At 30.8% G+C, this 72,089-nt stretch overlaps 6 protein-coding genes, 1 long non-coding RNA gene and 1 other non-coding gene across 8 annotated transcripts; 6 read left to right on the top strand and 2 right to left on the bottom strand.

The window, feature by feature from the left end:
• The first annotated feature begins 3,698 nt into the window (after positions 1 to 3,698).
• LOC108324855 (beta-conglycinin beta subunit 1) lies at positions 3,699 to 5,768 on the top strand. The gene is made up of 6 exons (XM_017557783.2): positions 3,699 to 4,085; positions 4,168 to 4,343; positions 4,423 to 4,503; positions 4,604 to 4,903; positions 5,028 to 5,301; positions 5,415 to 5,768. The coding sequence occupies exons 1-6, from the start codon at positions 3,743 to 3,745 to the stop codon at positions 5,609 to 5,611; spliced, it is 1,371 nt and encodes a 456-aa protein (XP_017413272.1). The 5' UTR covers positions 3,699 to 3,742; the 3' UTR covers positions 5,612 to 5,768.
• Positions 5,769 to 10,289: 4,521 nt separating this feature from the next.
• Positions 10,290 to 12,409, top strand: LOC108324764 (beta-conglycinin beta subunit 1). Its single transcript, XM_052874350.1, has 6 exons — positions 10,290 to 10,714; positions 10,803 to 10,978; positions 11,059 to 11,139; positions 11,240 to 11,539; positions 11,671 to 11,953; positions 12,071 to 12,409. The coding sequence occupies exons 1-6, from the start codon at positions 10,372 to 10,374 to the stop codon at positions 12,271 to 12,273; spliced, it is 1,386 nt and encodes a 461-aa protein (XP_052730310.1). The 5' UTR covers positions 10,290 to 10,371; the 3' UTR covers positions 12,274 to 12,409.
• Positions 12,410 to 15,797: 3,388 nt separating this feature from the next.
• On the top strand, positions 15,798 to 16,966 carry LOC128195769 (beta-conglycinin alpha subunit 2-like). Its single transcript, XM_052874349.1, has one exon. It carries the CDS (start codon positions 15,926 to 15,928, stop codon positions 16,565 to 16,567), a length of 642 nt encoding a protein of 213 aa, XP_052730309.1. The 5' UTR covers positions 15,798 to 15,925; the 3' UTR covers positions 16,568 to 16,966.
• Positions 16,967 to 21,656: 4,690 nt separating this feature from the next.
• Positions 21,657 to 23,072, top strand: LOC128193363 (beta-conglycinin beta subunit 1-like). The gene is made up of 5 exons (XM_052874110.1): positions 21,657 to 21,701; positions 21,939 to 22,019; positions 22,120 to 22,419; positions 22,547 to 22,823; positions 22,936 to 23,072. The coding sequence occupies exons 1-5, from the start codon at positions 21,657 to 21,659 to the stop codon at positions 23,070 to 23,072; spliced, it is 840 nt and encodes a 279-aa protein (XP_052730070.1).
• A 6,105-nt stretch (positions 23,073 to 29,177) lies between these two features.
• LOC108324857 (beta-conglycinin beta subunit 1) lies at positions 29,178 to 31,787 on the top strand. The gene is made up of 6 exons (XM_017557786.2): positions 29,178 to 30,141; positions 30,224 to 30,399; positions 30,489 to 30,569; positions 30,671 to 30,958; positions 31,057 to 31,321; positions 31,480 to 31,787. Exons 1-6 carry the CDS (start codon positions 29,373 to 29,375, stop codon positions 31,662 to 31,664), a joined length of 1,764 nt encoding a protein of 587 aa, XP_017413275.2. The 5' UTR covers positions 29,178 to 29,372; the 3' UTR covers positions 31,665 to 31,787.
• An 11,129-nt stretch (positions 31,788 to 42,916) lies between these two features.
• On the bottom strand, positions 42,917 to 43,823 carry LOC128195768 (uncharacterized). The gene is made up of 3 exons (XR_008247614.1): positions 43,600 to 43,823; positions 43,262 to 43,375; positions 42,917 to 43,124 (listed from the first exon to the last, which is right to left on the bottom strand). It is a non-coding gene; the product is annotated as an uncharacterized LOC128195768 (long non-coding RNA).
• Positions 43,824 to 45,120: 1,297 nt separating this feature from the next.
• On the top strand, positions 45,121 to 45,193 carry TRNAF-GAA (transfer RNA phenylalanine (anticodon GAA)). Its single transcript has one exon. It is a non-coding gene; the product is annotated as a tRNA-Phe (tRNA).
• Positions 45,194 to 56,899: 11,706 nt separating this feature from the next.
• On the bottom strand, positions 56,900 to 58,674 carry LOC108325728 (non-specific lipid transfer protein GPI-anchored 20). The gene is made up of 4 exons (XM_017558823.2): positions 58,329 to 58,674; positions 57,654 to 57,680; positions 57,467 to 57,541; positions 56,900 to 57,378 (listed from the first exon to the last, which is right to left on the bottom strand). The coding sequence occupies exons 1-4, from the start codon at positions 58,666 to 58,668 to the stop codon at positions 57,152 to 57,154; spliced, it is 669 nt and encodes a 222-aa protein (XP_017414312.1). The 5' UTR covers positions 58,669 to 58,674; the 3' UTR covers positions 56,900 to 57,151.
• Positions 58,675 to 72,089: the final 13,415 nt, after the last annotated feature.

Here is a 72,089-nt window from a genome sequence, read left to right as displayed (position 1 = left end):
CAGTTTTATTTCAGAACCTCATTTTGAAACCTTGACAATGTATTATTTCTCTCTTACAATAAAAAGCTTGAAAACTTCTTTAGTTTGTCAAAGATTTTTTTCTCGGCAGTACTCTTCATAAAAATGTTATGCAATTTTAGCTTTTGCTTTTGACAGTAAAGATTTGAACATTCGACAATGAGATCAGAATTTTGTTAGTTATGTGAACACTCATGCTGTACTTTTGTTAACTATATATGCACTCCAGATACGTTTTGTTTTTTGTGGGAAGGTTGGACCTTGGTTATTTTTTGTTTCATCAGAATATATTGACTTCGTATTGTTAATGAGTAGATAATTTCTTACTTTGTAGGGTATTAATTAGGGATCATTTACAAATATATTCATCTTTAACCTGGTATCTAGGGTTAAGAATTGCTCTTGATGTTGCAAAGTGAATTTGGGATGTTAACTAATTACTGTTTTATATTTTAGGTATTTGAAAAAGGAAGCATATCAAATGATGGAAAAAATGAAGAAGTACCAAATGACGAAGAGAATGAAAAAGTATCAAATGATGAAGACAATTGAAGAAGTACAAAACTATAATTATTATTCATAACATGTTAATTTTAATTTTTAAGAAACATTAATTGTATTTCTAATGTTTACAATTTATATAATAATATTTTGGTTTATATTTAATGTTTAGATTTAATTTTGGTTTCATATTATTTAATTTTGGTTTATTAATGATAATCAAGTCATTTGAATAATAATAAAAAAATTAAATTATTACATTTCCGGCGGTTTTGGAAAACCCTCAAAAATATCGGCGGTTTTCATAAACCCTCACAAATTACCGGCGGTTTTGCTTAACCCCGGTTATTTCCGGCGGTTTTAGTAAAACCCCCACTACTACCGGCGGTTTTTCAAAACCCCCGCTAATTGCGGCGGTTTTTCAAAAAACCGCCGGTAATTACTTAGCGACGCAGATTTTCCCAACGGTTTTCCTAACCGCGGGTAACATATTTTCCGGGGGTTAAAACCGCCGGAAACGGAAAAAATAACCCCCGGTAAAAATCTAATTCTTTGTAGTGTACATATGTTTTGTTAATTTTTGTTTAGATACAAAATAAGGAATATATACAATTTATTAAAAGGTAATGTTTATTTAAAATAATAATATAAAAACTTTAAAATAAAGTATAAAACAAAGTTTACAGTTATCTTACCTTAGTTGAAAAAAATACATTGATTAATTAAATTATACATCAAAACATAATTAAATTATCTTAATTTAACTTTTATTTTAATTATATTAATTTATACTTTTTATTTTAATGTTAAAATAAAAATAACTAAGGATCATATTTAAAAACATTAAAAATGTTAAATATTTAAAAATATTAATTTTTATACTGAATCAATATTTTTTAGCCAGAATTTATTTATTTTAAGTTGAGTTAAATTAGTTGAGAATGAAATGTACATATCTCCAAAAAAACGACATTAGATTGATTTGCGTGAACATGAATTTAAATAAATAAAAAATAAATATTTAAAAATAAATAAAAAAATAAGTATTTAAAAGTGAGATAAGATTAATACTACACGTAACTAGGTTGAGTTTTTCATAGAGTTATTCATCTAACTTACAGTTTTAGAACAAAATGAAAGTAGAAGTGATAGGAACTCACTAAACATAGTTCAGTTTTTAGTTAACTGCACTAGAAATATAATAAGTTCAGTTTTTCTAAATTGAACTAGACAATAGTATAATTAGTTTTTAGTTAAAATAGATTAGTTTTTTTTAGTATAAAATAGTACAGTTAACTATAGTTTAGTATAGTTAAGTTATTTTTACCCAGCCCTAGGTACTCTACCCTTCCATTTTATGTTTCATCCTTTGCCCCCTCCCTTTTTGTGTCTTACACCTTTCATATATGATATGAGTCAAAAAGAGAACATTCTATAAATGACTCACTGAGTCAAAACATAGGCTGGTTGAGCGAAATTTGCAAGCAATGTCATCATACTTTCTGTTAATAGTATTGATAAGCAAGGATTAGCTCTTATTTTGCAAGATGATGCTCTCTAGTCCAAGTCTTGACTGAGTAAGAAATATATTAATTAAATATTAAATGAATTTTGACTACGACAGAAACTATTTCTGATCGTGTTGGTTAGACTAACTTTACTTTAATTAAAATGTTAGATGTATCAATAAAATATATAGTTAATCTCTCTTTTCCTATAATTATAAAAGTTAAAGAAAAACTATAAAAATCATTTTAGAATGTTTAAAAAAACTAAAATAAGTGAATATTATGTTAAGCATAAAGAATATTTATCAGGTTAATTACTAAACTATTTATATTATTTTTGTTTTAAGTCTATAACATTTTTAATTTATAAGGTTATTTGCACAATTTACATATGAACATTTTTTGGGTTTGTAGTTTCGTAACTCTTTTTTTTTATAACCATTTGGATTTATTCTATTGTTAATTAAAATTTTAATTTAATATTTATGAATTATATATTTTTTTAATATGTAATATTGAAAAAAAATGTAACCTTGTAACATTTAATATTGAACAATATGATAGGTTTTTAATAATGAATTATTTAATTAATATCTGAAGTATTAAAAATATGAATACGAACATCAGTATATCCATTATCTAATCTCATTCGTATTAAATAAATAAAATTTTACTTTAAAAGTAGGTACGAGATAATCAAACCGTCGTCCTCTCACCCTATTTTCATCAATTTGGGGTTTTTAGTGAAACTATGTAATTTAGTAAAGTCTTTATCTTTTATATCAGAAGATCCAATTGACTCAAAATATTGAAACTTTACAAAAAATCGAAGGTTATTTTTTATATAATTCAAACAATTGATGGATTTAAATATATTGTTTTCAAAATAAACTAGGCCTCGTCCTGAACAGCCCTAGTTATTGACGTTCTGTGAGGATTTACGGTAAACATCCATGACTTGATATATTTTTTAAAATATAAAATAATTTGAAATGAATTCATAAGAAAGTAACAATATTATTATTTTATTAAATGAATAAAAGTACATACAGATTGAAGGCTGTAAGTGAAACATTTTTCATTGCGTCTTATTATTTAGTTTAAACATAATATAGACCGTACTGAACAATTACTTATTTTTCTTGGCAGCCATAATTATCATTTTAGTGATTTTTATTTTTCTTGGTGCTTTGTTTTGATAAAATGTAAGTCCATAATTACAATTACTGTGCAGTCTCATAGGACTCTGAAGTCTCTTGGATCATGCATCGATGCTAGGGCAAGAAAAAGACAAAGAACACAGAAAAAAGGACAACAGACAGAAAAAACGAATCACGCTACCTCACTCAACTTATTCGATGGCAGATTACGATCGCCGCGTCCATGTATGTCAAAATGCCATGCACAGCAACACGTGCTCAACATGCACTTCAAGTCGATCACCATTTTAACCCACACACCAACACATAGCTTGGTTCTGCCTCCACAGCCAATGCACAAAATCCATCTTCATCATCACATCACAAACCACCTCTATCTCTTCCGCCACCTCACTTACTTTCAATTCAACACACGTCAATCTGCATGCAATCCCGAGGCCAAATGTCTATACGTGTTATCAAGAGCCCTCTCTCTTGCATAACTCACTATAAATACCCATAATCGCTCCGTGTTTTCCTCATCCATCACCCCATATTCACTAATACTACTACACTATGATGAGAGCAAGGGTTCCACTGCTGCTGTTGCTGGGAATTCTTTTCCTGGCATCACTTTCTGTCTCCTTCGGCATCGTACACCGGGAGCACCATGAGAGCCGAGAAGAAGTGTCGGTTTCAAGTGGAAAAAATAACCCTTTCTACTTCAACTCTGACAGGTGGTTCCGCACTCTATACAGAAACGAATGGGGTCACATTCGGGTCCTCCAGAGGTTCGACCAACGCTCCAAACAAATGCAGAATCTTGAAAACTACCGTGTTGTAGAGTTCCAGTCCAAACCCAACACCCTCCTTCTTCCTCACCACGCTGATGCCGATTTCCTCCTAGTTGTCCTTAGTGGTAAGTAATCAACTAATCGCTACTGACTCAATATCGTCACTTGCTTCTCCTGCACGAATGATGACAATCAATTTGTTTACAGGGAAAGCGGTACTCACCTTGGTGAACCCTGACGGCAGAGACTCCAACATTCTTGAGCAAGGCCATGCTCAGAAAATCCCTGCAGGAACCACTTTCTTTTTGGTTAACCCTGACGACAACGAGAATCTCAGAATAATCAAACTCGCCGTACCCGTTAACAACCCTCACAGATTTCAAGTACTGCCTTCTGAACTAATTTTTGTTATTCTAACTTGCATTTTTTCTCCACGTGTGATGATAAATGTTTGGCCAGTAGGACTTTTTCCTATCTAGCACAGAAGCCCAACAATCCTACCTGCAAGGATTCAGCAAGAATATTCTAGAGGCCTCCTTCGATGTAAGCAACCACATATTTGCGCTGCCATTTAGCTACTAGTTTGTCTAAATTTCACATTTTTTTAATGATATCATTATCTATATTTGCATGATTTTTATAGAGCGACATCAAGGAGATAAACAGGGTTCTCTTTGGAGAGGAGGGACAACAGCAGCAAGGCCAGGAGAGTCAGCAAGAGGGAGTGATTGTGGAACTTAAAAGGGAACAGATTCGGGAACTAATCAGACATGCTAAATCTAATTCAAAGAAAGCCCTTTCCTCCCAAAATGAACCATTCAACCTGAGAAACCAAAAACCCGTCTATTCGAACAGATTTGGAAGGTTGCATGAGATCACCCCCGAGAAAAACCCCCAGCTTCGGGACTTGGATGTGTTCCTTAGTTCTGTGGATATCAAAGAGGTAAATACGAAGAAAAACCGTATAACCAAACTCTCGAGTTCTATATATATTATATGTTTAGTCAGAAAACATTACTGTCGGAACTATATAATTATATAGATAATTTTTTTGTTAACAAATTTAGGGAGGTCTTCTTATGCCAAACTACAATTCAAAGGCCATAGTAATACTAGTTGTTAATGAAGGAGAAGCAAATATTGAACTTGTTGGCCTAAAAGAACAGCAACAGCAGCAGCAAGAGGAAAATTGGGAAGTGCATAGGTACAGTGCTGAGTTGTCCGAAGACGATGTATTTGTGATCCCAGCAGCTTATCCAGTCGCCATCAACGCTACCTCCAATATGAATTTCCTTGCTTTCGGTATCAATGCTGAGAACAACCAGAGGAACTTCCTTGCAGGTATATATATTAAATATCTCCTTGAATTTGAACATACCGCTCTTGTTTGTTTTATTCCTTATTTGGAACTTGTTTTATTTACAATTGGTAAACTCGTGATTGAAAATTTGAAGGTGAGAAAGACAATGTGATTAGTGAGATACCTACAGAGGTGTTAGATCTTGCTTTCCCTGCGCCTGGTGAGAAGGTTGTGAAGCTGATAAATAAGCAGAGCTTATCCTACTTTGTGGATGCTCAGCCTCAACAAAAGGAGGAGCGGAGTAAGGGAAGAAAGGGTCCATTGTCTTCCATTTTGGACACTCTCTACTGAAAAAGTATCAAGTAACTAACCTGTAATGCAGTCATGGTGAGTGCGGAATTAACGTATCGCGCCATCTAAAAATAATTAGAGCTCCATGTAGCTTTTTCCACTACGAATAATGAATAAATCAAGCACATATATAATGCTTGTGTTTTGTGATTTTCAACTATCTGTCTTCTTCTTAGCCAATTGGTTGGCATGTACCTCTCTTTTACTTTATTTTATCAGAACTTTTGATCTATACCACCCTTAAAACATACTAAAAAAAATCAAGTCTCACATTCAACAAGCTTACAAATAATAACATGAGATTGAAACTGAAAATAATTAATCATAGTATTGACTAAGTTAAATATTATTTTATAAATTAAAAAATATTAATATATCAAATAATTTGTATTATTAATTTAAAATGGTGGTTTTCTGTCTTTAAAATTAACTATCAAATTTTTAATTACTTGTTATTATTAAATTTTAAATTAATTTCTAAATATAAATAATTTTTAATTTATGAACTAATATCTAATTTATTTAAGTATAATGAATACTTAATTTTTTCTAAATTAATTATTATTTGATAATTTTTTTAATTTTATGAATAATAGAAGCGTCTATCCACATCGCAATAGAAGCAACCATCCAATTAGGTTACCCAACTAACTAATATGCTAAAGTAAAATTTTGTGAATTGTAACAAGTGTATTAAATAAACAAGTTTAATTACATATATTATGGTTTACCATAATATAGCTGACTTTTTCTTTCAAGTCTTCGAAGACATGAAAAAAAGAATATTAAATAAAAATAACTAGAAACTCTTATCGAGACAGATTAGCTTTACAAACTCGTAATCATATCCTATAGAGATGGAAGAGGTAAGATGGAATTTGTTTTCTTTTTTCATAGACGTTGACTTTGAAGGATTTACTGTTTATGAATATAGGGATGGAAGAGGAAGGATGGAATTTGTTTTGTTTTTTTTAATTTCTTTTACAAACTTTTGTAGAAACATTTTTGTTTTTTTTGGAAGTTTTGCTATTATATATATATATATATATATATAAATTTTTATTATAGAGAAAAAGTAATAATTTTATATTTTAATTTATTAAATTATTTATCTTTTCATCATAATAAGTTAAATCATTTATAAATTTCATTCTTAACTTCATTTACTTTTATTTTTAAATTCTTTAAATCTAGAAAAAAACAACACAAAATTTATTTTCAAATCCACACAAATCTATTTACTTAATTTAAATTCATCCTCGTAAAGAAAATCAACTAAGACTATATTCTCATAATGTTGATTTTTACATTGGTGTGGTTAGTCAACTCTTTCTAGTTCTTACTTTATTTTATTCTCAAATTTATCTTATTTTTATATTTTATATATTATAATTGTTTTAGGCTTATTTTACCTTTAATATCTCTTTTAATATATAAAATAAATAGATAAGGTGATGAAAACAAGTTGGATTTTAAGAAAGTGTTATTTGACAACAAAAAGATTAAAATTTAAAGCAAATACTTACGCTGGATATCACCAAAATCAAACTCAATGCTACAAACATAGATAACAAAGTGTTGTAAGGGAATTTCACACTGAACAGTGCCCATGTGGTGGCCGAAGCGACATTCACAGATACTACTGTTTCACGTTTTAACTGGTGTCGAGTGGTTGTACTGTTGAATTGTCAAGATAGAGTATTTATTCATATTTTTTACGAGGATTTCACTCCTTCTCTTCCTTCCAAAATTTCACTAATTTCTCTTCGCCCTTGGATCTTCGATTTTCATCTATGGTATTATGTCGCTTTAAAGTTTGATCGATGGACAAAATCTATGAATTGGATGTATTGATGCAAAAGAGGAAGTGAAACAACGGCTTAGAACCTTAGGAAAGAGCGTGAATTTCTGTTTGATTTTCAATTTCTTCCTTATATTTTTAATTTGTAATTTTAGGTTCTTCGTCATGAGCTAAACTTATAGTTGAGATTAAATGTAGTAAACTAATTTTTTTGTGTGTATTTTGCAATGTTAAAACATATGTTTTTTTATTTTAATGTTAGTATTTTATTTCTATTATTAATATTTGTTGTGGTTTGATCTCATGACTTGATTGTTGGTTCTTGAAGTGTTGAAAAATGTCTTTAAACTTAGAATTAAAGTTGAATACCTAATGGAGATTCTATCTAGTGATAGAACATGATTCATTAGTAATGTTAAAATTTTTGAACTTAATGTATGGTTACTTGTTGATTATTCAAGGAATTAGAACTTGATGAATTATCATAAACCTAAAATCATTAAGAATAAGATCTGAGTAATTTTGTGGATTGATTTTGATTTGAAATTGAAATTGAGATATTTATGAATGCATAAAAAGGAAGTGAATAATCTAATCTTAAAAATTATAAATACTCTAGGTTAAATTTTTTATTGAACATCAACTATTTAATAAAAATACAAAAAAATATCTCACAAAAATTCCTTACTAAGAGAATGATTTTTATCACTCCCTATGAATGTTGCATTTGTCATTTTCCACTGACACATTCATATATATATATATATGGTTCAAAATATATTGCTATTATCAAACTCAAAACAGTTAAATAAATAGGAAATCCGAGATATTTAATATTAACACTTCTAAATCAAGAAAATATGATATTTATGATAATAGAAACAAAATCTCAATTATAATAAAAGGAATTCGATTATTATATATGTTAATATTTTGTTAATTATATCTTGTCTTGAGCCTATATTATTTTTTGTCGTACTAATAAACCCACAAAAGTCTATAAATATCCTCCATAATAAAGAATAAACTAACTAAATACCCCTTCTATAATACTCAAAAATATCTTTTATTAAGTTGAACGTAAAAAATCTTTACAAATAAACTTTCTCTTTTATGGACGAAGTTTAGTAAATAAACTGTAGAACTCATTTGATACAGTTTCCTTTAAATATTAGAAATTAAGAAGGTACGAAAATATTATATATTAAGGAAATTTAATCAGAAGAAGTAGTTAGATTGAATAGTTTGCCTAAGTTCTAAATTTTAATTTAATCACCATACTTTTACAAACAATTTTTTTTATTGAGATAAAGTTAAAAGTTATAATTATTGATAAAGCATTTAAATATCAAATGATAATAAACCTATATATACCTATATATATTGAAGGAAAGTTGGATTCAATCAATTCAAGTTCAGATACAATCTTCTTCTGTATGTTGTAAGAATATTATTTAAATAACATAGCTTATCAGAAATGGTTAATCAATATCTCTTACAAAAATGATTTATTACCAAATTTGATAAATTGATACTTTTGTAGGCAGGAAAATGATCAATATTTTATTTTTAGAAGACGTCATTAATTAATCATTTTATATAAATTTAAATAAAAATGGGTCTTCCGGTTCGACTCGGGTTGGCTACTTAGTGAACCAATCCAACCTGATTCATTTATTAGTGTGTCGAAAAAATTTGATTTTGACCTGGCTCACCACGGGTTGATAGGTTAAATAGATTGAGTCAGTAGCTCACTTAATTATAATTTTTTTTTAAAATACATTTTTTTTATAATTTAAATTTAAATAAATTTTACTTTAAAACAATGTTAAACTCCAAAGATAATTCAAAATAATACTAAAAAATAATATGTAATCCAAAAACAAACTCAAAAAATAAATAAATAAATTTATAATATTAATAATTTTTGTACCTAAACCCTAAACCCTAAATCCTAAACTTAAACAATAATTAATAATTAAATTAAACTAAATGTGTTGGTGAGTTATATTTTAAATGAGTCAAGTTAAAAAATTAGCCAAAATATCATTTTCTTCAAACCTGGCCAGTAGGTTGGATTAACCGGGAGTTCTATGAGCACTAATTTCCATACACTAAAAGAAAAAAATATTACTGTATCAAATATAAACAATTATTAATATGCATTCAATAAAATAATTAATTAATAATTATAATGTTTATATACGTGAAATTTTAGATTAATACTGTCTAGCTTTTAATAATTAACAACTTCCACTTATGCTTTTAATTTGGAAAGATATAAAGACAAATGATAATTATTTTTTAACAGCGAACAATCATTGTGCTTAGCTTGTCCTCGCGTTCGTCGATGTATATATGAATGATGTTCACGGCATGAGTTACGAGCCACGTAACACAATCCAGTAAATTCATCCATGGTTGCATGCCAAGAAAAAATCCAAAGAAATGAGATTGATGAAAAAAAAAGAAAAAAGAAACACAGTATCCTTTCAAAATAGAGACAAATGCAACCGCACCCCGGTTCAATCACACCCTTGCTGGCTGATCAAGATGCGTCATCCATGTATATATGACAAAATGCCATGCACACCGACACGTACTCAACATGCACTTCAAGCCTCTCACCTTCTTGACTCAAACACCTAATACAGTTATTGTTTCTTAGTCCGCACAAGCCAATACTACTGAGCCTACCTCTATCATTACCACAACCACATGTATACGTATTCATTCTCTTCCGCCACCTCAATTTTTCACTTCAACACATGTCAATCTCTGCATGTATGCGTGTCATCCCATGGCCAAATCTCCATGCATGTTCCAAGGACCTTCTCTCTTACATAATACCTATAAATACCCCTAACATCCCTCACTTCATTCACCACCCATCAAGAGTACTACTACAATATTCCATCGAGTACTCTACTCTAATACCCCAACCCAACTCATATTCAATATGATGAGAGCAAGGGTTCCACTGCTGCTGTTGCTGGGAATTCTTTTCCTGGCATCACTTTCTGTTTCCTTCGGCATCGTACACCGGGAGCACCATGAGAGCCGAGAAGAAGTGTCGGTTTTAAGTGGAAAAAATAACCCTTTCTACTTCAACTCTGACAGGTGGTTCCGCACTCTATACAGAAACGAACTTGGTCGCATTCGGGTCCTCCAGAGGTTCGACCAACGCTCCAAACAAATGCAGAATCTTGAAAACTACCGTGTTGTAGAGTTCAAGTCCAAACCCAACACCCTCCTTCTTCCTCACCATGCTGATGCCGATTTCCTCCTAGTTGTCCTTAATGGTAAGTAATCAACTAATCGCTACTGACTTAACATCATCACACTTTCCTTCTCCTGCACCAGTGATGCTAATCAATTTGTTAATTACAGGGACAGCCGTACTCACCTTGGTAAACCCTGACGGCAGAGACTCCTACATTCTTGAGCAAGGCCATGCCCAGAAAATCCCTGCGGGAACCATTTTCTTTTTGGTTAACCCTGACGACAACGAGAATCTCAGAATAATCAAACTCGCCGTACCCGTTAACAACCCTCACAGATTTCAAGTACTGCCTTCTGACTAATTTTTTTTATTCTAACTTGCATTTTTTTTCTCCACATGTGATGATAAATGTTTGGCCTGTAGGACTTTTTCCTATCTAGCACAGAAGCCCAACAATCCTACCTGCAAGGATTCAGCAAGAATATTCTAGAGGCCTCCTTCGATGTAAGCAACCACATATTTGCGCTGCCATTTAGCTACTAGTTGGTCTAAATTTCACATTTTTTTAATGATATCATTATCTATATTTGCATGATTTTTATAGAGCGACATCAAGGAGATAAACAGGGTTCTCTTTGGAGAGGAGGGACAACAGCAGCAAGGCGAGGAGAGTCAGCAAGAGGGAGTGTTTGTGGAACTTAAAAGGGAACAGATTCAGGAACTGACCAAACATGCCAAATCTAGTTCAAAGAAATCTCTTTCCTCCGAAGATGAACCATTCAACCTGAGAAACCAAAAACCCATCTACTCCAACAAATTTGGAAAGTTGTACGAGATCACACCGGAGAAAAACCCGCAACTTAAGGACTTGGACGTGTTCCTCAGTTCTGTAGATATGAAAGAGGTAATAAATACAAGGAAAAACCGTGTGGACAATCTCAGCAATTGAATTCTATTATTCACTATAACGTCATAATTATAAGATCTTAGTACTGAGATCATAATTAAATAATGGTTGTTTTTGAAAAACTTCAGGGAAGCCTTCTTCTGCCACACTACAATTCTAAGGCCATGGTGATACTGGTGATCAATGAGGGAAAAGCAAACATTGAACTGGTTGGTCTAAGAGAACAAGAACAGCAGCAGCAAGAGCAGCAAGAGGAAATGTTGGAAGTGCAGAGGTACAGAGCTAAGGTGTCAAAACACGATGTATTTGTAATCCCAGCAGCTTATCCAGTTGCCATCAACGCAACCTCCAATCTAAATTTCTTTGCTTTCGGTATCAATGCTGAGAACAACCAGAGGAACTTCCTTGCAGGTATATATATTAAATATCTTCTTGAATTTGAACATACCGCTCTTGTTTGTTTTAAATCCTTATTTGGAACTTGTTTTATTTACAATTGATTGGTAACTCGTGATTGAAAATTTGAAGGTGAGAAAGACAATGTGATTAGTGAGATACCTACAGAGGTGTTGGATCTTGCTTTCCCTGCGCCTGGTGAGAAGGTTGAGAAGTTGATAGAAAAGCAGACTGGGTCCCACTTTGTTGATGCACAGCCTGAGGAACAGCAAAGGGAGGAGGATCGCAAGGGAAAAAAGGGTCCATTATCTTCAATTTTGGACACTCTGTACTGAATAAGTTTCTAGTAATATAGCAGTGAGAGAGCTCATAGTGAGTGTGGAATTAACGTGTCGGATCATCTAACAAATAAGTAGAGCTCCACATGGCTTTTCCTACTATGAATAATGAATAAACTGAGCCTTTATATTATGCTTGTGTTTTAAGTCCTTCGACTCTCTGCTCTGTCCTCGCTAATTTGTTATGGTTGTCATGTACCAAAATACTTACGTAATTTGCTTTAAAGTGAAATATCTGAGTTATATACGACTCGTTTATTAAATAAGAAAAGGCTTTAATGCCAGATATATCTTATATTATAAAAAAAAAAAATCGGTTACAAAGAGCTAAGAGAGGTTCACAAAAGAAAAAAGGAAAACGAAGAAGGACGGAAACGCGAGGTTCCCATGGTATCGGCTTGTAGCCTCTGTAACGAGGTGGTTGGAGAGAGTCACCTTGGTCTTCAGTTGTATAGCCAACCAGTGTTATTAAAGTGTTAATAGAAGCTTATATGAGGTTGAAATCACTGCTTGAACATCAATAAAATTTGTTAACTAGAAATTCTGCTTCTGCTGAGCTACAACATCTTACTCATCTTACTTCTTTGAACACTTAGAAAAGACACTTGAACCTGTACTAAAACCGTACCACATTTATTTTTCATATCTTCCAAGCTACCTTCCCAATTACTATTAGACTTACTTGCAATTCTTGTCTCCATAACTGAAAATACACTTGATGTATCTTACAACTGTCTTTGTAGCTTACTCGAAATAAGATTTTAGACCTTGACTCCGTATGGATACTACGCTTGATTTATCCTATAAATTTCTTTGTTGCTTTCAAGTAAAGTTTACTCAGATAGTGCATGAATCCTAACAACAACTTACTGGAAATAATATTTCACATCTTATAGATGTGAGATACTACATTAGACACTTAATCAAGTTTCTAAAATCAACTTCGTCAACTTTACTTGCAACACTCAGGTGAACTTCTCCTTATTCATAGGAGTTCATTGTTTTACTCATCAAAGTTAATTTTTTTCAAGAATATCTTTCTTTGACAAAGAAAGTCTTCTTCTTTTGAGTGATATCCGTCTCCAAGAAATAAGTCATAAGATCGAGATCAATTATCTCAAATACATTTCATTTCTTGCTTAAAATCTTCAAGTAAAATTACGTCGTTTTTCTGTAATCAAATGAGTAAGATATCAGCACCAGCATATACTTAACATAAATCTTAACTTCAGATAGCCTCTTTTGAAAACCAAAATGCAGCTGATGATAATTTATTTTGTTATACCACACTCTTAGAACTTGCTTTAAGCCATGCAAAACTTCTTTTTTCTAACAAGTAGACTGTCTTCTTGTTGCTCAACATAATTTCCTCTTGCAGAAAAAAGGCATACAATAATGTACAATTTTTGTCAGAAAAAAAAAAGTAATATATTGAGTAGTAATTTTTTTCTATTATTATTAAAGAATTATTGTTTACCTCAACTATACAACATAAATAGATATTACAGCTTCATGACCCATTTTATTGCATCGGAAAAGATGATCCATTTGATAAGGTTGATAACTTTTCTCTTCAACACTGTCTTTCTTTTGATTGTTTGATATATTATTGTTGCCTTGTTTGACTCGTTGTCTGACTCTTCTTCAACAGTCTTGTTTCTTGGAATCGATATTTTAACAATTTTTTTAATAATTTTTTAACCGTGGATTGTGTTGATTATTTTATTGGTTCATATATTTAAAACGAACTAATCATAAACTACCACATAAATTGTTGTTAAAAAGTTGTTAAAAAAAATTGTTAAAAGAACATTTTCCTGTCTAGTAGGAAATATACGGATCAATAAAACAGTGACACGACACCTAGTCTATTGTCAAAAAGTTGTTAGAAATAGTTGTTAACATATATGATGATGCTAGCTAGAGGTGCACCTTTGACAACACAATTTTCTATCATCAACTTTCGTTTCATACAATTTATTTTTTCAACAATTCCATAAGCAAAGTCGTTTCCTAACTTTATCTTGTTAACTATATTAAACAATTTATTTAAGTATGTCTCAAACCTTTTCATTCTTTGAAAACTTAAATTTCTTCATTTTATTAACACATACATGTTTTATATTCTTCTACTTTAATTTTTTTATCAACAATAAAATATATTAATTATAAAGTACTTTGAAAATGTTTCAATCTTTTTACACATGTAGACACAAAGAAAAAAAAATAGAAGCACAAAACAAAAATACACAGCCTTTATATTATAAAGAGAACCAGGTAATCCAGACATAAGACATACATCCAAAACTAAAACAAAAAAATTGAACATAATTTCTTCAAACACTTCATGTTTTTAAGATAAGACTTTTGTTTAAAGTGTTATCTAATGTTGCATATATAAAGTTTCGTTAGTAGATATGATAGCTAGACCACGTAATTTTTAAATTATGTGGGATTTTTATGGCGCCATCAATATCTTTGAAGATGTCACCAAATATTTCAAACTATTGTAAGAAGAATAGTTACTGCAACGTAAAAAAAAGTCTGAACTATACAAATAGTTATAAGAAAAATGTTTTTTTAACAACTTATTTTTACCAACATTTTAACAATATAATTGGTCTATTTCAAATATTTTTTTTAAAAATAAATTTAAAAGAACCAATAAAATAATTACACAGTTGCAAAATGTTATTATAAAAAATTCTCAATATATAAGAGTCCCAGTGATTAATACATACATAAATTTTTTCAATGTGCCTGTAAGTACACCTTAAAGAATTTAAAACAAATAAAACATTTAATATATCAAATGGTAATAACTATGTGTTGTTTAAGTAATTAAAAAAAATCATCTTAGTAATACTTTTAATATTTTTAATATTCAAGAGTAAATTAAAAAATATTTTTTATAATAATTTATGTAGATACTTTGTATTATTTATTATATTATTTTCTATATTTATTATTTTTCATTTTTTAATATGGAGTGTATGTTAAGACATATGTCGAGACATAGTTATTTTTCAATTACAGTGTCTTACACATATGTACGTAGTTATTATGTGTTCCCATTCCATGTGAGTTTTGAAAGGCACTCTTTGAAATATACTAAGTTTGATGACAGTAATATGTTCTCATCACTTGTGTACAGCGTATATCTCCTCCATTGTTACCTTCATTTCCTTTTCTTTATCCACCAGCTGTTCAAGGTCTCCGAATCTATATACATCCAAAAGGACTGCACCCAAATGCCATGCACAACAACACGTAGCTGTTCACCATCCCCTTTCAAATGACTCATCATCTCAGATTACGAATCCACTCATATACCTTTTTTTTTAATATTTAAATGTGAGTAAATCATCCTCAGTAACCAATAAACTTCTCTTACGATAACAGTGATTTCTATCAATGTTTATAAGTTCAAGCCAACGCGAACAAAACCCAAAACCTGTATTTTCTTCTGCCAGCTCAACTTTGCTCAATTGGACACACGTCAACATGCAACCGATCCTATGGCAAAATGTGTACCCAAGCTATTTAAGAAAGTCTTCTATTGTATAACTAATACCCGTAACATAACTCCGTGTTCTCATCAATGAAAGCGAGTGCAACAATTTGAGCGGTTGCTACATATACTAATGCGATGAGATCACAGTTTCCTTTGTTCCTGGTGCTGGGAATAGTTTTCCTAGCATCAGTTTCTGTCTCATTAACGGAGAAGCCGAGTCGGAGCAAATGTGTGCAGACATGCGAGAGCGAGAAAGATGCGTCCAGGGTCCAAAAATGTCAGCTTCGTTGCAAGCACGTTTCTGAGCGTGGGAAAAAAGAAAACGAAGAAGAAAGAGTGATTCCTGAGCCCCACCCATCACACGAGGAGAGGGGGCCTCGAGAGAGAGGACACCAAGAGGGTGAGAAGAAGGAAGAGGAGAAAGAAGAGCGTGAACAACCGCGTCCATTTCCAACTCCACACTCAAGAGCGCATGAGCGTGAAGAAGAACAATGGAAAGGACGGCAACGTCGTGAAGATCCCGAAGAGAGGGAGAGGGTGAGGCAGAGGGAGAAAGAGGAAGAAATGAGAGAGAGGGAGAGAAATACCGGGAGCACCATGAGAGCCGAGAAGAATTGGTTTCAAGTGGAAAAAATAACCCTTTCTACTTCAACTCTGACAGGTGGTTTCGCACTCTATACAGAAACGAATGGGGTCACATTCGGGTCCTCCAGAGGTTCGACCAACGCTCCAAACAAATTCAGAATCTTGAAAACTACCGTGTTGTACAGTTTGTAAAATAAACTTAGTGGACAACCAACCACCCTAGGTCTTCCACTCTGACCATTATCTCCATTCTGCACCATCCATTTTGCTCCATTAAGTTGCCCACCATACCACTCAAATTTGGATTTTAGTGTCCACCATTTTCAGCTACTCCACTACGTTTTGGATTGTTTTGTCTATGCTCTTCTATAAATAGAAGCACCGTGTGTGTGTAAAATATCAAGAAAGTGAAAGAAAAATAAATAGTGCTTGTGTAGTGTGCCGTGAAGGAAGAGAGAAATATAGTGGTGTATGTAAGCTTTTAGAGTGTTGTGAGAAAGAAAGAGTGAAGTATTCTGTGTGAGCTTGTATTTCAAAGTTTCTTAATAAAGAGATAATTTTCTTAGATACCAACAAATTGGTATCAGAGCTTTCACAGTCTGAGTGTTCGAGTTAAAAAAAGAGAGTGAGAAATGACAAACTTTGCAAACAGTATGTCTCTACCCCAATTGTCAAAGAAAGTTAATTATGACAATTGGAGTGTGCAAATGAGAGCTCTTTTGGGATCCCAAGACATATGGGATGTAGTGGAGAGTGGGTACGAAGAACCCACAGATGACGAAGCACAGACGGTTGCCCAACTTGCAGCGTTGAAGAAAACGCGTGTGAAGGATAAATCAGCTCTATACATATTGTACCGAGCTGTGGATGAATCTGGCTTTGAGAAGATAGTAAATGCTAAATCTTCAAAAGAAGCATGGCAGATTTTGGAGAAAGTATATAAAGGTGACAACCGAGTTAAGCAAGTCAGGCTTCAAACACTCAGAGGCGAGTTTGAAAGTTTGAGAATGGAGGAAAAAGAAAGAGTAACCGAGTATATATCTCGGGTGGAAGCAGTGGCAAATCAAATCTGTAAAAATGGAGAGGAATTGCCAGCCAGCAGGGTGGTAGAGAAAATTTTGAGATCACTAACAGATGATTTCGAAAGCATAGTTTGTGCTATTGAGGAATCGAAGGACCTCTCAACACTCTCAGTTGAAGAGCTTACTAGGTCACTTGAGGCCCATGAACAAAGGAGAAGAAAAATGAAAGAACCTCTTGACCAAGCACTACAAGTGCAACTTGACTTAAGAGGAACTCGGAACACTCAGAGCCAAGATCCTAGAGGAAGAGGAAGAGGTGGCCGAGGACGCGGTACATGTGGCAGAGGTGGACGTGGCAGAGGTGAATTTGAAGCCGACACAAACCAGACCAGACAACAGAATTGGCGTGGTCGTGGTCAAGGAAGAGGTCGAGGAGGTCGATCTAAGTCAGGAATTGAATGTTTCAGGTGTGGCAAAATTGGCCACTATGCAAACGAGTGCAGATCAGGGAATTGCTATAATTGTGGGAAGCCAAGCCACATAGAAAAATATTGTCAGGCTGAAAAGAAAAAGGAAACAAATTTTCTTACTGAGGAAACCAATGAAGAAATTGGGATCTTATTGATGTCAAAAGATCCAGAAGCTGAGCTTGTGCCAAACTGTTCAAACAATTCTGTTTGGTACTTAGACACAGGGGCAAGTAACCACATGTGCGGAGATCAGAGTTTGTTCAACGAACTCATCAAAGTTGAAATCGGACATGTCTCATTTGGAGATGATTCCAAGGTGGCTGTAAAAGGGCGTGGAACAATCCGACACATACAGAAGGATGGACGGATTGGAGAAATAAGGGATGTCTACTATGTTCCCGAGTTGAAAAGTAATATTTTAAGCATGGGTCAAATGATGGAAAAAGGCAACTCAGTTCTAATAAAAGATCGAGTACTATATTTGAAAGATAAAAGCGGTCGTCTGATTGCACGAGTAGAAATGAAGAAAAACCGGATGTATAAGTTGGAGCTGAATATTCTGAAAAACAAGTGTCTGAAGCTTGATGTGAAGGACGAAGCTATGGTATGGCATTTCCGGTTTGGCCACTTGAACTTTGGAGGTCTGACTGAACTATTAGAGAAGCAATTAGTACGCGGACTACCTGATGTAGAATTTGAAAAGAAGTTTTGTGAAGAGTGTGTACTCGGAAAACATCCGAGGACTAAGTTTCCGAAGTCAACTGAGTTCAAGGCAGAAGAACAACTCGGTCTGATACACACTGACCTGTGTGGACCAATCTCTCCTTATTCATTCAGTGGTAAGAAATACTTTATTTCGTTCATAGATGATTTCTCTCGGAAGACTTGGGTATATTTCTTAAAAGAGAAATCAGAAGCTTTTGATGCATTTAAGAAGTTCAGACTAATGGTGGAGAAGGAGACCAGCAAACAGATAAAAGCTGTCCGATCAGACAGGGGAGGTGAATTCACTTCAACAAAGTTTAATGAATACTGTGAACAACATGGGATAAAACGATTTCTTACAGCTCCATACTCCCCACAACAAAATGGTGTTGCTGAAAGGAAGAATCGGACCATTCTTGATATGGTTCGAACCATGCTTAAAGGGAAGAATATGCCAAAGAAGTTCTGGGCAGAAGCAGTACAATGTGCAGTTTATGTGCAAAACAGGTGTCCACATACTAAACTAGATGGAATAACTCCACAAGAAGCATGGAGAGGGAGAAAGCCGAATGTCAGCCATTTTAGGGTTTTCGGCAGCATGGCTTATGGTCATGTTCCTACTCAGCACAGAACAAAACTAGAAGACAAAAGCAAGAAATATGTTTTTATTGGGTACGATGAAAAAGCAAAAGCATACAAACTTTATAACCCAATTACAAACACGGTAGTTGTAAGCCGGGATGTCCAAGTTAATGAGGAAAGTGAATGGAGCTGGGACAACATGAAGGAGAAGTCATCATGGAACTCGGAGTCTGGAGAAGAGAACTCAACAATATCTGAGAAAGCTTCTGAAAGAAACCTAGAGACTATAGCTGAGAGAATCAACAATTATTCTGATGAAGAAGATGAGCCTGTGCAACCTAGATCTCGAAGTTTACAAGACATTTACAACTCCACTGATGAGGTACATGTAATATGTTTGTTGGCAGGAGCAGAAGATGTCAAATTTGAAGAGGCTGTGATCGATGGAAGATGGAAGAAAGCAATGGACGAAGAAATCAGCTCAATTGAAAAAAATGAAACCTGGGAGCTGACAGATCTACCCATAGGAGCTCAACCAATTGGCTTAAAATGGGTATACAAGAAGAAAATCAATGCAAATGGAGATGTGGAACGTTACAAAGCTCGTCTCGTGGTGAAGGGTTATAAACAGCAAAAAGGAATTGACTATGATGAAGTGTTTGCTCCAGTAACAAGAATGGAGACAATCCGACTGCTATTTTCTTTAGCAGCACAACACAGATGGAAGATACAGCAGATGGATGTGAAATCAGCATTTCTAAATGGAATTTTAAAAGAAGAGATCTATGTAGAGCAACCTCTTGGTTACATGAGAAGAGGTGAAGAAAAAAAGGTGTTGAAGCTGAAGAAAGCATTGTATGGTTTGAAACAAGCTCCTCGAGCCTGGAATGAGAGAATTGACACCTACTTCAAGAAGAATGGTTATGAGCAGTGTCCGTATGAGCATGCTCTATACCTAAAGAAGAACAAAGGAGATATGTTGTTCGTTGCTCTATACGTAGATGATTTAATCTTCATGGGAAGCAGAAATGAGTTGGTCGTAGAGTTTAAGAAGGTGATGAAAAAGGAATTTGAGATGACTGATCTGGGTGTTATGAAGTACTTTCTTGGTTTGGAGGTGGACCAAAGCACAAAAGGAATTTTTGTGTCTCAAAAGAAGTATGCTGAGGAGATATTGAAGAAAGCAAAGATGATGAAGTGCAATCCGGTTTCTACTCCTATGGAACCTGGAACAAAACTGTCCAGACACGGAGATGGAAATCGAGTTGATGCAACAAGGTATCGCAGTTTGATTGGAAGTCTGAGATACTTGACAAATACAAGACCAGACTTGATGCTAAGTGTAGGAATCACAAGCCGATTTATGGAGGAGCCAAGGTATTCTCATTGGAAAGCACTAAAGCGGATACTAAGGTATGTAAAGGGAACCATGTCTTTTGGATTATTGTACACCAACTCAGATCATTACCGGCTTAGTGGATATTCAGATAGTGATTGGTGTGGAGATATAGATGATAGAAAGAGCACAACTGGCTATGTTTTCTTCATGGGAGATACAGCATTTACTTGGCTATCAAAGAAGCAACCCATCGTGACGCTATCCACATGTGAGGCTGAGTATGTGGCAGCATCCTGGAGTGTCCGACATGCAATATGGCTCAGAAACCTGTTGCAAAGTTTGGAGATAATGCAAGAAGAAAAGGTGTTGATCCGAGTAGATAATAGATCGGCAATTGAGTTAGCAAAGAACCCGGTAAATCATGAGAGAAGCAAGCATATTGATGTTCGTTTTCATTTCATCCGTGAAAAGTTGAAAGAAGGAAGCGTGGAACTTGAACATGTAGAAAGCAAGAAGCAAATTGCAGATATATTCACAAAACCATTACCAACAAGGTCATTCCAAGATTTAAGGAAGTTGATTGGCATGACAGAAGGATACAAAGTCCATTAAGTTTATGGAGGAGTTTTGTAAAATAAACTTAGTGGACAACCAACCACCCATCATGGGTCTTCCACTCTGACCATTATCTCCATTCTGCACCATCCATTTTGCTCCATTAAGTTGCCCACCATACCACTCAAATTTGGATTTTAGTGTCCACCATTTTCAGCTACTCCACTACGTTTTGGATTGTTTTGTCTATGCTTTGCTATAAATAGAAGCACCGTGTGTGTGTGTAAAATATCAAGGAAGTGAAAGAAAAATAAATAGTGCTTGTGTAGTGTGCCGTGAAGGAAGAGAGAAATATAGTGGTGTATGTAAGCTTTTAGAGTGTTGTGAGAAAGAAAGAGTGAAGTATTCTGTGTGAGCTTGTATTTCAAAGTTTCTTAATAAAGAGATAATTTTCTTAGATACCAACAGAGTTCAAGTCCAAACCCAACACCCTCCTTCTTCCTCACCATGCTGATGCCGATTTCCTCCTAGTTGTCCTTAATGGTAAGTAATCAACTATAATCGCTATTGACTTAACATCATCACACTTTGTTTCTCCTGCACCAGTGATGCTAATCAATTTGTTAATTACAGGGACAGCCGTACTCACCATGGTAAACCCTGACGGCAGAGACTCCTATATTCTTGAGTAAGGTCATGCCCAGAAAATCCCTGCGGGAACCATTTTCTTTTTGGTTAACCCTGACGACAACGAGAATCTCAGAATAATCAAACTCGCCGTACCCGTTAACAACCCTCATAGATTTCAAGTACTGCCTCCTGAACTAATTTTTTTTATTCTAACTTGCATTTTTTTTCTCCACATGTGATGATAAATGTTTGGCCTGTAGGACTTTTTCCTATCTAGCACAGAAGCCCAACAATCCTACCTGCAAGGATTCAGCAAGAATATTCTAGAGGCCTCCTTCGATGTAAGCAACCACATATTTGCGCTGCCATTTAGCTACTAGTTTGTCTAAATTTCACATTGTTTTAATGATATCATTATCTATATTTGCATGATTTTTATAGAGCGACATCAAGGAGATAAACAGGGTTCTGTTTGGAGAGGAGGGACAGAACCAGAAAGGCGAGGAGAGTCAGCAAGAGGGAGTGATTGTGGAACTTAAAAGCAAACAGATTCGGGAACTGACCAAACATGCCAAATCTAGTTCAAGGAAAGCCCTTTCCTCCGAAGATGAACCATTCAACCTGAGAAACCAAAAACCCATCTACGCCAACAAATTTGGAAAGTTGTACGAGATCACACCGAAGAAAAACCCGCAGCTTAGGGACTTGGACGTGTTCCTCAGTTCTGTAGATATCAAAGAGGTAATACAAGGAAAAACCGTGTGGACAATCTCAGCAATTGAATTCTATTATTCACTATAACGTCATAATTATAAGATCCTAGTACTGAGATCATAGTTAAATAATGGTTGTTTTTGAAAAACTTCAGGGAAGCCTTCTTCTGCCACACTACAATTCTAAGGCCATAGTGATATTGGTGATTAATGAGGGAAAAGCAAACATTGAACTGGTTGGTCGAAGAGAAGAACAACAGCAGCAGCAGCAAGAGGAAAGGTTGCAAGTGCAGAGGTACAGAGCTGAGGTGTCTGAAGACGATGTATTTGTAATCCCAGCAGCTTATCCAGTTGCCATGAACGCAACCTCCAATCTAAATTTCTTTGCTTTCGGTATCAATGCTGAGAGCAACCAGAGGAACTTCCTTGCAGGTATATATATTAAATATCTCCTTGAATTTGAACATACCGCTCTTGTTTGTTTTATTCCTTCTTTGGAACTTGTTGTATTTACAATTGGTAACGCGTGATTGAAAATTTGAAGGTGAGAAAGACAATGTGATTAGTGAGATACCTACAGAGGTGTTGGATCTTGCTTTCCCTGCGCCTGGTGAGAAGGTTGAGAAGTTGATAGAGAAGCAGAGTGGGTCCCACTTTGTTGATGCGCAGCCTGAGGAATAGCAAAGGGAGGAGGATCGTAAGGGAAGAAAGGGTCCGTTATCTTCCATTTTGGACACTCTGTACTGAATAAGTTTGTAGTAAGATACAAGTGAGAGAGCTCACAGTGAGTGTGGAATTAACGTGTCGGATCTTGTAACAGATAACTAGAGCTCCACATGGCTTTTCCTACTATGAATAATGAATAAATTTAGCCTTTATATTATGCTTGTGTTTTAAGTCCTTCGACTCTCTGCTCTGTCCTCGCTAATTTGTTATGGTTGGCATGTGCCAAAATACTGCCAAGAAGAGTGTGTGAGGTTTGTTTGGATGGAAAGCAAACCAGAAAACCATTTCAAGCTCATTTAAGCATGAGATCCAAAGACTGTCTGGAAGTTGTGTATTCTGATATATGTGGACCCTTTGAGGTTCCTTCACTGGCTGGAAACAGGTATTTTATTACCTTTGTTGATGAGTATTAGATAGGGAGAGTGGAAAATTGTTCAAGATACCCAGAACAGATGGAGGAGGAGAATTCACCTCTAATGCCTTTAAAGATTATTGTCAGATTAATGGCATTGTGCATGAAGTCACAGCACCATACACACCACAGTATAATGGCCTTGCAAAGACAAGAAATAGGACAATCTTGAACATGGCTGGGAGTTTATTAAAGGAGAAAGGGTTGCCATAGTAATTTTGGGGTGAAGCAGTTTCAACAGCTGTTTACATCCTAAACATGTGTCCCACAAAGAAGCTAGAGTGAGTGAAGCCAAAATTGTTCATTTCAGAATTTTCTGATCATTAGCTTTTAAGCATATACCTGATCAGAGGAGAAACAAACTCCAAGATAAAAGTGAAGCAATGGTGTTAATTGGCTATCACCCTATAGGAGCGAATAAGCTCTTTGATCCAATCAAAGAGAAGGTGGTACTGAGTAGAGATGTTCTGGTGTTAGAACATGAAAGTTGGGAGTGGAACACATGCATACCAGTTTAAAGAAAAATGTTGACAGCTCAGTATTATTGGACCCCGAGGTAGCTGCAGTGAATGATGTTGCACCACAAAGTGTTGTGTCTCAAAGGCCACAAAGGGAGAAAGTAGTGCCACACAGATTCTCTGATTTTGAGATGCACTCTGATGGACAAGTTAATGATGAGAGAGACTTGGTCCACATGGCACTAATGGCTGGAGCTGAACCAATTGATGAGAAGGAAGCCTTAAAGCAACTTCTTTGGAAAAATGCAATGGATGAAGAACTCAAGTCCATTGAGAAAAATGAAACCTGGACACTAGTTGATCTTCAAATTGGGAAGCATTGCATTTGAGTGAAGTGGGTATTTAAACAGAAATTGAATCCTGATGGTTCAATCTCAAAGCACAAGGCAATGTTTGTGGCAAAGGGCTTTCTTCAGCGCAAGGACTAGACTTCTCTGAAGTCTTTGCACCAGTGGCTCAAATAGAAACAATACGAGTGGTTGTAGCTGTGGCTTGTGCACGGAATTGGCCAATGTTATAGCTTGATGTGAAGTGTGCTTTTTAGCATGGACCTTTGGAGGAGGAGGTATCTGTCCAGCAACCTCTTGGATTTGCTGTGAAAGGGAAGGAACATCAAGTTTATAGGCTACAGAAAGCTTTATACGGGTTAAGCACAAGCTCCAAGAGTTTGGAATAAGAAGATTGATTCCTTCTTACTCAGTCTCAAATTTTCAAATTTACAAAGTGTGATGTTGAACATGGTGTGTATGTGAAAAAAGGTATGAGAGAAGACATGTTGATCATCTGTCTCTATGTTGATGATCTACTTGTAACTGGATCAAACATAAGAGACATTGAATATTTCAAGAAGGCTATGCAGGCTGAGTTTGAGATGACAGATCTAGGAAAAGTAAGTTATTTCCTAGGCACGGAGTTCCCCTGTACTGTTGTAGGATTGGTTATGCATCAGAAGATGTTGGAGAATTGTTGAAAAGATTCAACATGGTTTCATGCAATGCTGCAATGAGTCCTATTGAGGTTAATTTGAAATTAACCAAAGATGAAACTGGAGAAGTTGTCCTATTGAGGTTAATTTGAAATTAACCAAACATGAAACTGGAGAAGTTGTGGACGAAACAATGTTCAAACAAATCATTGGCTCTTTGAGGTATTTGTTCAACATATGACCAGATTTCTCCTTCTATGTGGGATTGGTGAGCAGATTCGTGAAGTCACATATGCTAGTTGCCAAAAGGGTGTTAAGGTACATTCAAGGCACAACAAATTATGGAGTGTTGTTGGAAGACAGAAATCTAAGTTGGAGCTGACAGGGTTTGCAGACTCAAATTATTGTGGTGATCTGGTGGAGAGGAAAAGCACCTCAGACTCCTGTTTCCTGGTACTCCACGAAACAGCCTGTAGTGGCTCTGTCCAGCTGTGAACAGCTGAGTATATAGCTGAGAGTTATGCAGCTCGTCAAGGAGTTTGGCTTGAAGAATTGTTGAAAGAGCTAAAGATCTCTACGAAGACACCGATGAAGCTAAAAATAGATAATGTTTTCTGCCATAAACTTATCTAGAAACCCAAAGATCTCTACGAAGACACCAACGAAGCTAAAAATAGATAATGTTTTCTGCCATAAACTTATCTAGAAACCCAGTAAGTGCAAACATATAGAAGTGAAGTGTCACTTCCTTAGAGATAAAAGGAGGATTGCAGTGGCTTATAAAAGGAGGATTGCAGTGGCTTACTGTAAAATTGAGTTGTAATTGGCTAATGTCTTCACAAAAGTCTTGAAGATTGAGAAATTTGAAGAATATTAGCGCAGTTAATAAGTCAAGTTAGTTTTAGTGTTTCTGTTTTAACATAACCTTACCCGATACCCTCATGTATATAAACTCTAAACAGATTCAATAACACAGAAACCACCACTTCCACCTCCATGTTCTCTCTCTTTCTCCTAATGTGAAACCGATTCACAAGTGTGTGTGGAAAATTCTTTTAATTTGGAAATTGAGGGGTTGAGTGAATGAAACATAGATGAGTGAATATTTTAAAGAGAATTAGTGCTTTGTTTGTGTAACTATCTATGGGAGCATAATTAAATAGAAAAGTAATGTATCAATTTGGAAAGTCTTTTTATTCTTGTTTCCCTTATTCTCTTCTGTCCATTATGGTTTGATTTGTACTGGAACAAGCGGACTGAGTTTCATCTGTTTTCTGCATTCTATCTGTTTGTGATAAAGTCTAAATGATACACATTAAAATTGAAAGTTCATTGTTAAAAATAAAAATATAGCAACCATTAATGATGAGGCCGGTTATTAACAATTATAATTTATAGAAACCATGAGCTAGTTATTAAAAAATAAAATTTTATTTCTACAAATACTAATTTTTATTATGTTTTAGTTGGAAGATAATCACTGAAACTTAAAAATGCCTACATGGGACAAATTCTTGAACACTTTATTTTTTTAAACCATTGGCTTCCAACTTTTCATTTATATTTTCAAAGTTGTTTAATTGAATTCATTTGTCTTTCTCACTATCTAATTTATTTATCCATTTAAGTTCATACCCTGTTCTTAACATTTCATTTACTTCTCAGTAATTCATTGTTTTATTTAAATTCATGCATGCCCTTTTTGGTGGTAATTTAATTTTTAGTCATTTATTTGCTTTCATTTTAATTCATTAATTTTGTAGTACTTCCACTTACTTTCCTTTCCACCATTTAATTGCTCATGATATTAAGTTTTTGCTCATCTTAATTTTGTCCCCATGAATATTTAATATTGATAAAATCTGCCCAAAACAGGTAAATATCTTCCAAAACAAGTGTTTCCTTCCTTAAATCAAGATTATCCAATATTAATTAATTATATTTTTAAAAAAGAACAAGGATTTATTTATTTGAAATTGGTTTTAAGAAATATGCCTATTGGTAGATAAATAGAGTGAAAAGAGTGAAGCATAGACAAAAAAAGATTGGCAGATAAATAGAATGACAAAAAAGATTGGTAGATAAATAGAATGAAAAGAGTGAAGCATGATTAGAAAAAAAAAGTGAAGCATAGTTAGACAAATGTAGGAATTTGAAATTAGTTTAGATAAAGAAAGGGTTGTATAAAATGCCAATAATGAAGAGGTTTTCTAGAAGAAAACTTGAAACTTGTTGCTTTATGGAGTCCCTCAGCAATTTGATATCATTTAGCCCTTATCACAAACAGGTAGAATGCAGAAAAGAGAGGAAACTCATGAGTCCACTTGCTCTACGAATCAAACCACAGTACACCAAAGAGAATAAGAGAAACAAGAACAAAAAGTCTTTCCAACTTGATATATTACTTTTCTATTTAAATATGTTTCCAGTTTCACAGACAAAACACCAATTTTCTTTAAAACTACCCATTCATCTATATTCCATCCACTCAATCCATTCATTCCCAGTTGAGAAAAACATGAGATGGAACTGATGGTTTCAATGGACTTCAACTTCAACATGAGATGAAGTTAATTTTAATAAGCACTCAAAATAATTAACTTCAAATAAAGAACTTTAATCTTTTGAAACACGAAGTGTTAAAAATCTTTTACACATATTTAAAAAAAAGTTAAAAGAACAATTAAGAATATTTGAAACCTATTTCTTTTGGATGAAGGTATAGATATCTAATGATGATGATACATCACTCCATTTTCCACTTACATAATTTCAATAAAACTATATTTTTATATTTTGTAAAAGGTGTTAAATAACATCTACACAACTCTAATAAGACTGTATTTTTATATGTTTTACTCTACACCTATACAATTGCTATAAAATTATATTTTCTTATTTTAAAATATAAAATAATTTAGAAAAAATTAAATATAAAAAGTAAAAGTACTAACTACAAGATGACACGTTACATCTCGTTACATCTAATTATTTCCAAATTTTAGAAATAAATATAAAAAAAGTAAATAACTTAAAAAAAATCACCAAAAAATAGTAACTATATGATTAAACTTAATAATTAATAATGATAATACAAATCTTCTACTTTAATTTTTTATCAACAATACAAATATATTAATTATAGAGTATTTTGAAAATGTTTAAATATTTTTATAAATGTAGACACAGAAAAAAAAAATAGAAGCACAAAACAAAAATACACCGTCTATATATTATAAAGAGAACCAGGTAATCCAGACATAAGATGACGTACATCCAAAACTAAAATAAAAACAATATTGACCATAGTTTCTTCAAACACTTCATGTTTTTAAGATAAGAAAATTATGTGAGATTTCTATGGTGCCATCATATATTTGAAGATGTCACCAAAAATTTCCAAAACTATTGTAAGAAGAATAGTTACTCCAACATAAAAAAGAAGTCTGAACTATGCAATGGTTAATACATACATAAACCTTCTACCTTGTACTTTAATAATACCGTTTAATACATACATAAATTTTTTTAATGTGCCTGTAAGTACACCTTAAAGAACTTAAAACAAATAAATCATTTAATACATCAAATGGTGATAACTATGTGTTATTTAAGTAATTAAAAAAATCAACTTAGTAATACTTGTAATATTTTTAATATTCAAGACTAAATTAAAAATATATTTTGTTATAATAACTAATCTAGATACTTTGTAGTATTTATTATATTATTTGCTACATTTATTATTTTTCGTTTTTTTTAATTTGGCGTGTATGTTTAGGACATATGTCAGAGATATAATTATTCTTCAATTACAGCGTCTTACACGTATGTACGTAGTTATTATGTGTCCCCTTTTCATGTGAGTTTTCTTTGAAATATACTAAGTTTGATGACAGCAATATGTTCTTATCATGTATAGTGAATATCTCCTCCATTGTCACCTTCACTTCCTTTTCTTTATCCACCAGCTGTTCAAGGTATCCTAATCCATATATATCCAAAAGGACTGCACCCAAATGCCATGCACAACAACACGTAGCTGTTCACCATTCCCTTTCTAATGACTCATCATCTAAGATTACGAATCCACTCATACACCTTTTTTTCAATATTTTAATGTGAGTAAATCATTCTCAGTAACCAATAAACTTCTCTTACGATGTTTATAAGTTCAAGCCAACGTGAACAAACCCCAGAACCTGTATTTTCTTCTGCCAGCTCAACTCTGCTCAATTGGACACACGTCAACCTGCAACCGATCCCGTGGCAAAATGTGTACGCAAGCTAATCAAGAAATTCTTCTATTGAATAACTATAAATACCCGTAACTTAACTCCGTGTTCTCATCAATGAAAGCGAGTGCAACAATTTAAGCGGTTGCTACATATATTACTGCGATGAGATCACAGTTTCCTTTGTTCCTGGTGCTGGGAATAGTTTTCCTAGCATCCGTTTCTGTCTCATTAACGGAGAAGCCGAGTTGGAGCAAATGTGTGCAGACATGCGAGAGCGAGAAAGATGCGTCCAGGGTGCAAAAATGCCAGCTTCGTTGCAAGCACGTTTCTGAGCGTGGGGAGAAAGAAGAGGAAGAGGAAAGAGTGATTCCTGAGCCCCACCCATCACACGAGAAGAAGGAAGAGGAAAAAGAAGAGCTTCCACCTCCACACTCAAGAGAGCATGAGCGTGAAGAAGAACAATGGAAAGGACGGCAACGTCGTGAAGATCCGGAAGAGAGGGAGAGGGTGAGGCAGAGGGAGAGGGAGAAGGAGGAAGTAATGAGGGAGAGGGAGAAGGAGGAAGAAATGAGAGAGAGGGAGAAGGAGGTAGAAATGAGAGAGAGGGAGAGAGAGAAGGAGAGAGAGAAGGGAGAGAAATACCGCAGACGTGAGAAGAAGGAGAAATGGGAAGAGGTAGAAGAAGATCCAGGTTTCCCAAACTCAGACTCACAAACACAGAACAACCCTTTTCACTTCAGCTCGAATAGATTCCATACTCTTTTCAAGAACCAACACGGTCACATCCGTGTCCTTCAGAGCTTTGACCAACGAAGCTCCACACAGCTTCAGAACCTTCGAGACTACCGTGTTGTGGAGTTCAAGTCCAGACCCCACACCCTTCTTCTCCCTCACCATGCAAATGCTGATTTCCTCCTCGTTGTCCTTAGCGGTGAGTAATTACTTAATACAACCGATTAAATTCCGTCTCTTGCTTCTTGTATAAATAATGGTAATCAATTTTCTAATTACAGGGAGAGCCTTAATTAACTTGGTGGAACCCGACAACAGAGATCCCTACTACCTTGACCCTGGTTATGCCCAAATAATTCCTGCGGGAACCACTTTCTATTTGGTTAACCCAGAGAGAAACAAAAATCTCAGAGTAATTAAACTCGCCATACCCGTTAACAAACCTGGCAAATTTGAGGTATTTTCTTTTCTTTAGAACCTAATCAATCATTTTTTCTTTTAATCTGTTTCCAAACGTGAAGATCAATATTTTTCCTTTCTCTCTAGAATTTCTTCCTATCTAGCACCCAAGAACAGCAGTCCTACCTGCAAGGGTTCAGCGAGGATATTTTAGAGGCCTCCTTCGATGTACGTAATCAAGGAATCATCTAATTAAATTCCCACTTTCTGGTTTGTGTAAATGTCACACTATAAATATTACCATTATATATATTTGCTTAATTTTATAGAGCAAATTCGAGGATATAAGCAAGGTTCTGTTTGGAGAGGAGAGACTGCGGCAGAGGCAGCAAGAGGGAGTGATTGTGGAACTGTCAAATGAAAAGATTCGGGAACTGAGTAGAAAAGCCGAATCCAGTTCAATGAAAATCAATTCCTTCGAATATAAACCGTTTGACTTGAGAAGCTCCCACCCAATCTATTCCAGCAAGCTTGGCGCGTTTTTTGAGATCACCCCAGAAAAAAATCCCCATCTTCAGGAGTTAAATATCTTCCTCAATTATGTGGATATCAAAAAGGTAAGCGCAAAAACCTTATTGACTAACAAAACTGGACAAGTTGAGTTCTGTTGAGAATGATATATTTTTTTGTGTGTTTTCTTGGTTACCATATATAGGGAGGTCTTCTTCTGCCACACTACAATTCTAAGGCCATAGTCATACTAGTGGTTAATGAGGGAGAAGCAAACATTGAACTTGTTGGCCTAACAGAACAACAACAACAGAAGCGGCAAGAAGTGCAGAGGTATACAGCTGAGTTGTCTAAAGACGATGTATTTGTAATCCCAGCAGCTTATCCAGTTGCCATCAACGCTACCTCCAATCTGAATTTCTTTGCTTTCGGTATCAATGCTGAGAATAACCAGAGGAACTTCCTTGCAGGTATATCTATGTGTATATATATATATATATATATATATATATATATATATATATATATATATATATATATATCAATTTGAATATACTTCTATTGTTTGTTTTATGGGGTTGTTTGTTTACAATTTGTAATGCGTGATTGGAAAATTGAAAAATTGAAGGTGAGAAAGACAATGTGATTAGCGAGATACCACGACAAGTGTTCGAGGTTGCGTTTCCGGGGAGTGGTGAGGATGTGGAGAAGCTAATAAAAAAGAAGAGAGAATCATATTTTGTGGCTGCGCAGCCTCAGCAGAAGGAGGAGAATCATATTCCTTTGTCTTCAATATTGGGCGCTCTCCACTAAACATGGCCATCAACTAAACTCTACGGTGCAGCAGTTCATACCGAGCGACGAAAGTATGTAATAACTTGAGCACCGCTTTTGTATGAAGAATAAATAAATTTAGCATTATGTTGTATTTACTAATTTGAAGCGACTATAATGCTCCCGATCTAAGAATGTATTTATTAACATAAAACGTCTTGTTAAAACTAGATATTGACTTAACTGATAAATATATAATGAAATGAAAAACAAAGATGACTCCTAAATATGTAATGAAATGAAAAACAATGAAATGACAATACAATCTATGCTAATGTTAATTTCATTATAAATATATACATCTATTTTGATCAGAAAACCTTTTAAACTACATGTGCAATTGGAAAACACCCTCTATGGACTCCATTGCATTCTACAAATCATGGTTTGGCTCGTCCTCTGCTTCCAACTTAGGCTCGTCTTCTGCCACCAATTTAGGATGCACCTCATTCTTCTTAGGTGATGGGGATGTGGGTGGGGTCGAGATATAGTTGTTGTAGTCTTCTTCTGTTGGTACAGGATATTCTTTTGGTCCATTATCTTCTACTAAGCTGTCTACAACATACAAAGATATTTCAATTAAATTAGAGAGCCTAAATTTATCAAGTTTCTTTATGAAGAAAACACCCACAGGCACATTCAAATCTGAAACTTGATTTTTAATTTAAATTCAAATCAACTCAATCAAACAAAATGAAATCATTCCGTGGAAAATTCAAAACCTGAAGTAATGAAAGTGAGAAAAAATATTATAAAAATTATTGACAAAAGTAAGTTACATGATATTTGGAAGAGTGAAATATGGAAATCCTAACTATGATGACAAAATCAGAACATGCGTGTATAACTTTTAGGAATGATCATGACGTGTATGATTTTACTTTTAACAATAATGCGAAATGTTTAAGATATAGACAGACTTAACCTCTTGAACGTTGCATAGTCATAAAACAATGAGATGAAAATGAAACTGCACGTGTTAACTTCCAAAAATCAGGTACGGGAAGAGAGATACGATATCCATAAAAATTAGATTACCGCATAGTGCTGGGTTTTTGCAGCGACCATTACACCACCACTTGCAGAAAGATCGAGGGTAAATGCAAGCTTCAGTGCAATAATTGTAGCAGCCTCTGCGTTTTTCTTCAAAGGTCTCAGCTTTAACACATGCAACGACTACATGGCAAACCAACAACAATGCAATGTATTTGTCTCCCATCTCACCTTCTTACTTATTCCTTTGTTTTCTTTTACTGGTTGTTGGCAATGGTGGTTTGTTAATAATTCCTCCTTCCCTAGTTCCATGCCCTAGTTTTCTAATTATGATGGGCACATATATAGCTGGATAAATGACTCCTAAACCGCATATCATGTCATGGTTATTTACTAAATTTTGGGATCTTGCTATTAAGTGTCAATATATTAATACAAAGAAAATATATATTTGCTAATTATTTGCATAAAAATAGGTTTTGCTTTTCCTTGTTACGATGACACATTCTTTATCGGGTATGTCAGAACCTTATCTTGCTTTCAGTTTTGGAGACCATTATTTAGACGGTTGAAAAAATAAAAACTAGTAAAGATATAGTTCGTTTGGAATAACATTAATAATGACACTGAATAGGAAGATCCCAAAATTTAGAAATAAAGCATGAGATAATTTGCGGTTGAGGAGTGATTTATCCAGCTATATATGTACGGCCATCATTGCTAGAAAACTAGGGCATGGAACTAGGGAAGGAAGAATAACAAACAAAGCACCATTAGCAATAACCAGTAAAAGAAAACAAAAGTGAAATGGGAGAGAAATACGTCGCATTGTTGGTGGTGTGCCTTCTGATGGGTGTATCTGTTGGGGCAATGACATTTGAGGAAAAACGAAACGACTGCAACAGTTATTGTAACCGTGCTTGCATGTTCCCCACCTCATTCTGCAAATGGTGGTGCGGAGGCCGCTGCGAAAACCCAATACTTTGGGGTTAGTTCATTTTCTTCCACTTCATATTCAATATTAATCACTTCCATAACATGCTATATGCTTTTTTCTTTCATTAGGTTCAGATATCTATTGACTCCTAATTTTATTTTATGTTTTGCTGGAAAAACAAATATATAGAAGACAGCCTAATTGAGGATGTATCAAAGAAGTATCCTGTACCAACCGAAACAAGTTACAAGGCTTATAAGGCTGCACATCCTGAAGAAAGTTCTTCCAAGACTGAGATGTAGAACAAAATGGAAACAAAAGACTGTGTTTGCCAAGGTTTTCATGTTAGATTCGAATGTGTAGCCCAAAAGCTTCCCTTATCAAAATAAACTATTAGATCAAAATAAATTATTGGAAAATGTTCTTAAACAATTTTTTTTTTCAAAAATTTGTTAAAAATAGTTGTTAACATTTCATAGTCCTAAATTAATTATTAGCATTCTATAGCATCTTCGTAATGCTTTTACATTACTTTGCTATAATCTAACATTTTTTGTTTTAGTTTCTAATTTTGTTTTTTTTACCTTTGACCATATTTTGTACTTCTATATTAATATCAGTTATGTATGAATTTTTAATTTTGTTTTATTCTATATTAATATCAGTTATGTATGAATTTTTAATTTTGTTTTATTTTACCTTGACTGTTTTTCCTTTTTTTTCTCTTTTCATCTCTCACCACCTTTCTCCCTTTCTCCATCTCCCTCAATCTCCTACCAAATAAAGTGATTGAAAATCCTTCCTATTTTTTTAAAAATAACTATAATGGTTATTTTATCCTTGTTTTAAAAATAAAAGTTAGAAAATCTTACATTTTATCTTTTGATTAAATTTAAACTACATATTTCAATTTGATAAATTTGATAAAGTCTGAACATGGAGAAAAAAATTTAGTTTTTATGAAATATTTTGACTAAGTAAAATGAAAACAATAGTAAAAAAAATTAATAAGAAAAGAAAAAAATATTACTTAATTAAATTTATATATATTAAAAAAATTATGTAGAGAAAGTTTCTAAGCAGTAAGAAAAAAGAAAAAAAAATATTTGTTTTGGAATTTTATCGGCTGTTCACCCTTTTTACTTGTGCCAATCCAATTACTTTTATTATTATTATATGTAGTGAAACTTACTTTAATATCATTATGATCAAATCCACTTAAATAAGGATAAAGTAATATAATAAATATAAATCTCAATACAATTATTATTTTATTCACATGAATTTAAAATTACTTAATCACATACATACATATATCATTTCTGTAATGAGTTTCATCTATAATAATTCATTCACATACAACGATATATAACATCTACAAGGAGCAATACAATTACAAAGGACAACAAGCCTGCAAAGAAGCAACACACTAAAAAAGGATCATATTACAGCATTAGGTATTTACATATACAATCGCATCTCACACGCATTCCAAATATACATTTGTGTAACCCGGTCCAACCGGATCCATCTTATTAGAATTGGTGTATTAAACGTGTAAGCTAGTAACCGGATCCATCTCATTAGAATTGGTGTATTAAACGTGTAATCCGACCAGATCTATCTAATTAGAATTGGTGTATTAAACGATTAGCTTACTAATTCATTTAATTATAAAAATTTTTTTAAATAAAAAAATTATAATTTTTTAATTTAAATTTAAATAAATTTTATCTTTTTTAATTTAAATTTAAACAAATTTTACTTTAAAATAATATTAAACTATAAATACCATTCAAAATAAAATAAAAATATCATAATTTAAGTACAATTTAAAAACAAATACAAAAATTGAACAAATAAGTTTATAATATTAATAATTTTTATCACTTATCCATTTCTAATATCATAGTTTTGAATAGATAAATCTATAATATTTTTCTCTCTTGAAATATCTTTGTTTTTATTTCATCTATAATATAATAAAAAAATGTTAACTAATAATATTAAAATATAAAATAATAAATAATTAAATTAAATTAAGTGAATTGATGAGCCAACCCAGCTTACCATAGGTTCAACCCGGCTTACCATGGATTCAACCCGGCTTACCATGGATTCAACCCGAGTAAAGATGAACTGGATTTTAAGTAAGTGAGGTTGAAAACTAACCCATATAAAAAATTATATTTTTTTTAAATCTAATCCAACTCAAACCTATAATAAATCAAGTTGACTCCCGAATAACTCAGGTATTTCATTATTCTTTTAACATGAAATATATCACAGAATATATATCATAATTTTCTTAACAAAATTATAAACAGAAACTCCTTCTTTGTACCTAAAAATAACATATTTTATCTACCTTTCTCTCACTTGAATAATAAATCTCTTGATTGAACGAAAATCGTCGCTCAAGCCTGGAAACTCCAAATAGCAAATGTCTTCGTTTTATTTTTACTTGAACGAAAATACATTGGATACAAATATATGCAAAATTGTAAAAAAATTCTACAATTAACGAGATCAATCCAAAACATTTCAGAATAATTTCAACAATAAATAAACACCGTCTCTTTTATAATTCATAACATCAAAATTTTGTTTATAACCTCAAAAGGAATCTCAAACTTCAATTTCATTTGAACATTACATTCCCCTATAACAACAATTCACCAAACATTTCAACATAATATCTTTTATATATATATATATATATATATATATATATATATATATATATATATATATATATATATATATATATATATATATATATATATATATATATATATATATATATATATATATATATATATATATATATATATATATATATATATATATATATATATATATATATATATATGAGGAAAAAGAAAACTAACTGTAAGAAAAAATTAATCGATTTAGATTTAAATCGGTCCAAATTTTATTTTCTTCCATAAAATGAGTTTTTATTGGAGAAAAGATGAAAAAGAAATTAGAACTTTAAAAGAAAAATAGAAATAAGTTGCAAGAGATTTTTTAAAGAAAAAAGATAGGTGAAGTTTGTAAAATGAATTACAAAATAATTAAAATTGTAATTTATATATTAAATATAACTTCAAATTTCAATGTTTTTTATTTTTAAATATTAGCATTGATGTTATTGATTATAACCACGATTATTATTTTTATTAAATCATAAAATTTTAGACTAATAGTTAAAAATTATTTTATCATTAAAATTACTAGGATTCATGTCTTCACACATTTGTATCTTTACTTTAAAAAAACATTTAAATTATCATTTTTATTATATATATTATCAATAATTTATTTAAATTGAATCACAAATACTAGTCTATAGCTAAAAATGTATTATTATTAATATTAACATTATGATTATCTTTTAAAAATAATTGTTTAAAGAAATAATATTGATAAAAAGTAAGGAAGAAGTTAATGAAATTGTAACAATCCTAAAATACTTTCAAGGCACATGTAGTCTATCATGTTATTAATTAAACAAAAACTATTACATTAACTTTAATTTATTTTCTACTAACATATATATATATATATGTATATATATATATATATATATATATATATATATATATATATATATATATATATATATATATATATATATATATATATATATATATATATAAATTTTTATCTACTCGTTTTACTACTGTAGCACGTTTGTAGAAGGATTTGGAATTATAAAAAATGTTGTCGTTAAAAGTGAATGTTAAAATTAACTGTTATTCTAACTGATATTAATATAGAAGTACAAAATGTGGATGAAGATTAGATAATGAAACCTATTCATCACACTCATCTCTAGTTTTATTACTGAAAACTTAAAAGTATTTTTTAAAATGGACTGATATTAATATAGAAGTAAAAAATATGGTCAATGTAAAATGAAACGAAATTAGAAAGTCAATAAAATTAAAAAATTGTACATTATAGCAAAGTAATGTAAAAGCATAGAATGGTAATAATTTATTTTGATGAGGGAAGCTTTTGAGGTACTCTAACACAAAAACCTTGGCAAAAACAATCCATCTACTCAGTCTTGGAACTTTCTTCAGGATGTGCAGCCTGATAAGCCTTGTAACTTGCGTCTGTTGGTACAGGATACTTTTTTGATGCATCATCGTCCATGCTAGCTTTTATATTATTATTTTTCAGCAAACAAAAAAAAACAAAATTAAATTATTGGTCAAATGCATGTCTCTACCTAAACAAACAAATATGTAGCTCCAAGCTGCATTCCATATATAGTATACAACACAAATATTTTTCAAATTAATTACGTGAAGTTAGTAAGTTAGAAGTCATTAATTATGACAACGATATATCAATATTATAAAAGGAAATAGGTTTGTAATATTTGGTACTGTAAGAATATTATTACTTGGAAGCAAATTAACTTATGATAAATAAATACTTCAATATATCTGATATGTATATGATATTTTAAAATATTATATCGATATGTATTAATAAAATATATAATATATAAAATAGTAACATTTTTATAATAATAATAATAAGTTATAAGTTTCTATTTTGAAAATATTTAATACATTTAATTTTAATTTATATTCACATAACAATTATATATATTGTATTTTTAAAAAATTAGAAAATTTTTAATATACACGTATGTATTAAATTTTATTATTTTTAAAATAAGCTTATCCACGTATATGGTAGAAATTAACTAACCAATAAATGGTTTTTCGCAGCCTGCTGTGCACCACCAATTGCAGAATTTGGCAGGAAATATGCAACTTTCCACACACAATCTCGCGCATTCTTTTCGTTCTTCATCACCCCAAGGGAATGCCTCAACACATACACCCACCACAAGGCACACCAACAACAATGCAACGTATTTGTTTCCCATCTTCACTTTTTCCTATTGTTTTTCAAATGTCTTACTGTCTTTTGGTGTTGCTTTTTTTTTTTTTAAATATGCAATAACTCCTTCCCTTCCCTTGTTCCCCTTCCTAGTTTTGGAACAATAGGTATATATAGCTACATAAAATGACTCCTCAACCACACACAATGTCATGGTTTCTTGCTAGAATTTGGGGTTCTCGCAACCAAGTGTCATAATTTAATGCAAACAAGTTATAAATTAACTATTTATTGTCATATGTGACAAAAAGTATATATGACACCAAATTTCTACTCTTTCAAATTAAATTTATACTAAAATATTACGACGGTATCAACCCTTGTAAAAAACAAGACACCAAACATATATAATGTAAAGTTAGAGACTTTTATATCATATAATACTTCTTATAGAGACTTTTATATCATTAAATTGAATTAATAAAGCACTAAAAAAAAGGAAAAGTAAAGTATTTCCATTTATTAGTCAACCATGACCTTGATTTTTCTAATGAGGTTAAACACAAGTTTTTTATTTGGTAATTGTATTAGACAGCTAAAAGTGTCACAAGACAATTAGGATGACCGTCCTAGGATCATACTAACGATCGTTTTACAAAATAATTATATTTAACGTTAATTAATTAACATCAAATCATAATTATTATTAATTGGATCATGATTAGTTCGTCAATAATATGAAACTCATTCTAAAATTTATCAATACAATTTTAAGATAAAGAGGTAGAAGATGACATTCAATACATATTAACGGTTAGAACTGTCATTATTACGTCAGGCTTTCGCCCATTGCGGAAAATTCCCCACTGCTATCTCCCGTAGGAGTCTGGGCCATGTCTTAATCCCAGTGTGGCTAATCATCCTCTCGGACCAACTACTCATCATCGCCTTAGTAAGCTATTGCCTCAATAGTTAATCAGACACGAGCCCCTCCTCGAACGGATTCCTCCTTTCACTCCTCAACCTAGGGGGTATTAGCAGTCGTTTCCAATTGCTGTTAGGTTTTTACACGTTATTCACTCGTCCCTGGAAACACCACTTCACGTTCAACTTACATGTGTAAGGCATGCCGTCAGCGTTCATCCTGAACCAGAATCAAACTCTCCATGAGATTCCTAGTTGCATTATTTATAGAATCTTTACTGACTTTAACATTAGAGTGTCTTTTATAAGTAATCTCAGACTTTAAAAATATTCGTAATACAATAACAAGTTCATCTTAATCTCATATCTGAAATAGTTTATAACTAACATGTTAATAAATTGTTTTGATATATATAGTTGCTAAGATAGTGACATTTAAAAAATAATAATTTTTGATAATCAAAATAATATATTTAAATTAAGTATAATTTTTTTATTTAATTTTATATAAAAAAATTAAAATTCAATTTTCACAAGTAATTAATGTTTTCGAGTTTATCACTTTCACCTTATATATATAAACAAAAGATAAATAATAAATATACCTTTCTTAATCATTAATAACATTAACTTCTTCCCTTTAGCAGCTATATGAGAGGAAGTTGATGATATGAAACAAAAATACATGGAAACATGTTATCCTAATTATCCCGTGAAGTTCATTTGTGTATATATAAAACAGTTTTTTAAAACCCACTAAGAGAATCATGTGCTTGCCCCCCAAAACCATGGACACCTAAAAGAATTATTTGTTTCTAACCACAACCAATAAAATTATGCTTGTTAATGGAGGACTATATATCATTAATATATTTTTTAAAATATTGATTATATTATTCGTAAAATTCTTTGTTTATCTATCTATCTCTCTCTCTCTCTCTCTCTCTCTCTCTCTATATATATATATATATATATATATATATATATATATATATATATATATATATATATATATATATATATATATATATATATATATATATATATATATATATATATATATATAAACATGAAAATTCTTAGATACTCCAACCCATATACAACTACATAAACTATACAACAAGGAAAATTATTTTACAATTTAGAATTTAGAAACAATGGATTTGTCTCCAAAGTTTTCACCCTTACAAAAATTGATAATATTTTACTATCTCTACAAAATAATCTCCCTTAAAAAACGACCAGTTATACTTTTATTAAACAATATAATCATCACCACTCTTCGTCAATATTGACCCGTATACAATTAAGCCCATGCTATTGTAGTTGGTCACTGATAGATTCAATTAAAACTTCTCAAATTAAGTCAGGTCATTTAATAAGTAGTGAAATGAGTAACATACTTTAAACACGGATTATATTGTTTGTAAAAAACCTTCTATATATTGACTCAAACTTATAAAATTTTGTCACTGATACCATTTTACGAATAGAAAAACACACAAAATTTTATTGATTTGTTATACACTTAATTAAAAATAGAGACTATGCTTAAGATAGTGTTTCTAAATGCTAAAAGGTGGTTTGAAAGTAAACTGGAATAACATAGTATTTTATTGTCTAACTGCTCTTTGAAAATCACAACTTGAGCTAAATAGGGCAAAACAGAAAAATAACAAGTTGCAGTAAAATATGCAATTTAAATATTTAATGATTTAAAAATCATAAATTATAAATAAATAATAAAATGTCAATCAGTAAATTTCTAAAAATTAAAATTTTTCTATCGGTTTTAATACACCACTAAAATAAAATCACTATAAAAGTTCTTTTTTTCTATAAGTGTTAGAGAGACTTGAAATCTATAACAAACATAAAAATTTTATGTCTTTTTATTTAATAATAAAATAATTTATGTTAAAATATATTTTAATTTTATTTAAAAATTATTTTTAAGTTTTTTAATGATATAAAATTATTTATTAAATTATAAGAATTAATTTGATTTAATATTTTTTTAATAGATAATAAGTTAATTTGTTTAACTGTGTGAAAACATTGTGATTAATAAGTCTTTATTATCTTTAGTTTTAAAAAACTTCTTCCGAAGTTACTGATACCAAAATTATTAACATTATTTTAAAGTTAAAATCATTTTTTGGTGTTCTAATTCGTTTGAAAAATTTAATTAAATTCCTATTTTTTATTTAGTTTTTTAAAATTTTCAACAAGGATTCACATGTTCATATCTCTTACGTGTTAATTTATAATATTTTTATTTTCTTCATTTTTTATAAAAAAAAATACACTGAATCACTCCACTTAAATATTCAAATTAATTTTATTTTTTACGTTTTTAATTTCAATAAAGGAATCCCTATTTTAAAATTATTATATATTAAGTTGAAGATGTAAATTTATCAGTCAAACAGAGAAAAATACATTTTTTTTAATTATTTCAAATATTAAGATTTTTTGTTTTATATTTAAATTTTTAATATTTAAAAAAAGCTACAAGTTTAAAATAAGTATTTTTTAAAATTTAGTTTAAAGTAAAATTAATTTCAATTTTTAGGTAAAGTGATTTAATCTATAAATTTGAAAAACTGTTTAACATGTACATATAAATGATAATTAGATTTAATTACTAATTTGATCCATTGAAAAACAATTTTGCTCTAGTTTAAAAATAAATTGTAGCTGAATTTAATCAAAATTTTAAATATAAGAATTAAATTGAATACAAAACATTCTCATGTAACATTCACATTACACTTGATAGAAATTTTGTCTAAAAAATGAAAAAATAAATAATTAAAAATACCATAAACTGACACGTGACATGTACAAACACGACATTAATGTTAATATAATGGGAATAACCTCATATGTAAAATCTAGATAACTTAATTAAACAAAATAAAAATTAGAGATCTAATTAAATTTTCTAAATGAATAAAAAACAAAAAATAAAGAATTTTACTTTTATTCTATAAGTTATATATGCATTTAGAAAAGAATATATATATTTTATATAATTAAGAATGAGTTAAAACAATAAAATTTTGTTATGATTGTTAAGAAAATAAATACATCATAGACTCATAGTATCTTAAAGTGTCAAATCTCTTTCTTTTCTTTAATAAGTACTCAAATTCAATTTTTAAATTTTAACTTTTTCATAAACATGTTTAGCTTGTTTTAGAAATATTCATTAATAAAATAATTAAAAGAAAAACTTATTTGGATAGAAATATATTACAATTAATTTAATAAAAATATATTAGTATAATTTATTTTTGAAACATCTTTTTAAGATGTCTAAATCAAAAACTTGTTAGGACTTAAGTCGGTCCTGGCTTGAATAATGTATTGAAAGCAAAAGAGCTTATATATGCAGACAAATTTAGTTGTAGAATGTAAGCATAAGTAAGAGAAGAAGTAGTATTGGTGAATAAGGAAAGAAGAAACGAGAATAATGGAAAAAGAATTTGATATGATATTATTATGATTATGGAAAAAAAAGGAGAGGGAAGGAGGAAAAAGTGAATCAAAATGCAATGGCCAAATTGATGAGAAAACTTTGTGAGTAAACATGGTAATGTCCTTCACCGGAAAGCCTTCCTTTACATACTGTTGGGCTCTTGGGTGACAGCGCTGAGACGCGTAACTCATCTTCCTCAGATGGTACGGGACGCTTTACTCATTGTACAGGCTATCTGAAATCAATCCAAACACACTTTGTAATAACTATATGCATATACCTTATTCTTACAAGGTCATACATACAAATTTGTTTTCACAATGTTATTTTTGTCTTCGATATTTTATATCATTGTTTCCAGAGAGAACCTACCATCTTTCAATATTTTCAATCCACTGGAAGTTGCCTCTGTCAGCTTCTCAAAATTTTGATGACCACGTTACATGCACTAATGAAGTTTACTTTCTACTGCTCATTTTCATAAACCTGCAGAAGAAAACAATCCAACACCACACAACAGAACAGAAATTTTGGTTTGAAACACCTCATTACTTAGTAAGGTTCATGATATTCAAATTTACATTTTATGAATATGAGTATGACCTAAAACCGAATAGCTACATAATATGTTTCTACTTTTAGACACTAAATTGTATAATTAATTATATTAAAAGTTTTACATTGATTAGAGAAAAAAGAAATGAAGTTACCCATATTGATTGGGTATTTGCAGGCTGTAGCACACCAGCCATCGCAGAATGGTGTGGGGAAAAAGCAACCATGCCAGCAGTGACCGAAGCAATCCTTTTGCAAATCGGTGTATTCCTCCGCCTCAACACAAACAGCCGCAGCCACAACAAGGCACACCAACAACAACAAGATGTATTTTTTCCCCATTTTCTTTTATTTTATATTTTCCTGCTGTTAGTTCGTTTCTTTTTCCTCCTTCCCTGCCTTGCTCTTTCAACTATCATTACCATATATACCTCCTTAAGTGCCTCCTTCACCACAAATAATCTCGCACTTTCACTGCTATAATTTCGCATTCTTCCTACCAGGATTCCTCCTCCTAACCAAACAAATTATAATTTAACTAACTATACTTATATATTTAGATAAAAAACATATATAGGGTTTCCTATTCTTTCCTCCTTTATCCATCAGTATATAAGATTATTATTTAAAACAAATAAATTATAATTTTTTTAATAATTTAAAACCGGAACGAGATACGGAGACAGACAAATTTGAATATATTCATCTTTCTCCTCGTACTAAATCTAAATAATGAGATATTACTCACTATACCTAATTAATCAACATCAAAATTAAGAGAGATTCAAACATATGCATTACATCTATCGTTTACTTCTCAGACTTTTGCTTATCTTCACTAACAGCCTATATACTCCTATAAATGACGATAACAGACTAAGTAAATATAATTATAAAATAAAAAAATTAATTAAATAAAATGACATTTAAAATGCTTCAGAGAGTGAAAATAATATAGAATAAATGAATGATAAAATAAATAAATTTAAAGACACTTCAATAAACAAAAATAATATAAAATAAACAAACAAATAAACTTAAAGATAAATATCTTCTTTTCTTCCCTACATAAGAATACATTAGTATTAGAATTGGTACGTAGTACTTGAGACTGCTTAAATTTTCTAGAATCTTGTTTGCTTCTAATTATTTTTCTCTTGTGGTCTACTATTATTTCTCTCTCCTTTTCTTATCATGATTTCTTTCTATCTGTTTACAGGTTAATAGAATTCTTTTTCTTTTTTTTGCAAGTTATGAATACAAAAGGAGATAATTTTTATCCATGAAAAAAATATTATGTAATTTTTTTTCATATATTTTAATATATAAATATTCTGTTCTCGTACCATTTTATTCATATAAATCGAAAAAATAAATTAAGAAAATTTTAATTATACATTTTATACTACTATACAAACTTATTTAATAATTATATATATTGATCTCAACCATACGTGTTATATGTTAGAGGTATAAAAAAGTTAGAATTTAAAGTAATTATGTGAAATATAAGGACTAAATTAGCAGTTAAATATTATAAAAAATTGCCCTCCAGTCATTTGATTCATAATTTTTTAAAATCTTACAAATTTCTGTAAATAAATATATTTGATCAATTCATAGTTGTACGAGTTAATAAAGATTATTAAAATCTATGTGGCATTCTTTATACATGTGCGGGGATAGCTCAGTTGGGAGAGCGTCAGACTGAAGATCTGAAGGTCGCGTGTTCGATCCACGCTCACCGCATTTTTGTTTTAGTATATGTCATTATACTGCTTTACAATTATTATCTTTTATGCCTGATTACTCTAAATGTTATTATTAATATTAAACCATCTCTTACAATATTTCGGTCAAAGTTACACTTTTATGCAGACATCAGAGTTTAATTATTTTAATTAATATAATGATTAGAAAATAACCATATAAAAAACCATAATATCAAAAACATCAATTATTATTTATCGCTATTAACGCTATCTCATGTAATAAAAAAAGTAAATTAAAATTAACTTACATAAAAAACAATAAAACACCATCTCTCAAAGAGAGACAAATGAAAAATATAATGAAAGTCTTATCTTTGTAAAAATTAAAATAAAAATGTAGTAATTTAAATATTAAAAACTAAAAACTGACGTTTAAAAAAGCTACTTAATTAAAGTATAGTATTTAAGAAGAGGATACGAATTGGGAAGTACTAAACCCAAAACAACAGTAATATCAATATTAATCAAGGTTTTCATCAAATAAAAAAAAACAAAAAAACTAACTATGATGACAAATGAAGTATAGTCCTAAAATGTCTCGAGTTCACTACGGTTAATACTATATCAATATTATGAGGTTTAACCATTACATAAAATATCTTAGATATTATATTTATTATATAAAATATCTTAGATATTATATTTATTACATAAAATATCTTAGATATTATATTTATTACATAAAATATCTTAAACGGTTAAGATATTTATAAGCCACTAACCACATTTTTAGGTAAGGTGGTTATTTTTATTTTGCTCATAAATATAATGACAGGACAAAAGTTCAGGTACGTTCTCTTTATATCTAGAGACCCTAAATAATATCTGAGAGCCGTATCATAATCACTCTCTTGAGAGCTGAGGCTCCATAACTCACATCTGACTTGAGCGTCCGAGTATCTTTGCAGGTACTCCCCCTCCTTTGGCGAGTATGAACAACAACAATTGGAGAAGAGCAAGCGTCCCAGGCAGCCAGGAGCAACAAAGACACACCGGACAACATTTACACCGAAACAATGACAAATGAAGTATAGTCCTAAAATGTCTCGAGTTCACTACGGTTAATACTATATCAATATTATGAGGTTTAACCATTACATATCCGTATCTCAAATAAGAATTCATTTCCATTTTTCATATATACTTATAATACATATAGTTATGCATGTGTTGTTATACAAATTTAATTAATTATTGATGTGCTTTAAAATAATTAATTTTTTTAAAAGTATTATTTAATTAATAGTTTGGTTCTTATATTTAAATATTTAACTTTTATATTTATCTTTTATTTAATTCAATTGAGTCTCTATTTTATAAAAAAAACTTAATACTTAATGTGATTCTTCAGTTAAATGTTGAATTGAACTGAATGTAACAGCATTTGAAAATGTTGAAGTGTAAAAATTTAAATAACTTGACTCTATGGATATTTAAATTGCTTGATAAATATTTTTTTTGTATATACATTTTACTTTTATTAATTATTTTATCTTTTAAATTTTATAATTATTTTTTAAAATATACTTTGTATAAATTTAATACTATTTATTTTAATAATTAAAGAATTAATTTTATGTTTTATTATTATAAAGGAAAGTGAACACATATCCGTTTAAACACGTGTGTTTCTATTTGTATATATAAATAAAATTTTGATTTGAATATAAAATCATATTAATGAATAACATATGTTTAGGTTTAACTATATTAAAATAGTTAAACAGTCAAACTAAAAAGCAATATGTCAATTCCATTCAATCATTCATGTGTTAGTTATATTAAAGGAAATAAATAGTTGAAATAAAAATGATATATTAATTATTCTTCTTTTTCTTTATATGAAACACAAATGAAATATATATTTATGACTATTAATAAAGAAAATTGATTTTTAGTAATTATTTGTTATAAGCTTGTTGGTATATATATTTCAGTGCTCATTTCACTTTTATTAATACAAATTAATTTTATTAATTATATATTTTAAAAATTTTGTAATTGTTATCTGAAAATATATTTTTTATAAAATTAATAACATTTTATATTTTAATAATAATTAAAAAATATATTTTTTAATATTTTTATGGTTATAAAATAAGAGTGGACATGCATATATATATCAGTTAAAGAAAAGGAAGTGTATGGTTGATGGAAAAAAGAAAGAAGAGAGTGAGAAGAAAATGGATAATATTTAATTTAATGATAGTTATAATGATCTGTGGAAAGGAGGAAAAGAAGGACATGAATAAGAAAATTGTGTCCTCTGGTTGATGAGAAAACCCCATACTAAGACCGAATGACTGTATTTTAGGTCTCAATGAAAGCCTTGCATTTCTCCTGCGTAGTCGTCTTTCTTCAAAGGGGCTTGAACCTTCCTTGGGAATTGTGGTGCTTCTGCGTGTGCTTTAGCCAGATTTACTGCATCGTATATTTTAAAATCACAAACTCAGCAATAATACATATGTTTATCAAATAAACACAATTAATCCTCTACGTAAAGAATTATATGAATCACGATATCAATACGCCAGTGAAATCTAATCCGTAAGATGAAGAAGAAATGAATTTCTGTATATTCAATGTTGTTGATTGATTAGAAGAACTGAGGCGAAAAGAAAAATGAGACGTATACGTAAATAGATTAAGTTATACCGTTTTGAATCCCTGTGGATGCACAACCGAATCGACAGACGAAGGTGCAAAACATTGTAGGGTTTTCTTTGCACTGATAATCAAGACAACTGTTAACGCATTGACTCATGCGATCTATTTGAGCATCAACACCTCCAGCGGCTACGAGCCACACCACCAGCAACACTGCAACGTATTTGTTTCCCATTTTAGGTTTTTCCTTTATTTTCGTTTCCTGTTGCTGGTGGTTTTCTTTTCCTTTTTCCTTCTTTCTTCACTTTACTTTTGGAAGATAGATCGGCTGTATATATAGCTCCGTAAATCGTTTACGAACCACAAACAGAGTCAAAGCTAAAATTTGGGTTCATGTAATTACACATCCTAACTTTAAAAAGTAATAATATTTTCAAATACACAAATTTTTTATAATCATTTCACACAACTTTTCATTACTTTTTTCTTTAAAAAAAATCACTTTTTTATAATTATTTTATCCTTAAAATTTTATCTTCTTTTTTTGTTATTATAAATTTGAACTCAAAAAAAGGTTAAATGTGATTATTAGCATTTTATGAGTTTTATTGTCTAGATAGATGTGGATGGTTTTCCAAGCAAAAAAAGATTATTTTCCTAATCAGTTTATTTTGCAACGCTGCACTACGATGCTAACAACGGTCTTGAAGTCTGTTAATGAAGTTAATCTGTCCACTTCTAGGTTTTTACGAGAAATGCTTCTACAACAACAGTTAAACATGCTAGTTGATTTTACTGAGAGATTTATGAGTTCATTATTTTACAATTTGTTCAAACTTATAAGTTAGCAGTTGAAATTCAACAAATTTTAGTATTGTTGACAACTCTTGTAAGAGCCTGAAAATAATAAGATTATTGGACCTTATGTTGAAGCAGTCAGTCCATAAGTTAAGGATCTATGACTTTAGAAGGGGTTCCTTTATTTTTCAACTCTGAGCTCATTTTCCAGTTCTCCTTTCTCTCTCTAAACTCAGCTTCCTCCTTCTTGCTCTGCCTTCTCTCTACCCTTACACTCATTTGAACCGTTGCATTTCTAATTAGGTGGTGTTCTTTCGCTCACGAAGTTGAGAGCTTCCCTTCTATCCGATTAAATTTCTATTGGGACGGGTAAGTCAATTCCTCCACTTTTCTTGAACCTAGGACATGCAACTTTACTGGTTGCATGCAACTGGTGGTGCTCCATTTTGATTCTCTGTCTATTCTAGCTCTAAGAGCTGTTTTCATCACCATTTAGGTGGTTGTAGGGCACCGTTTGAGTTTTCGCTGCGAAGGCACGGTTAGGACACTCTAGTTGGCTATATTGCTTAACTTCAAGGTAAGGGGAGCTAATTATTTTTGTATGAATTTATTTTATAAAAATATATGTATATGAATGTTGAACTGGTGTGCTCTTGTGAAACTGTTTTATGACTTTTATTGTATTAGGTGTTATAACTGAAACTGTGAAATTATGCATGTTGTGATGTGATGAATTTAATCTGTTTTGAATGAGTTTGTTGGCTGAAATTGATCTTGTTAGAAGGTCTGGAGTAAGGGTTCTGTAATAGCATGTATATGGGTATTAAATAGATGTATAGGTACTGTTTCAGGTTGCTGTGAGAGGAAGTGAAAATATTAAAATTAGGCATTTCAGATTTAGAGCATAAAAGAACAAGGTAGATAATTTAAATAAATTAATTGTTAACTGTTGAGAGTCTTTCTTTGTTGGTAGGATAGAGGAACCTTAAAAACCTGAGTTGGCACATCCCTCATCATAGAGCAGCCCTGGCCTGGTCCAGTCAGTTGTGACTAGTCATATGTGCTAGCGTCGAAGGTGAGTTTGATGCGTTCAGACATCTGGGTCATCTCCAGTGACCAATTGGGGTAAAGAAAGATCTCTACTAGGATGAAAATAAAGGCCTTTTGGAGGAAGTGAGGTAATGAATTTGAGAGTTAGGGGTTTTGGGTATAATTGGGCTATTGGGGCAGTCTTAGCAAGTGGATTGTGACTTGTTTGAGTCACCAAATTGGTCAGAATAGGTACAAAGTGTTAGAATTGGGTTTGGGATCCTCTAGTTATTGAGTTAGATGTTTTGGAATAGAAATTGAGTTGGTTTAGTACATCTAATTCCTATCCAAATGACCAATGCAATACTTTACTTTCATCTATAAACATGTTTCATATCAATATTAGTGTTACATATTTTAGTTTGTTCATTTGGATATGTCTAAGATGCATCAAAACCAGAAAAATCACATTGCTGTCAAAAACTGATAAGAATAATCGATTATCTCACTTGATAATCGATTATTTTAGTCAGAGAGTTATATCTTCTTCAAAGCTCTCGCAAATAATCGATTATCACATATGATAATCGATTATTGTCGTCGGAAAATCATCCAGGATAGTTTTGGGTGGTTTTCGGGGTTTCGGATATCATTTTTGGACGTTCTTTAGGTCGTTTTAGGGGTTTTGGGCCTTTTCGAAACTGTTGGTGATAGTTTCAAAGTTATTTTCCTGGTCTAAGTATGAGTTTAAGGGGTTTGGTGTTGTTTAGTGGGTTTTCTTGGACTGTTATTGTCTGTTAATGTACATGGAATGGTTTCATGTGATTTTTGATTACTTATTAAGTTGTTTGTGGTCTTTTGAAGTATAATTAGTATTATATCTATTTTTGTATGCAATGTAAAAGTGAAAGTATGTGATTTTCAAGGTATGTTTGATGGACGTAATTCCATAGACCTCACAGGGGGGTTACATGGTGGTGCCTCATGTTGTGATCCACAGTGAATTCTCTTGTTGAGATTCAAGTATGTTTAGAATGAATGTAGGAGCTCAGTCTTGGGGGTCATTCTGAAACTCCAATGGCTAATCATACTCAAGTAGAGGGATTAATCCATGTGGTGAGGAGTAGCAGAAGGTCTTAGTCTTGGGGGCTTCCAGTATGCCTCAAGGCCCGGAACAGGCTAACCTCGTGAGTGTGGCAGGGTGGGGAACCCAAGTTTCATAAGTCACCACGAGTGCAGGACCCGCCATAGCTCGACTATCATTCTAAAGTCCGGACGAGTCAAGTCTAGAAGATAACATGCTAGGATGTATGCCTTAAACTGCTATGATTTAAGTTAACTCTTGTATGTTATGTGCTTGATATGATGCATGCTTTTATATAATTAGTTCACCCTTGCTTGTTTGTGTGCTTGTTGTATGTGTTTTCCTTTGCAATGATCATCCACTTGGATGTGAGCAGAGGAAGATGAGGTTTCTTTGGAGGCAACATTGGAGAGAAATGAAGATGATGCTACAACTTAGACTCACTAGGAATTCTTAGTTCTCTTATGTCATTTTTAAGAACCTTGTTATGTTTTAAGTTTCAAATTCTGGACATATTTTGGAAAACTCTAGTGCTTGAAGTTTTAATTTCTTAGTAAATTCTGGAAGACTGTAATCCTATAATACTTTAAGTACATCTCTTAACTGCTTTCTAATATTATAAATTGGTGATGTCTTTGCATATATATCTGCTATATATTTGGGATGTCACATTTACATGTGACACCCGGGCACTAAGAGGGCGGGGAGTGATCGCCGGTGCAAGAGGCACGAAGTGCAAGGGGCACTGACAAGGAGCGGCTCCTGGCAGGCTTCTAGTGGAAGGGGCACATGGACGAATCGAACATACACCGGAATGAGAGGGATCTAGAGACTGTATAGGTATGGGACTATACAGTTGAAGGATAGCTTAAAGGGATTGATTTGGCTATTCATATCACCTAAATGCATTTGCTTTTTGGTAGCCTAACCCATAAGAACTCCATGGTTAAGCGTGCTTAGCATGGAGTAATTTAGGGATGGGTGACCTTCTCGGAAGTTTTCTCAGAAAATGTGCGAGTGAGGACAAAGCACATTGGAAAGTCTCGTGGTGATGTGTGGGGGGAGTCAATATATCCTGTAAGTTGTCGGGGCGGAGTTACAACTCCTCCGTTTTAGAATCAAATCTCAAAAAGGATTCTCACATTGGAACAAAGAAGGAAAGGGTTACAAAAAATGGATATCCACGTATATCACAAAAGTAGGAAATACAAAAAATATTAAAAAAAATGGATGACTCCAAATGATAGATTTAATAATGAACTTGAAATATCACTTAATAAGTTATAAACTATAATTTGAATTTAATGCTAAATTGTGTCTGATTTTTTTGTCTAATTATTCGTAAAAACTTTGAAATTTATTTAATTTATTCTAAGTAAAATACAAAATGATTACCATTAATATGAGTTAAGAATGTATTCAAGTTTATGCATAGTAATTGTTGGGTCTATCTAGGATGAAGAGACACAATACCAATGAGATATGAACTACATATAAGGAATTGATATCATTCTCTACTCAAAACCTTAAGATAATGGATCTTTCACTAACACCACTCTTTACCCAAAATCTTAAAGCAATGGGTTAATGGATCTTTCACCTTTATATAGTGTTTTACTTCCTTTATATAGTGTTTTACTTTTTCATTTCTATCTAACGTGAGACTTAAACTCACTTGAATTCTCAACTGTGATGTGACATAACTCTAGTGAAAGTATAATAAATGTATTTAGTAAATTAGAATTATAGGGATGGTGTGATTCAAATTGGATTTTATAGTAAAAAAAAACAATCATCCGTCTCTTGTTCTTTTATAAAGATTGAACATCATGACTACCATTACATGTTAAAATTGTTTAAATAGTTACTTAATGATTTAAAAATTAAAAATTATAAAAGAATATGATTGTACTTTCATAGTCAATTATCATTACATATAATTTAAAATCTAATATTTTATATAAAAACTGAAATATATTAAAATTGATTATCATTTTATTCATAATAAAATAATAATTGACACTATTTACCATTTTATAACTAACATATTTTTACAAAGTTCTTAAAAAGAATACCATTGGAATCTCTTCTTTTATAAAATAGACATTAAAATTATTAAGATATTGTTATTTATTATTATTATTATTATTATTATTATTATTAATCATTATATTTATGAAAAACCTGATTATAGACATATCTAGTAGCTGCAATTTAATTACGAATAGATTTATTCTCCTTAGTATTTATAATAGTGAATTATAATGTGTTTAGATCGTAGATAAATGAATAAAAGTGCAGGAGATTCTATTCCAATAAATTTTATCATACTTTAATAGATAATATATTAAATAAATAAGCATAATCTACTGAAAAAAAAAATCTAAAAAAGAGAAACTTTTAACCCCCTAACTACTCACGAGTTAAATTTATATAAAGGCCTTAAATTATAATTGACAATTTATTTTTAAATTATCAAATATTTGTAACAACGTTATCAATTCAAATTATCTATTAATTTTTATTGATGAATTTTTTAGAAAGCTCAAATAGTTATTGTACTTCGCTTCGATTGAACAATAATATTAAATTAATATAATTATTCTCATCATATATTGTAAATGATGTATACTTCCATTCAAATTGAACAATAATAAGAAATTAATATAATTATTCTTATATTATCTTGTAATTTATACATATTATATTCTTGTAATAAATGGAATTATAGTACAATATAAAATATTGCAAATACAATTATGAACATAATAGGTCATGAATCTACGTAAATGTCCAGTTTCACATAGATGCTTATTCACTTCAATTTTTAGCTCCAATTAAAACAATCACAACGTGAAAAAGAAATATGAAATGACAATCTTAAATTGCAAAGTGAAATTTTTGTTTGTATTGTATATCTTCAACATTGTAACTTGAAGAATTTTTTCTATGTACACCCCTCTAATCAAAAGTAAGGTAAAATAGTAAAATTATATTTGCTATCTTTCTCTCGACTTGACTCTCCTTTATTTTATTTTTCTCTCTCTAAATCATTCAAAACCAATAAAGAAACATCGTCATTCGATCTTGGTAAATAACGTAAATGGCAAATCAAACACATTAATAGTCTTCTTTAGACAATTCATGCAACTCTTTCTATTACTTTTTAATCAATAAGGTGTGGATGAACAAGAAAATATCTTTCTGTTAAAAAAAATATATAAAACTATTTAAGTTTAATCACTCAAACTAGTTCAAAGAAAGGACTATTGTAAGCATTGCAACTGAATACTCCACTGCTTGAAATCCAAGCTAGTATCCTGGGTTTCATAATTTTACTGCACCATGGTCAACTTTTTTTTTTTAAGTTATATATTCTAAAACTAGACTGGATAAGGCTTCCAATCATATAAATTTCAAAACTTTTAGAACACACATAATTTATATAAATTTTCTTTCAAGATGCTGAAATTAAATTTTTCATATTACACAGAATAATTTTTAAGTTACCTAATATAACTATGATTGTTTTAATAAAATCGAGACGGAGATAAGACGAAAATTAAACAAAATAATTATATATATATATATATATATAATCATTTTCATTCTCATATCTAATTAAAAAAATTTCAATATTATACATATTTATATCCTTATTACAAGATTTTCTATAAAAAAGAGAGTAATTTGAATAATCATCTATTAAAATTATTTATTTGCCCGTCATCCGTAATGCAAATCAAATTTTAAAGAAATTTGTTTTATACTTGAATTCTTAATGATATATATATATATATATATATATATATATATATATATATATATATATATATATATATATAAATTTCTCTTTTCTCTCTCCACGCAAACACAAAAAATATATATATACCAATGAAGAAAACAAAGTGTATAATTGGTGGAATGGAAAATATTTAATTTAGTGATAGTTAATAATTGAAGGAAAGGAGGATAAGGACATGAATAATAAAATAAGATGATGTCCTCTTGTTGACGAGAAAGACCCATGACTGTATTTTTCCCGACCTATGCTACAAGCTGAGGTCTTATTCAAAGACTTGCATTAGTCTTTCACCAATGGTGCTTTTACCTTCCTTGGGAATTGTGGTGCTTCTGCCAATGATGATCCTGGTGCTTCTGCCAATGCTAATCCTGGTTCTTCTACCAAATTTGCTGCATCGTACGTATGTTTTAAAATCAGAGACTCAACAATAATAAATGTTTATCAAATTTCACATAAACATGTCCACAAAATACAATAACTATTTTAATATAATGCCTCATGATCCTTAAAAATTTAAAAGAAGAACAAATGAATTTCTTTATATTCAATACTGTTGATTGGTTAAAACAGTTTAGGGTTTATTAAACTTTGTTATTTCAATATTCCATGTAACAGAGAAAACAAAAATCATATACATGTAAATAAATTAACTTACTTGACATCCCAGCAGCTGAACAACCGAAGCCACAGAGGAACTTGCAAAAGTTAGAGGGATTCTCGCCGCAGTCAAATGAGACACACTTCTCAAAGCATGGTAGTTGGGTTTCTTGACCATCAACACTTGCAGCGGCCATGAGGCACACCACCAACAACACTGCAACGTATTTGTTTGCCATTTTCTTCTGCTGTTGTTGGTGGTTTTATTTTCCTCCTTTCCCTACCTTGCTTTTGGAAGAGAGATCAACATATATACTTTTATAAATGGTTTCTCAACCACAAACAAAGTCAACGTCTGTTGCTAAAATTTGGGCTCCTTTTTACTACTTCCTATCTTTAAGAAAAGAATTCGAAACCAACTGATTAATGATTCAAACTTTCTTCCACCTTTCGTGTTCCAACGCCAGTTTGCAGTGTGATTAATCAATCTGTCACGTGCCCAAGTGAGAAGATATCTATGTTGTAAACCTAATTTACTCAAAACAAAAAATCACTATAATTAACCTTTTCTCCAATGTAGCAACGAAAAATGGCACAGGGTTCTTATTTTCTTCACTGTGACTACTCGGATTGCTTATAATTGATCAAATTGGGTAGAAATTTGCTTCTGATTTTGCATGTTAAAACGGTTTTAATAGATAATTATTTTTAGAATCTAAAATTTCATTTACTAGCTCAATATCGAACGCTTTAGTCATTTGTATTCTCATTTTTTTTTATTTGAGAAAAAAAAATTATTTGAGTTGTATTGGGAACTACCACCAATATATCATTTATATATAATACTAAAATGATAAAATGATTGTCATCAAACTTTTGTAATAGATACAAATACAATGGTGTGAACTTCTATAGCTAAAGTTAATAACGAAGAAATCAAATATTTAGTCAATAAAGATGAAAATGATTGTGTTAATATGCAAGATGAGTATCCGATATTATAAAGTGATTCAGGTTTAATGATTGAATATTCCATAAAACTTGGGTTTATTTTATCAGTTACAGTGTCATAATCTTATAAAAAATAAATTAAAAGTTATCTGGTACTAATGATCAATTATCAATGAAAGAAAGTTTTGTGACGTTAACGATATCAGCACATTCATTCAAATCATTGAAATGCAACTAAAATTTTACTACGTTCATGAAACACAAAATTATATAATACTTAAGACATATTAACCTTCCTAACGTTTGTTTATTGAAATATGAAAAGATGTTTGACTAAGTTATAATTTTGTTGCAACATTTGTTTAACAACGATAAATGTTATTAACTTTTGTAGTTACAATTTTTTTTGTAATATTTCTAATGATGGATGTTTACTATTTGTTTTAGTTATTTTATTTTGTTACAGTTATGACAAGGTTGACTGTTAAAGTTTTAATAACAACTAAAAGAAAGAGGTGTGTGTAAGAAAGAAAATGCAGTGTAATGAACAACAAAAACAAATATCTTTTTTTGAGCGATGATAAATTTACAATTAAATTTATTTTATTATGCTGTTTTTTCACTTAATGATAATGTCATGAGAAGAAATGCCCTCTATGTTCCGTCGATTAATACATGGTTTACCTTACAAAAAACAAATGAATAAATTCGAGACAGCAGACAGTTTCATATACCTCCCAAAGTAACAATCAAATAATAAAAACTGGTTGTATAAAAAAAATTGAACATACTGAAAAGTCCTATCAAAATACAGATAATAAGTGAACAAACTTGGAGGCTGAAGAAATAACAAAGAACTTCAGTTTCCAAACTTTTAATATATACATTACAACACAAAAGTTCATCAACAAAAAAAAAAGCATTACCAAGCAAAAACTTTATGATGAATAAATATTCCCCAAATGCGGGGTCGGAACCATCTTAAATCTAACAAAAAGACACACCGGAAAGAATATATATAAATATATATGTTTGGTGTTTTCAAGATGCTCCAAACATACAACCTAGTAATATTTGAGAACAGCAAATCCGAGTGCAATGAAGAGAAGATAAGGTGGGGCATTGTAAGATGTCATGGCAGATGATGGAGTGACATTAGTGCGGCCACTTCCCGTTGAAACAGATGGGTTACCAGAATCCGCCGACGGAGATGGTGGAGTCAAAAGAGAAGAAGGTGTGTCAGATTGTGGTGCCAGAGACGGTGAAGTTGGTGAGGGGAGAACAGTGGAACCTGTGCAAAAGACGAAATGGAGTATATGTTAGTATCAAACTAGAGAAGTTTTTTTATCTGAAAACTGTCACTGAAAGGAAATATTAACCTTGAGGACTAGGGGTTGGAGAAAATCCAGAGGAAGCTGATGCAGGCGAAGGTGAAGGTCCGAGAGACACTGGTCCTGCACAAGTTTCATAAAATCATTCAAAAGCTTAGTTACATTTTAGGAAAATGTTTGATAAAGAATTTTGAGTAACAAGTTCATGGAAGTTAATTAGGCGTTTTAGCTTTACCAGGAGCAGGAAGTGGTGAACCCGAGGCTGCGAAATAATTAAACAAAAAAAAACACTCCTTAATTAGCTTTACTGATAAACAAGATTAAGAATAAAATCTAGGATGAATAGTACTTTAAGGAGGTAAATTAGTACTTTTTTTTCAGCTTAGAATTTCATATTTTGAGTTTTGAATCTTATAAAAACGAAATTGTCTCTGATATAGTACTCTCTCGTTTTGTTTTATTGTTGATCATAATTATTTCTACCTATTTGTTGTCTATTTTTGGTACATTAAAACCTTTATGTTTCTATAATTGTATATATTTTTTTTCTACTAACGTTCTTTTTTATCTATTTTTTTGTTAAGTTACCAAATAGCAGCGAGAGAAAGTTAAGCATTTTTTGTTACAACTATATAATATAACTTGAATTTCGAAATTCAGAAGCCTCTTTTATACATTTAGATAAACTTCTTACTCGATAATCACGGATAAAATGGAAATAAAAAATACGTTTATTTTATAAGTTAGAATAATCCGTGTCTTCTTCCTCTTAAATAACTTTAATTTATGAAATAAATATAAAATTTTAATAGTGAGATACCCCAAACCAAACAATATTTAGTAGTTAATAATTACTAATAACAAAGAAAAAAATTAGGAAAGCGTGAAAGGAGGAAATGAAGAAACGAACCTTTGCATTGGAGTGGGACCCCGGGCATGTTGCAGGCACGAGGGAGAGAAATGGCTATGGTTCGATTGAGGGGTATTCTGAAGGGAACGCTGCCGGTGACAATGAGACACAAACACTCCATGCCTCCACTTGTGAGGGACTTGAGGGCACTGCAGCACTCCGTCGTCGGCGAGGTTCCATTGCCGCTGCTATTTGTCAGAAAATTCATACAAGGTGTGAAGAAACTCCCTGCCATTGATGCGTTACACGGCGTGCTGATTTGACCGTAGCTTGATGCAACCATCAACAGAGCCATAGCTAACACCACAGCTATGCGGGAGAGAGACCCAAAACTTGCCATGCTAGGAGTTTGTAGAAGAGGTGGAGAGAAAAATGATGGTTAGGGGAATTTATAGATGGAAGGCATGAAGATGAGAAGTGAAGATTGGGAAGAGTCAAAGTTGGTTTTGAAGCTCAACTACCGTAACCAATCAATGCAAAATGAAAGAGTTTTAAGTAGGTGGGATTGGCGTGTTTGTGAGCAATGCAGAACCCAAATTTGGCTAAGCATTTTAAGCTCACCAAGTGCCATCTAAAACTTCCTACCCTCATTCTCTCATCATCCGTCAACTCATACAATGCTTTTTTTTAGTTCACCTGTTCACTTGATTACCCACTATTTCTAACTTTGCTTTTCTTCCCTTTTACTTTTTTCATTTTTGGATAAAACTTATTATTTTTGGTTAAGCCCAAACATGGTTGTATACAAAGATCTAGGGGAAGAAAAAACATAATCGGGTCTTCCATCCAAAGTCAGACTTTTATAGGATTTTGAAATATTAAAATTTAAATTTTATAAAATACTTTTCGAAAGTCATTTAAAACTTTGAGTGTATATAGTAATTGCTTTTATTGATAATATTTACATTGTTTAGAGTGTATATAAATAATCCCAAAAAAAATAAAATTGAGCACTTTGTTTCACTTTTTGCGGTTGTGAAAATTTAACTATAAAAACTCATAATTTTGATAATTACTTCAATTAGAATTTTTATTATGATTGTTATTAAGAATGTCAACGTATTATTTTCATATTCTTGTAACTTTTTTAAAATACTACGCTCTCCTTTTTCTAAAGATTTTTTTGTTTTTAAATATGGCTGAGGAAATCAACCCATGGTAAAACCAATTAGTGTTTTTTTTTACATGAAAATAGTTTTTTATAGGTTAAACTCTAACCTTCTAGACAATGGAAAGAACGAATACTTTAGATTTTATCATTTCAGAAATTAATTTGAAAAGATAAATTTTCTTAAAACGTGCTAAAATTTATTTTATCAATAATAAAGAATAGCATATAAACATATAAATGTTAACATATATTACGTTAATATTAATTGGAAATTTCTTTATTAATACATGTTTTGTAAACAACTTTTTTAAATCTGAATTAAATAACAAGTTTTTGTAAACAGTTTTTTTATTTACGTATTTGTATTAAATATCATATTAGCACTAAATTATATATTTACATCTTACCACTCAAATATCATTTTCATATAGATAGATTCAATCAATATAATACAGATGAATTTTGAATTTTGAATTTAATTAATTCTTTACTGATGGTATTTTAAAATTTAAATCTATAATTAGTATAAATTTATTTATTCATTTTACATTATATATACAGTTTGATACTTTAATCTATTCAAGTAATCTATATTTCCATTCACGTTTTGATAACACGTTTTTTAAATATATTTATTATTGGTTTTGGAATTATACTAAATTTTATTTTACATTGTAAGGTCTTTAAATTAAAATTAGACATTTCCCACTAGTACTTTATGATAAAAATAGCAGAGTATGAAATTGATCTAAACACGTTATATTAACGTGACAGTAACGTATTCAGATAAAAAAAAAACGGAAGCAAAAATGAAAGAATAATGTGCGTACCTCCTGCCATTGCAATTTTGTAAATCTAAACACCGACAGCTTTGTTTTCTAAACCTTAACTCACTCAAACTCGATGGTGTATTTTTTCTGAATAGAGGAGTAGGCTTAGTGATCAAAACTGAGAGTAACCCATTCTCTTATATAAAGTCTGGCCATCACAGGTTTCAAAATAAATGGGCTTTACGTTTAAAAATAATAACTGTTCCATAACCTCTATGCAGTTAAAAGGATAAAAAATAATGGCTTAATGGACCACTTTATGTTCCTTAAAAATAGGAACTGAAAATGCTATAATATTTATTTTATATTTAAAATAATGCTAACATTCTCCCACTTGGTCCATTTATCCAATTATTAACCACAACAATTAACAGAATATATACGAGTCATGGCGATAGGTCCTCTGATAGTGAGTGTTATCTTCCATGTACCACAATATATATTTCTCTCAACATTAGCTCTCAACTTAATGCATAAACCATATGTTTATGCTAGATCAAAACTAAATGATATCTTCTCAAAATAAATGTGCACAAAAACATATGAGAAAAACATCAAACTGAATAAGAGTTTCATTGAAAATAATAAATGTACTGATAATGAAATTACATCGTGGAACCAAGTCCCATTTGCACTACATGATCCTTAAAATTCTTTGGTGGCATGCCTTTAGTTAAAGGATCAGCAATCATCAACTCAGTGCTTATGTGTTCAATGACCACTTTCTTTTCCTTAACACGTTCTCTAATGGCTAAGTATTTGATGTCAATGTGCTTACTTCGACATCCACTTTTATTGTTCTTAGCCATAAACACTGCAGCAGAGTTGTCACAGTACAACTTTAATGGCCTAGAAATAGAGTCCACAACTCTAAGCCCAGAAATGAAACTCTTTAACCATACACCATGCGAGGTAGCCTCAAAACAAGAAACGAACTCAGCTTCCATAGTAGAAGTGGCAGTTAACGTCTGCTTGGCACTTCTCCAAGATACAGCTCCACTAGCTAACATAAAAATATAACCAGATGTTGATTTTCGTGAATCAACGCAGCCAGCATAGTCTGAATCGGAGTAGCCAATCACTTCCAAACATTCAGTTCGTCTATATATAAGCATGTAATCTTTTGTCCCTTGAAGATATCTCATTACCTTCTTTGCAGCTTTCCAGTGGTCAACACCTGGATTACTCTGATATATTCCCAAAACTCCAACAACATATGCAATGTCAGGCCTAGTGCAAACCTGAGCATACATAAGGCTTCCAATAGCTGAAGCATATGGAATATTCTTCATGTGTTCCCGCTCAAAATCATTTTTCGGACATTGACTTAAATCAAGTTTGTCACCCTTTACAATGGGAGCTACACTTGGTGAACAATTCTTCATATTAAACCTCTCTAAAACTTTGTTGATATAGGTCTCTTGAGACAAACCCAAAATGCCTCGAGATCTTTCCCTATGGATCTTAATGCCAATGACATAAGATGCATCTCCCATATCCTTCATGTCAAAGTTCTTTGAGAGAAATTGTTTCACTTCATATAGCATACCCTTGTCGTTGGTTGCAAGCAAAATGTCATCCACATATAAAACAAGGAAACAAATCTTACTCCCACTGACCTTTTGGTATATACATTGATCCATGATGTTTTCTTCAAAACTGAATGAAGTGATAACATCATGAAATTTTAAACACCATTGGCGGGAGGCTTGTTTTAATCCATAGATGGATTTATTAAGCTTACATACCAAGTGCTCACTATCTTTAGAAGAGAATCCTTCAGGTTGTTTCATGTAAACCTCTTCTTCCAGATGACCATTAAGGAATGCTGTTTTCACATCCATTTGATGTAACTCAAAATCAAAATGAGCTACTAATGCCATAATTACTCGGAAGGAATCTTTCTTAGATACAGGAGAAAAAGTCTCTGTGTAGTCAATTCCTTCTCTCTGATTGAACCCTTTGGCAACAAGTCTTGCCTTATGTCTCTCAATGTTTCCTTTTGAGTCTTTCTTGGTTTTAAAAACCCATCTACATCCAATGGATTTTACACCATTAGGCAACTGAACGAGATCCCAGACTTTGTTGGATGCCATAGAATCCATCTCATCTTTCATGGCGTCATACCATAGTTCTGATTCTTTAGAACTCATGGCTTGTGAAAACGTTTCAGGATCATTTGCAGCTCCAATATTGTAGTCAACTTCTTGCAAATACACTACATAATCACTAGGAATTGCTGGTCTTTTAACTCTAGTAGATCTTCTTAATGTTGCCTCATCATTTCCTTGAGAAAATTGTTGCTCAATTAACTGTTCAGTAGGTTGTTCAACACCATCTTGTTGTTCCTCATTAGCAACTTGATCTGTAAGGTCATTTTCAGCAGATTGTGAAGCTTCAATTATTGTTTGTCTAACACCCAATTGTGTTTGAGGGGTGTGAATGACAACCAATCTATCACTTGAGCTAGAGGGTTGAGCTTCATAGTGACCCCTTTCATTCCCAATGTTTGGAAACTGATCACTCCCACTAATCAAGTCATTCTCAAGAAATTTTGCATTTCTTGACTCCATAATCCTAGTGTTATGCGATGGACAATAGAATCTATATCCCTTAGACTTTTCAGCATATCCAATGAAATACCCACTAATAGTCCTTGGGTCTAGTTTCTTCTCTTGTGGATTATAAATTCTCACTTCAGACGGACATCCCCAAACGCGTATATGTCGCAAACTTGGTTTCCAACCTTTGAATAACTCAAACGGTGTCTTTAAGACGGCCTTGGTTGGAACTCGATTTAATATATACACAGCCGTTTTCAGTGCTTCAGTCCACAAGAATTGAGGAAGTTTTGAATTACTCCTCATACTTCTCACCATGTCCATTAAAGTTCTGTTCCTTCTTTCTGCCACACCATTCTGATCTGGAGAGCCAGGCATAGTGTATTGGGCAACAATTCCATGTTCTTGAAGAAACTTCGCAAACGGACCAGGTGCTTGTCCATTCTCCGTGTATCTACCGTAGTACTCTCCACCTCTATCTGATCTCACAATCTTAATTTTCTTTCCACATTGTAACTCTACTTCAACCTTAAAAACTTTAAAGGCATCTAAGGCTTCATCCTTAGAACGAAGTAAGTACAGATACATGTATCGTGAGTAATCATCTATAAAGGTGATAAAGTATTTTGGACTACTTGCATCCATATCCGGACAACAAATATCTGTATGAATAATTTCTAGTAAACTTGAACTCCTCTTAGCACCTCTTTTGGACTTGTTAGTTTGCTTACCCTTAATGCAATCCACGCAAGTCTCAAAATCAGTAAAATCCAAAGTACTAAGTACTCCTTCATTTACTAATCGCTTAATTCTCTCAATGGAGATATGTCCCAATCTACGGTGCCATAAAACAGAAGAATCCTCATTCATAACACATCTTTTTAACCCAGCAGTAACGTGCATAGAATCATAAGCGACATTGTTTTGCAAAATAATGGAATAAAGACCATCACACAATTCACCAAAACCAACAACTTTAGATTTATTCATTAAGGTAAAACCAGAATTTGAAAAATTAAAAGAAAAACCCAAAGGTATAAGTCTTGAAACAGAAATCAAATTCTTAGAAAAACAAGGAACATAAAATGTCTTTTCCAAATGCAAAACAAAACCACTACTTAAAACTAAGTTGCACGTTCCAATGGCCTCCACATGTGAGCTCATCTTACTACCTGAGTAGATATATTGCTCACTTCCCACTGGCCTCCTTAGGTTTTGCATACCTTGTAATGTATTAGAAACATGGATTGTAGAACCAGAATCAATCCACCATGTGTTATGATTAAAACTAGTCAAATTAGATTCATAACAGACAAAAGCAAATGGAGATTTATCAGATGTCGTAAACTGCTCATCAATAGCCCTTAGTAAATCTTTGACATTCTCATATTGGTCAACTGAACCCCGGATCCCAACGGAAATGTTGGTTTTTATGAACGTTACGGAGAGACGATTTGACCTCTCCCATTTTTCATAAAGATTAATGGCATCTGGAGTGCTAGTATCCGTAATACCCGGTGGTTCTGGTTCTCTAATAGCATAGTCAATGTCCATCCAGCGTAAATGAAGAAAAACTTTTTCCTTCCAAACCTTATAACTATCTCCTTTCAACTCGGGAATACCACACTTGATATCAGAAAAATTCACAGATTGAGAAACTGCAAATTTAAAGTTACATGCTTATTATATAATTTGAGACTAAAATAAATGTCATGTTTACCAATGCAAACATGTCTTTTCCAATGAGTTTATTAACATAAAACTTGCCTGTGGGCTAAAGTCTTACTCAATTAAACTTATTATCTTAATGATAAAACTATCAAATTATGTTCCTTTTTCTTAATTCCTGTGGGTAAATTAAGAAATATAATTTAATATTTTATCCTAATTAATCATATAAATATGAAAAAATTCCTGTGGGTAGATTTTATCATATTAAATATAATTATTTACAACTAATGTTTCTCATGTAGCAAAACTTTATATACAATTTTAATTAATTAAAGATGCTGTGGCTATTCTTTAATTTATTAAAATTATATTACTACCAAAACATTAATATTATATAAATATTTACATAAAATTTATAATATGCAAATATAGTAATAATTATGTATATATTTCTTGTTATATGTGCAAATAAAATATACATTATTATAAACACGTATTATTATAAAACGTGTTTTATATTATATGCTAAATAAAAATAATAATATTATTATTATTATTTAAACATAAAAGCATGCATTAGCATTTAATGTATGCGTGCGAAATAAAGCTGCAGAGCATTCATCAGGTCATTAAATGACCTAAAAAAAAAATTATGAATTCTCCAGTACGTACAATTTATGAATTCTCTAGTACGTAGCAGAGGATTAATCCTCACTTTCTTTATAATATTGCAACGCAATACAATCAAGAAAAGAATAGTAATAATATATATTAAGATATATGTATGGAAAGCAATCAGTCTGCAGAGTGAAAAGACAATTCTGGATTAAAATCTGAATTAAAACCAGAAGCAGGAGCGTAACTTTCACTTCCAAACCTCCAGTGCACGTACGTATCCAACAGGTAAAGAAGAAAAATAAAAAATTGAAATATAGGTTTATGAAAGATACCCAAAATGAAACGCAATGCCAAATGCCGTTTCAATCATCTTCAACCTTTCAGCATCAAAATTTTCACGGAAAATTTCACCAAAAATTTCTTCTTTCTCCAGTTTCAAAACAATTAATAAAATTGAAAACACAATACGCAAAGGAGTGAACCAAACAAGGCAGAGGATAAACCAGGCTCTGATACCAAATGATAAAAATAGCAGAGTATGAAATTGATCTAAACACGTTATATTAACGTGACAGTAACGTATTCAGATAAAAAAAAACGGAAGCAAAAATGAAAGAATAATGTGCGTACCTCCTGCCATTGCAATTTTGTAAATCTAAACACCGACAGCTTTGTTTTCTAAACCTTAACTCACTCAAACTCGATGGTGTATTTTTTCTGAATAGAGGAGTAGGCTTAGTGATCAAAACTGAGAGTAACCCATTCCCTTATATAAAGTCTGGCCATCACAGGTTTCAAAATAAATGAGCTTTACGTTTAAAAATAATAACTGCTCCATAACCTCTATGCAGTTAAAAGGATAAAAAATAATGGCTTAATGGACCACTTTATGTTCCTTAAAAATAGGAACTGAAAATGCTATAATATTTATTTTATATTTAAAATAATGCTAACACTTTATCCGTGCAATGGGACTATTGTTTTTAAAATAAGATATATTTATTACATAAATTTAATTTCGTTTAATATAATTAAAAATAATATTTTTATTTTTTTTGTATGATTAAATAACAATATTTTATTATTTTTAACGTAGAAATGTATTTAAATTATTTATATTTATATTTCTTTTAAATTTTTTTTAACAGCTCAAATTACTAGAACCACTCTATTAATTTAAAGTATTTCAAAATTGATATTATACAAAACGCAACACTCCAAGTTATACGAGGATTCTCCATCATTCAAGTTACGTTATTTTCTTTTTTTTCTTTTTGTCCAATTCAAATGGGAGAATATGATGGAAATTCAAGTGTGAGTTTAAGTCTCACATTGGATAGAAATGAAAAAGTGGAACATTATATAAAAATTAAAAACCCATTAACCTATTGTTTTAAGGTTTTAAATAAAGAGTGATGTCATTCCTTTATATGATTAGGTTCATATGTTATTGGTGTTTGTGTCTCTCCGATTAACCTCCTCCTCGATAGACCCAACAGTGATATCAGAACTGAAGGAGGAGTATACCTATGTGGAAGGGACTCACCTTGAAGGAAAGATTGTTGAAAATACAAATGTGAGTCTAAGTCCCACATTTGATAAAAATGAAAAAGTATCAGCACTATATAAAGATAAAGATCCATTAATTGCCTTAGTAACTTTGCGTCGTCTAGTTTTTATTTAAAACATACAGTAGTTATTTTCAATATACATAAGTTGATATTTTCATTTTCCTGCTCTCCGTCGACTTCCTTCTCTTCAACCTTCTATACTCTTTTAAGAATTCATCTATATTCATCCACTTATTTCATTTTTCATAATTTCTTTCTTCTTTTAAAAAAGTCCTTGACTCCAAATTGTAAGATGGCAGACAAATCATTCTATCATTTTAGAAGTAAAATATTATTGGTATATAATTAAGTAAAATTTAGTGAATAAATATTTTTTATATAATAATTATAACTAATTATGTGTTGTTGTAGTAAATAAATTATATTAGTATAATTGAATTCAAACTTTATTATACGGTACCAAACAAAGTACCTAAAGAAGAAAATATCGTTTGTTTGATTATCAACAACATGTTGAATATTAGAAAATGTTTGTTTGAAAGATGTTTTGATTTACAATGTATAATTCAAGACAAACAATTTCTTTAAAAATTTTAAAATTTTCTGAATATGATTATAACATGTTCCTTGTTTGGACTAAATTATTGTATTATAGCACTAAAGTTGCATTTGAAAAAGAAGAAGCTGAAATATAAAATAAAACAACAATCAAAATTAACATAGAAAGATAAACTTGCATATATACTAAGCATAAAAGAAAGTTATGCCTGCATGAAGTTGTAACTTTTGGTAAAATAATTACAACCTTTTAATGTAGAACAAGAAGAGTGACCTTTTATGCAAATAAAAACATATCCGTTAATATCTTCAGCAATTAATGAACTTTTATGAAAAACTAAACCCAAATGAGCTTCCATGACTATTTGTTGGAGTGTTTCATCCTACACCTTCAAGATCTCATCCTACATTTCTTAAAATTACATTTTTAACCTTTTAACATTTCATCCTATATCTCCAATTTTTTTTAAATTTTCATCTCAACTTTAATAAATATTTTTTTCATTTTCTTTTCTTTCTTATTAAAAGCATTCTTTACCACTTTAATAGTAATTTAATTTAATTTAAAATTTAAATATTATTTATTATAATTTAATATTTTAATAATTATTAAAATATAATTTATATTATAATAATAGTTATATTAAAAATTTAAAAATAAAATAATAAAAAAAAAATAAAAATTAATAATAAATTTGATTTAATATATTCAAATATATTAAAATATTAAATTAAATTAAATAATTATTAAATTTTAATTAAAAACCAGAATTTTAAAACCTGTTTATCAGATATTAAAATCCACATGCTAACACTTTTGCTTTTTATTTAAAATTTAACAAATATTATATTTAAATAAAAATTATAATATTATTTATTATATTTTTATATTTTAATAATTATTAACATATGATTTATATTTTTATAATAATTTTATTAAAAGAATTAAAATAATAATGACTAAAATAAGAATAATAATAACGAAAATAAAAATAATATTTTAAAACATGTATTTAAATATATTAAAATATTAAACTAAATTTAATAATTATTAAAATTTTAAAAAAACAAAATTTTGAAAAGATATGTTAATCGGATTTCGGATATCCATATCCGATGAATAATTGTTTTTAAAACTTTATTTTTTATTTAAATTTTAATAATTATTTAATTCAATATTTTAATATAATTTAAATGTAATGAAAAATTTTATTTAATATAATTTTATTTGATTTTAAATAAATAACTGTTTTTAAAATTTTATCTTTTATTTAAATTTTAATAATTATTTAATTTATTTTAGTATTTTAATATAATTTAATACATTTAAATATATTAAATATTTTATTTAATATAATTTTATTTTTATTGTTATTATTTTTATTGTTATTATTTTATTTTAATTATTTTATTTTTATACTTTTAATATAACTAATATTATAATAAAAATTATATTTTAATAATTATTAAAATATAAAATATATTAAATAATATTTGAATTTTAAATTTAATTAATATTAAGGTGGTGTAAAATGTTTTTAATAAGAAAAAAAATAAAAAGATATTTTTTTAAAGTTAAAAATGAAATTTTTGAAAACGTTAAAAGTGCAAGATAAGGATGAAATGATAGAAGGTTAAAAATAGAATTTTTGAGGGTGATGAGATGTTGGAGGTGTAGGATGAAACACTAGTTACACAATTCTTCAATCAAGACAATAAAGAGTGATTCTCTATGCACCTCACCTCTTTCACCATCCACTTCCAATTTTACATGTTTATCCTTCATTTATTAAAAGTCAAAACACAATTAATGATTACTTAATGATATCCTAACCACTAACAATTTTTCTAACTTGATTATGATTTGTAATGGTGGTGATCTTTGGTAATAGTGTGGTGGACATAATAAATAATATATAAGAATTTAAAAAAAACAACAATTTCAAAACAAATTAACAATTTACAAACATAAAAATTCAAAATTTATAAAAAAATTACATTTTATTTAACATTTAAACCTAACATAAAAATTAACATTTTACAAATAAAATAAAATATTCTAACGTAATAGCCTTAAAGCGCAACTCATAATTATAATAAGTAATTGAATTTTTTCAAAGACAAACAAAATTGGGTAATGCAGTAACTGCTACCAGGAACTGAAATGAAACACCTCGTGCATCAAGTAGTAAATGTTAAGCCCGAACCTAAACCCACGATGCTAAACCCCGACCCCCAAAATTCTGCAAGCAGGCGCCACCACCGCCACAGAAATCTATTACTTAGTCGCCGACAACAATTCATTGTTGTTCCGATACCTATTAAGCAGATTTGCGGCCTCACACACTTCTTCCATCTCTATTGCGTAGTGATATCACTAATCCACACGTCTTTAACGCGAATGAGAAGGTTCACGCGTTTAACGTATGTAAGTGGAGGAACAACAAATCTCAAAACTATTCAAAATCATTGTTTTTTTTTTTCTGGAATCGTTCACACCATGAATTCTTTCAATGCAGTATCGGTGAAGGTTTGTCGCATATCCAAATGTTGTTAGCCTCAGCAGATTCAACTATGGATCATTTACATCCGCACTTACGTCGGCCATGCATCTCCAACCCAGCCGCAGATCGAACTACGGTTACCATTAACAGTAGATCTAACTGCGGCACCACTCTCATCCGTATTTTCAAGTGCGGCGGGTATTAACTGCGGACACTAGAAAAAAAAATTGACCTAGGTAAAATATTTGAGAAGGGGAGGAGGGAAGGAGAAAGCTTTGAATTTTATTAATAGATGGGTAACTTTTTTATAAAACAAAATATTCTCACAAGATATTGGAATTAAAAAACAATTGGGAGGCGCAGGGTAATGCTAACGAGGTGTAGAAAGAATTACTCGATAATAAAACACAGTTAACTTCAAATTGTCTTTGTAAAGGCTAGAAATCACTTGAAACTACTCAAAGACATGCTTAATCTATTGCACTTATTTGTGATAAATCTTTGGATCACATTATTCAATATAATGGTCTCCGAAAGAGAAGAAATTTAGTTTTGTTTATTTTTGTGTTTTTTTTCCATAAATAAGTCTTAGTCCGTGTTGTATTTTCATTTTCATAGTTTAAAATTTTAATTAGGAACATAAATGTATATTTTTTTTTGGTACAACTAAAATACTTTTATTTAAATTAATTATTTACTATTAACTTAATAAATAACTTTTTCATGTAATTTTATTAAAATGATAAAAATATTAAATATTCTCATTTTTTTTCACCAGTATATTCTTTTTAAAATAATAACTAGAAACAAGAACAAATTGGATCAATACGGATAGTGATTACTCATTGTTCAACCTAAAAAAAAAAGTTTATTCATTACACGTTCCATTATTCATTGCAAAATCATTTAAAAAATATTAATGAATATCTGTTATACTTGCAGATATTTTAAAAAAATTATAATTTTTAAAATAAAATTATTAAAAATATATAAAATATAATATAAATTAAAAAGTTATGTTTTAAATTAAATTAAAATTAATAAATATAAATTAATTTTAATTTTAATTAAATTTAACTTAATAAAAAATAAATGTTATTTTATTTTTAATTTATTTTTCTAGATAATGGATACATCTAAGTATTGAATAGTATGATATTTACCCCTATTTCATTTATAAATTAGTATTAAAATATTAACTATCAATAAATATCATAACTACTAACTATTCACGACTTATTTTATTGATAAATGGCAAAAATGTTTTTGTCATTAACAATGATAACATACAATTTTAGTTTGATATTAAAACTCAATCCTTATACTTTATTAAAAGAAAAAAAGTAAATATATACTTGAGAAATTCAAATAGAAAGTATGAAGACATAAAAAAAAACGGAAAGTTTTTTTATATTAATAATTGAGAATTCGTTTTCCTTTTATAAAAGACGTCCATTAAGTTGATATTCCATTCCATATGCTTCCAAAAAAGAAACACACACAAATTCCTTTTCCTATAAGCTAAATAGCGGTTGAAATATAAAAATGTAAGTTGTGTACAAATAAAAATAAAATGCATGTCATCGTTATAATATTAACTAAAATGTTCAAAATTTTAAGAAGTCAATCCTGGATAACAGAAGTAAGATTACCACTATTACAAAGTCTAGAAAACAATTTTCATAATTTATATCATACACATAAGTACTAAAAATAGACAAAATTAAAGACGTTGTCATAATCAATAATAAAGAATAACATATAAACATATAAATGTTAACATATATACGTTATTATTAATTGGAAAATTTCTTTATTAATACGTTTGCAAACTATTTTTTAAAATCTTGATTAAATAACAAGTTTCTGAAGGATATTTAGGCCCAACACAACATTTAAGGGCTTTGAACTACACTGTAAACAATTTTTTGTTTACGTATTTGTATTAAATATGACATTAGCATTAAATTATATATTTACATTTAATCTCAAATATCATTTTCATATAGATAGATTCAATCAATATGATACAGATGATGAATTTTTAATTCTTAATTTAATTAATTCTTTACTGATGGTATTTTAAAATTTAAATATACAATTAATATAAATTTATTTATTCCTTTTACATTATATATACAGTTTGATATTTTAATCTATTCAAGTAATCAATATTTCCATTCACGTTTCTCTAGTATAGTTGGTAAGACATGTTTTAAATATCTTTATTATTAGTTTTGGAATTATATCAAAAAAATTATTTTACAGTGTATTTTCATTAAATTAAATACCAAACATTAAATTTCCATATTTGAACCACAATAATACAGACCATTA

The sequence above is a fragment of the Vigna angularis genome, chromosome 3, assembly GCF_016808095.1.
Source record: "Vigna angularis cultivar LongXiaoDou No.4 chromosome 3, ASM1680809v1, whole genome shotgun sequence".
Classification (NCBI taxonomy): domain Eukaryota; kingdom Viridiplantae; phylum Streptophyta; class Magnoliopsida; order Fabales; family Fabaceae; genus Vigna; species Vigna angularis.
The sequence above is the reverse complement of the archived record's forward strand: the minus strand, read 5'-3'. Positions and strand labels throughout refer to the sequence as shown.

Bases quoted from the DNA above. Each gene is read 5' to 3' on its own strand.
- LOC108324855 (XM_017557783.2), top strand. From the start codon at position 3,743: ATGATGAGAGCAAGGGTTCCACTGCTGCTGTTGCTGGGAATTCTTTTC. The intron at 4,086-4,167 runs GTAAGTAATCAA...ATTTGTTTACAG, and splicing joins CCTCCTAGTTGTCCTTAGTG to GGAAAGCGGTACTCACCTTG. The intron at 5,302-5,414 runs GTATATATATTA...GAAAATTTGAAG, and splicing joins CCAGAGGAACTTCCTTGCAG to GTGAGAAAGACAATGTGATT.
- LOC108324764 (XM_052874350.1), top strand. From the start codon at position 10,372: ATGATGAGAGCAAGGGTTCCACTGCTGCTGTTGCTGGGAATTCTTTTC. The intron at 10,715-10,802 runs GTAAGTAATCAA...TGTTAATTACAG, and splicing joins CCTCCTAGTTGTCCTTAATG to GGACAGCCGTACTCACCTTG. The intron at 11,140-11,239 runs GTAAGCAACCAC...TGATTTTTATAG, and splicing joins TTCTAGAGGCCTCCTTCGAT to AGCGACATCAAGGAGATAAA.
- LOC128195769 (XM_052874349.1), top strand. From the start codon at position 15,926: ATGAGATCACAGTTTCCTTTGTTCCTGGTGCTGGGAATAGTTTTCCTA.
- LOC128193363 (XM_052874110.1), top strand. From the start codon at position 21,657: ATGCTAATCAATTTGTTAATTACAGGGACAGCCGTACTCACCATG. The intron at 22,020-22,119 runs GTAAGCAACCAC...TGATTTTTATAG, and splicing joins TTCTAGAGGCCTCCTTCGAT to AGCGACATCAAGGAGATAAA. The intron at 22,824-22,935 runs GTATATATATTA...GAAAATTTGAAG, and splicing joins CCAGAGGAACTTCCTTGCAG to GTGAGAAAGACAATGTGATT.
- LOC108324857 (XM_017557786.2), top strand. From the start codon at position 29,373: ATGAGATCACAGTTTCCTTTGTTCCTGGTGCTGGGAATAGTTTTCCTA. The intron at 30,570-30,670 runs GTACGTAATCAA...TTAATTTTATAG, and splicing joins TTTTAGAGGCCTCCTTCGAT to AGCAAATTCGAGGATATAAG. The intron at 31,322-31,479 runs GTATATCTATGT...GAAAAATTGAAG, and splicing joins CCAGAGGAACTTCCTTGCAG to GTGAGAAAGACAATGTGATT.
- LOC108325728 (XM_017558823.2), bottom strand. From the start codon at position 58,668: ATGGCAAGTTTTGGGTCTCTCTCCCGCATAGCTGTGGTGTTAGCTATG. The intron at 57,542-57,653 runs GTAAAGCTAAAA...AAACTTGTGCAG, and splicing joins TTCACCACTTCCTGCTCCTG to GACCAGTGTCTCTCGGACCT. The intron at 57,379-57,466 runs GTTAATATTTCC...TCTTTTGCACAG, and splicing joins TCCAACCCCTAGTCCTCAAG to GTTCCACTGTTCTCCCCTCA.